The sequence below is a fragment of the Sceloporus occidentalis genome, unplaced genomic scaffold (assembly GCF_023333645.1).
Source record: "Sceloporus occidentalis isolate IW3139 unplaced genomic scaffold, rSceOcc1.0.p SCAF_2, whole genome shotgun sequence".
Classification (NCBI taxonomy): Eukaryota; Metazoa; Chordata; class Lepidosauria; order Squamata; family Phrynosomatidae; genus Sceloporus; species Sceloporus occidentalis.
In genome coordinates, this window is record NW_028316982.1 from 107,181,333 (window position 1) to 107,253,421 (window position 72,089).

The following is a 72,089-nucleotide window of genomic DNA, read 5'->3' on the forward strand; positions in this document are numbered from 1 at the left end:
TTTCCCATAATCTCTCCCTCCTGGGAGCCATTTGCATTACTGGATCCAGGCTTCTCTGAATGATCCTTATTTTAGAGTTCTAGTTCTTAACTGGGAAGCCAAACACTGCTGGGCTCATCTTTCCACCTTATAACAGTTCTGTTCTAAATCCAGGGATCGTTTGGTCCTCCAAAAGATATTGCACTAAAACTCCAAGCAGAGCTAGGGAACAAAAACAATGGTGAGGAATGCTGGGAGCTGCAGTCCAACAAGATGATGCATGGTGCATAATGTCCATCTCTGCTCTAAACAGGTAGAAATATTGCCCAGTTGTATAAACATGTAATCCATGAAAAGGTTCTTGGAAGTTTAATTCCATAAAAATAAGGCTTTGGGGGGACAAGGATTCAAATCCCTGCCTGTTGAGTGACCTTGAGTCCGTCTCACTTTCTCAGCCTAGATGCCTTTGCTGTCTTCATTGACAAACCTCCTTTGAATAAATTGTGTTTTATAATCCATTGGAATATAAGGGTGAAAATGGCTCTGGGAAAGGGAATGACAGAAATGGGGCATAAAATATACTTAGCCAAGTTAGAAATATATATATATATATATATATATATATATATATATATGGAATTATGTATTGTAAAAAAGGTATATTTATAGGGTCACCGTAAGTCTGAAATGATTTGAAAGCATCCAACAACAACACACACACATACATATGTAACCTATATATTTGAATATGCACAGAATGTGAATATGAATCCCGAGTGCATGGGTAACTTTGCTTATTCCAGCCAATCTGTGCTTTCAACCTTTATTTATCCACAACTGATTCAACAATCAGAGGTCGTATATGGAAAAGTATATAACATTTAGAGCTAAGACCTGGGAGCATCTGCGACAATGACTTCAAGTAAATATTTCCTGTGATTCGTGGTCAGTCTAACACGCATCAGTTTCAAGGAATTTTGCTTCAGAGCCATTTTAATTGGTGACATATGATGACTTTTTTGCATGAACCTCTTTCCACATTTTTTTGGGGGGGGGAGGGGTGTTGCATATTCTAAAGCAAGAAATTTATCCGTCTTCAGCCATTCTTTGACCAATCTGTTTGTAAGTTTAAGATCATTGTTATCGTGCATGACACACATCTGCTCTCATTGATCTCTTGCACAATGCTCTGGCATTGTCCTCCAGATTTTTCTGGTGTAGTACAAAAGTTCTAGTTGGGTCAGTGATGGAAAACCATCTAGGCCCTGAGGCAGCATGACCAGACCAAACCATTCTGTTCTTACCAACCTCATTTGTGACTGGGTGAGATTCAGACTGGCTGTTTGACAGAACATTTTTCACTAAGGCCAAAACATTCTGCTTTGGATCCATCTGTCCAGCCAGCACTGTTCCCCAACTCTTTTCACCAAGGGAGCCATGGCAATGAGGAAGAAGGCAAGGGCAGCAGATGCATACCCATGCTGGCTTCCCTGGGGCACTTGCTGTCTTGAGTGAGGGAGACATGGTAGCAGCAAAGCCTGATGAGAAGCCCCGATCTCTGTCTGCTCCCCAGTAGCCCTTCTTGGGTATTGCTGAGGATGGATTGCCATCTGGAGAGGTGAGTGAGGCAGGTGTGTGTGTGTGTGTGTGTGTGTGCACTGTATGGGGTGACACCAGCCACAGCAACACCATTGTATGTAGAGAAGAGAATTCCACTCACACCACATTGGAATGGAAGTGGAGTAATTATGGAATAACCTTGTAGTAATTATTGGAACCTTTGCACATTATGTTCACTCACCTAAGCCAGCCTTCCAGCCATCCATATAGGAGATGGAGGGTGAAAATGATAAGGAGGGTACAGTGGGGTGGCAGACTCTTCCCCAAGACGGTCCCACCAAAGGCAAGGCAGATGCAGAGGCAAAGGCAAAGCAAAGGTAAAAACTCAGCAAGCAGTACCAATGGGGGACAGTTCAGCAGTTTAGCCTGGATGTAATAAGGTTATGAACAATTAAGGATGAATCCCCTAACCCCCACCTGTGCTTTGCTCCAGAAGGAATATCAGAAACTCAATAGGAATATTACTACAGCATTGGTTATACAGGTGTATATTCTTCAAGCTCAGAGGGGGATTCTTGAGCATGATAGCATTGGTTTCGGTAAACAGTTGCCAGGGATTCGATGCTCCTGACATTATGCAAAAGGAATATAGGACCTTTTGGGACATGGATTGTTTGCTCTCTTTCGATATGGTGCCCATTATTCTTGGAAGGAATAATGATGTTCCAGGTATCATGCCAAAAGACGTCTCATGCTTACAGTAGACACTAGTAATCTGATCAGACTAGGCAAGGAATTTTGGGTGTGAAGAGGTGCCAAGGGGTGATGATGACTGTGCACAGTATACTATATATTCCACTGGAGATTCCAGTTCATTGATGGGAACTCATAGGAAAAAAATAATCTCTGGAGCTATTTCTTGTAATAATGTCCTAAAATAACTCCAATATCAAAATCTGAAATTACATGAAATGCTGAGACTCTGTCATAAACTTCATTTATACAGTCAGCCCTCCTTATCCAATTTTTTTTAATCCATTGATTCAATCATCCATGGCTTGAAAATATGATTTAAAATGTAAGTTCCAAAATGCAAACCATGGATCTCTCTGAATCTCAGAAACACCCTCCAGATATGTTGGACTACAATTCCTATCATCCTGAACCACCAAGCTGTTTGAGGATGAAGGGAATTTTAGTTCAACACAATTGGAGGAGGACCCTGTACTGGGGAAGATGTTAGATTTTTTGTGACACAATAGGGTTGATTTCTAATCTGTTCAAGATTCTTGTTTCTATGTTATTTCCAGAAGGTGCAGTTTGCATGGGCCTCTTTCCTATAAAATTGTGTGTGTGTCCATTTGGAGAAAACAAGCACACCTTAGGAAATATAAAGTCTTGACAGACCGGCCATAAAGGCCCCATGTGGCAGAGTGGTGGTATGGTGTGCATACAATGCATGCCCTGACTCCGCTCCCATGCCAATGTGACACCACATGCTCTGCCACATTATGGGCGGCATCACAGTACTCCTCTGGCACTGTGTCCATATGACGCAGTGCCAAAAGAATGCCAAAAACCGGCGGTGCTGGCAGCTATGACACCCTTTTCGTGGCACAAAAAGGAGCAGCTTTTTGCCCACAGAGTCTGATGTTTCACCTAAGGAAGGCTGGGGTGCCTGGTCACAGGTTGATGCCTGGACATCACCTGTACCTGCATCAGCCCCCCCTCCCCATCTTTGCTTATCTTCATGTCCAAACTCAGTTAAATGGGGTACAGCTCAGTTGTGGTGAACCTATGGCATGTGTGCCCTCTCTGGTATGCAGAGATGTCTCTATGGGCACTGTTACTTCAGTAGGAGTACAAAACTGTCTCACTAGAAACAGTTGAAGGGATGGGAGGGTAGGGGAAGAGGAAGAGCTGGGGTGTGCCTGTTCCTCCTGAAGCCTGAAGCTGTGAGAGTGTGCCTTGGGTTTTTCTCCCTGGAGGTCCCACCCCACAGAAATCCTTCCCCCGGAAGATAGAAGCCCTGCCCCTCAGAAGTCCCCCTCCTGGCACTGGGAACATCCGGTGCGGGAACTGCACTGAGATTGGCCACTCGGTCTCTAAAAGGTTCGCCATCACAGGTATAGGGCAATAAAATGGCCATTTTCAACCCAATTAGATGAGTTTGGTATCATTGCTTCTGTTATTTCATGGGAAGCCATAAAAATAAGTATAAAAATAGGTTTCATCTATCTAACTGTTTATTTTCCTGATAGCTATGATTTTAATCATCCCATCCATAAGGTTTAAAGAGTTATAGGGACTTTTCTTCTTTTTAATTAAACTTTACCACCCAGGTGAATGAAAATCATTGTTGGAGAGTAATTGTTTTTCCAACACTATATTCACTACCCTCTTTCTTTAAATAAGTAAATACATAGCTTTTTCACAACTGGAATTTCAGGATTATATGTAGAGAAGAGCCTTCTACTCACAAGCAATTTGAATGAAAGGGGAGTAACAGTGGAGAAACCCTGTAGTAATTTCTTGAATCTTGCCCTTTATATTCACCTTCCTAAGCCCATCTCCCAGCTGCCCATACGGGAGAAGGAGGTGGGAATGATAAGGAGGATACAAAGGGGTGGTAGACTCAGCCGCCTACACAGCAGGAAGGATTTCAGCAGTTTAACATGGATGTAATCAGGATATGACTAGGTCAGGACCAGCCCCATTCTCCATTCCCTGTCAGGAAGGAACACTAGAAACCCTGCAGGAATCACTATAGAATAAAAGGGTGTGTGCATTTCCATTTTCAACACCGTTTTTCTCTTGAAGGACACAGAGCACAAATTAAATGCTGAATCTATTTATTTTGATCTTGATTCCAAAGACATTTAATGGATACATCATGTCTGATGTTTCTAGAACTCCCAGATTCCAGTGATCCACCTTCTTTGAGGACCCTTCACATCCCCTTCACCCTCCGCCAAGAGCAGGGAGCTCCTCTGCTCTGAACCCTATTCTTGAGCATCAACGCATTCCATTCGGTAAACCTTAACAGTGAGCCTATTTCTCAGAAGTTTATTTGCACCTTTTGCAAGTCTACAAAAGTCCTTTGTTGCGCAGCCTTTCAAAGTTACTTCAATACTCCCATGACGATCTGCAAGAGAAAAAGAGTCATGTTAATATAACTAAGGGCAGATACTGAGGCTCCACTGCCTCAGGAGAGGCTTCCACTGTTGTTTATACTGGGCTCCCATCATCCCCCCCCCCCACCATTTACTGCACTAGGCATTAAAAAGCATATACCAAACTATTCAGAAAAGGGCCAGAAAACAGTGTGTGTCTCTGTGTGTGTGTGTGTGTTTTAGTGATGAGTAACCCTGATATGAAAAGAGGATTCCACATCAGCAACAATCTGTATTGCACAGAGGAGTGTGCAGCACCAGCAGCAGCAGCAATAAGGAGTAGCTCTGATCATTACTAACTGCCTTCCGTGTTTTTCGGTCTCCTTTGCAAACATCTATAAGTGAATCAATGGAGTTTATCACACGGGAGGAATTTCTCTTAATTTCAAATGAAAAGAAGCTGGGGTCAGAACGCATTCACCTGAATTCGCTAGTTCAGCGAATTTACGTGAATTCCAATTGCGTTCGAACTGACTTCTCATTGCCTGAAAATAGCTTGCCATTGCCCAAAATGGCGTGTAGTAGTCTATCACGCAATGACGTTAAGCCCCATGATTGCGTTCAGATTGCCATTGGATTATTTTTTTAATATTTTTATTAAACCTTTTTAAAAACATGACAAAACAAGCATGTGCAATCCTTATATAAAAATATAGTCTAATACATCATATAAAATCTTTATATTTATCATCTTATCCTATACATATATAATGCCTTCCTAAGCTACTGACTACCCTTAATCATATTATCTAATTTTTTCTTGTTTCTAACTGAACTCTACACAACTATATTGTTCTTATTGTATTACTTCAGCATATCATTATACTTCCAATTTCCCTTATCTGATAAACTCTTGAGAGAATGTGATTTGCAAAGGAGACCCAAGAGGTTTCCTGTCCAAGTGGAGATTCGAACCCTGGACTCTAGAGTCGTAATATAAAGCTCAAACCACTTTTTTTACTTTTTGCTTCTTACTCTGTTTTTAATGGTTTTGTTGGTATGCTTTTAATGTAGTTAAATAGCTTTTAAAAATGGATAGAAATGTCTAATTTTCTATGCTTAATATACTATTTTTCTTTGCTGTTCTAATTATGCATTGCACACATTGGTATACAATACACACTTTGCACAGTTAGAAACCAATTACAAAGCAACATAACGCTGACCCATCTTCTGAGAATAACCCCCCCCCCTCCATTTGCAACACAGTTTTACTTACAAGTTGACAATTTACCAGCGAAGTCTATGCACATTGTCTCAGTCTGACGGCAATCGACCTTGTATTCGCTCTCACAGTTTCCTGTGCCATTGGCAAAGCAAGCCAGACACTGCAGCCCATTAATGGGATAATAGGAATGATCTGGAACTGTCAAAATCAAACAACATGGTTGTGGTTATATCTGAGGTGAAAGTCAATACACCTTCTCCTTGTTCCATGTACAAAAGCTGAGTGCATTGTTATTTCAGTCTTCTTTCTCTACATTGTCATCCAAAAGAGAGGAAAGGGCAGAATACTCAGAAGGAATATCCTGGATGTTTCTATTATCTGTCCCCTTGCAATGGAGCATTTCTTGCCTGAGGCAATAACCTCACTTGGATGGATTTACAGTACAACTAGGCCAACATCCCTGAATAATATTAACCAACCTTGCGTTTCTATTAGATTATCCTTGAGTTACTCTTTGCCATTACATTTATAAGCCAGGCTCTCTCTGTGTGTTTAGTTTCCCAAGCAAGATGAAGCAACAACCTCAGTTTTGAATGCTCTCTTCTCATTCCCTAGCGCCTAGGTATAAGACTCCAAATTGTGGATTTAGGACTGACTATATCATTTCTAAATTGTTTTTCATAGAGCACAGGCAAAAACACTTTGGATCCAATAGCACAATGGATCCTCTCAATTTTACTGGCTTGAGGTTGCAGAGAAATATTGCCATCCGGTTTTGTATCTCTTCTAAAGGAACAGATGGTGCAGTGCAAAATACAGAGTAGATTCCAGAGAGATGCAGCAACTTACGCTCAGGAATTGTGTTGCAGTTATCAGTATTGCAGGAATCAGCCCTGTATTGAAAGTATTTCTCATCTTCTGTACTAAGGCTGTAATCTCCTGGAATAACGTTCCCGGTTTCGTGGCAAGTAGCATACAATAAATCTATGTCAGAAGAAACTATTAAAAGTGATGAAAAATATGAAATAATTAGTTGCTGTATGAAAAAAAAACACCACACAAGCTAATCATCCGATTATTTGAAATGTCTCATAATATTGGTTATTAAGTTTAAATAGACAAATTAAATACTGGATGCTTTACTTTGGTAGAAGATCATAAATAAAATTGATTGACTGAATATTGTATGGTAATGAATTTAGTAAAGGAAAGAGCAGGTTGCTTGAAATCATTCTCTCTCTCTCTCTCTTTCTCGTGAGTTGCGCATGAGAGAGAGAGAGAGAGAGAGAGAGGTGCAAAGGCAAGGATGAACCAACCTTTATCCCCAGGCAACTCTAATGACATTCATGTGTTGACTACCGATGGTTGACAAGGTTTTCTAAGCCCATTTATGCAAAAGTAGAAACACGAATAAGAAATATTGGCCCAATTTAAATGGGCTTTGCGCTGCCCCCGTCACGTGCTAGGGATTGGCCGTCCACACCGGCCTCACCCCTACCAAGTGACGGGAGCATCAGAATGGCATAGTGTCCACATGTATCAGTGCCTTTGTGATGCCACAAGTGCGCCATTGGCACCTTGTGCTGTCACAACAGCACTATAGAAAGAACCAGCTTTTTGCAAGTTCTTTTTGTTGCTCCCTAACGCAGCAAACCAGGGCGGCAGGAGACCACCCTTTTTTGGGTGGTCAGTATCGCGCCATTTCTCCTTGACACTTGTAAACCCACAATGAGGGGCTGTTCAGATTGGTTGGAAAGGCTGGCCTTGAGGTGCAGTCAAAGCATGGCGTCCACATGATTCATGCCCCAACTTTGCCCCCAGGACGTCGAGCCATGCGCCAGCGGCTGTGTCACTTTCCAGGGCATAAAAAGAAGCTGTTTTTTGCTGCTCCTTTTTGCACTGTGAAAAGCAGAGATCAGTGCTGTGGCGTATAATTGCTGTGGCCCCAATTCGGCATTGAAAGGCACCCCTTTTTTGGTGGTCTGTTGAGCCCTTGAATCCTCTAAATACTCAAGAAGGAACACATGCACCAGAGAGAATTTTTTATTACACATATCCATAGATTCTTACCATCTGCCTCAGAGGAAAAAAAATTTTTATCCCCAAACTGGACTTCCTAATGAAAACAAGGTATGATACACACTATTGATAGCAACCATCCTTAGGATGTTTGCTAATACCATTTTTGGAGACATAGCACATAAAGAGATTTGAGTTGTTTTCAAAATGTTCAACATGTATTCTAGAAGAAAGGTCCACATTTTCTCATTCCTTCTAAAGCAGGATGAAGGAATATTTACTTGGGAGCATCATAAAAGTCACAGAGGAAGCAATATCCTGTAAAGCTTTCCATACATACAAAAGATGTAGAAGGATGGGAACATTTCTTAACTCTCATTCATATAGGAAGAAGATTCAGTTTGGAAACCTAATTTGGTGTATCTTTTCCTGAACGGAAAGAAAAAAAATGCACACATGAGAAAGGAAAGGGAAAGAAAAACCTTCCTACTTACTCATATTTGTGCTCAGAAGACCACTCATGCAAATCTTTTGGTTGGCTTTACAAAACTGACTTGATTTTATTTGACAGGTGGTTGAATGAAAAAAAGGACCACTACATGTATTGCAATACAGAGGTTTCCCTGCAGAAAAGAGAGATTATTGTAAAAACTCAGTGCCACAAAAAAAGAATCCATGACAGGGTTGAGAGGGTTCATGAGAATTGACAGGGCTTTTTAACTTAATCCCAAACGTCTCGATTGCTTCTTTCCAAGGCTCAGGAACCTCCTTCATGTTTGATGTCATTCATGTTACAAGGCGAGCACATGTCCTGCAGTGTAAAAGTGCTCCTGCAGAAAGCAAAGACTACTGAAAAAACATTAGTGCTACAAAGAAGACTTCATAAGGTTAAGGACAATTGCCAGCGTTTCTCCTTAGAGAACTTAGAGCTTTGGGGCCCTCTTCATGTTTGATATAATGCATTTTTCCTGTTGGAACAACAGAATGGAAATACTCAGGAGCAAACTCAGCAAAGCAATCTCTATCCGAGGAGAGGAAATCTATAAGCAAAACAGAAGAAATCAGGAGCAAATGTGGCAACGCAAGTGATCTTGGCAAAGGAAGTCGCAAGATAGGTCCTGCTGAGAGGAGTGCAGAGGTGAAGCTCCAGACATGTAGGTTAGGTGCCAGAGGAGGTCTGTAAGAAACCTCAGTCTCATCTTGGAGAGATCAAACAAGAGGCTCCTCTAAAACAAGGCAAATAGTGTGGGAGGGTGACCACTCACAAGGGATGTGCTAGACTAAGGTGCCAATGGCAGCCCATAGTATGAGTTTGGGCAATGAAGGGGGATCCCAACAAAGTTCTTTGTTACTCAGGAGACTTAAAGCTAGATGAATGCATTTCAAAAATCACGCAGGACAAAAAGTAACACAATGCAGGGAGGGAGACATGGTGATCTCTCTTAAATGGTGGCACCTCAGCATTTTCAGTTCTCTGCAAAGTCTCCAAAACTGCTCATTAAAAAAGATCCAGAAGAGTTGGAATCTATTGCTTTCTCAACTGGCTTGCTATGAACCAAGTAAGTATTTCCTTTCTGCAGACCATGAGAAGAATATTGAGTTTCTGGTTGCTACTCACCTGGAGCAATGATGGCCAAGACGAGGGAAATGCTCAGTAGTGCCTTCATAGCTTTGCTGAATCTGAGATCAAGGCAGGAATCACAGTGAATTCGGATCATGAAAGGCAGCTGATAGCAATACCAGGCTTTTTCCAAGGAATTTATAGGGCAAAGAGAGGTGCCTGAAGGCAATAGCTGGGAATAACCAGTTCATTGGGACGTAGGAGGCTATAAAAATAAAGTGTGGGTGTTTTCCCAAAAGTCCTACGACAGTAAACCTCCATGTTCAAACTGGATGTTCAGTCTTCGTATTGAAATCTGGTACTCTGTGAAATCTGGACAAAAGGTAGCTTCACTCAATCATCCTTAGTTGCACCATTTGGGTTATGGGAATTTGACTCTGATGAGAGCAATTTGTACCTAATGCCATTTTCTCTTTCCTATAATCTCTACCTCTTGGGAGCCATTTGCATTACTGGATCCATACTTCTCTGGGTGAGGGTTATTTTAGCCCTCCAGGACTTAATCTGAAGAATCAAACCCCTCTTGGGCTCATCTTACTGCTGGAGAATGGCTGTGTTGTAAAGCATGAGTAGAAATCTTGTAGTCTTCCAAATGATATCGGACTAAAACTCTAGGTTGAGTTTGGAAACATTGGCGGGATACAGACGGGCAAAAAGGGGTGTATTCATGACGTCATGAAGGTAGAGCCTTCAGACGGGCCTTACCTGAATGCCGCCATGAACACGCCCCCCGCACGCCCCAAGCGGGAAGAAGCGGCATTAAAAAGGTGCTGCTTTTCTCCGCTTCTTTTCCGTTTGATGCGCAGCTGCGCAGCTCCGTCTGTAAGCTGCTGCACCGGTACGCCAGAATTGCTACGCCGCTAATTTAAGTTGCCCATTTAAAAGCTCCGTGTCTGCTGCGTCGCATAATGAGTCGGGGTCCTGGAACATGCGCAGTTTGCAGTCAGGCTTTAATTGCAGCGTCAGCTGCCATGCAGGTGTGGAAGCTGCAGCACAGCTGCAGCACATTTTAAGACTCGTAACCCTAACCCTAACCCTAACCCTAGAGCAACATGTACGCATGCGCTGCTTGGAAAGTTTGGACTTTAAAGTGAACCCCTACACACATTCCTGTGCCATTTTCACCTAACAATAAAAACCCCTAAAACTGTAAATATTTACATATATACAAGGGAGGTGATGGGGGATGGCAGGGGGACAGCGGTGGCAGCGGAGACAGCTGTAGCTGTGCATTGCAGATTCAGCAGGAGCGCGGGGACCAAAGGAGAGGAGGCATCTATGATGCTGGTGACACTGGCAAAGTGCAAGCGGACAAGGATGCCAACACCAGCTGATCACCAGCTGGCAGGAGACCACCATTGTTCTTGGGCAGAGCAGGGGAAAAAGTTTTAAAGGGGCTTGGGCACTTTAAATGTGCCCATAGGCTTTCTGCCGCAGCTGCGCACCCGCCAGCCGGCAAAAGAAAAAAAAAGCCCCGTTTTTGGCCGCCCGTGAGGAAGCTGCCTTTCTCTTTGCAGCGTCCTCCGAGGCGGCGGTTTGGAAACTCCGGGTCTGAAACGGCCCCAGGTGAGGCGTCTTCACTGCCCCCCATGTGGAAGCCCCATCTCCTGAGCCACGCCCCCGGGGCGGGCGGTCTGGAGGCTCCGTATTCAGCAGAATACACCTCCAAGACCTCTTCCCCTGCCCGTCTGTATCCCGCCAAAGGCAATGATGTGGGATGCTGGGAACTGCAGTCCAACAACATCCGGAAGGCTGCATGGTGCCCATCCCTGATCTAAACATATAGAAATATTGTCCAGTTGTATAAACATGTAACCCCTCAAAAGGTCTTTGGAAGTGTAGTCCCACAAATATAAGGACAATTTCCCCCTTAGGATTGTTATGTATTTCCAGCTAGGAACTCTAATAATTTTGCTCCATGACACCCAACTGAAGAACAACCAGAGTAAGCAAATGATGCTCAAACATTGCCCAGAACTCTGGCACAACTTTCCTGCATGATTTTTAACATCTGTGCCTGATGAAGAAGCCAGTGTATTTTGTGCATTTTGGTTGGCCAGTAAAGGTATCACTGTTTTGTGGATGTTGTTATTGTAGAGCCTGTACAGAGCAGCACAAAGTGCCAGCCTGGGGGCAGCGTCTAGGGCATCATAATGCCATGTGCTGCTCCAGTATGACAAGAATAGGATTTGTTGCCAGCTGAAAATCAACCCTGCATGTCATGTTTTTCCGCTGCCCCATATTGCTGTTTTTCAAAACCTAGCAACTCTATGAATAGTTATCTGTGAAGATTACCAAGGCCATCTTGGTCCCAAAACCAGACCTAAGGTCAGATAGAATTACATCTGGAATCTAATTTTGCATAAATTCTTTCATCACAAACCTTGAGGTCTAAAGTCAGGATATGCTTTGAATGCCTTGTCCAAGATTGGAATAAGCGCAGAAATTTCAGTTCGATCTGTGGGACTTTCAGATTTGCTAATACAGTACACTGGTAGAAATAGCTAAGTATGGCTTTTGCAGGAATGAGTGGAGATGTGCCACAACAACAGAGATACGGTGTATCCTGAACCCCAAAGTGGACTGTTTTCGTTCAGCGTTCAGCCAACATGGAAGTCTTGTAGCATTGTCTGGAGCTTCCAGAGGATGGAAGTCTCTTTAATAAAAATGTTTATTAGTACTATGTGCCTCTAAATTGCCTGTCAGCTTATAGCGTCCCCATTAATGTCATAAGTTTCTTGTAGTCAAGGAATATCAGAGCTTAGTTAAACCCGTAAACTATCAGCTGCAGGACATGACTTGTTGAGATTACCTTTGAACCATGTTAATGTGAGAATGCAATTTTGCAGCATAATTGCAAGCACTACTTATGCTTCGGTAACTTCAGGTTTTGGCCCAAATACACTTGGTTTATTGTGATGTTGATTGATGTTTGTGATGTTTGATCATTTGATCATCATAAATCTATACACTTGGTTTATCTTTACAGAGGGAAAAAAAATCTGTGCAGGAACTAATGTCTGATAAGGTCCACTGATGTAATCAGGATATGAATAGGTCAGGACCACCCCCCTTTCTCCGTTCCCTGTGTTTTGGTCAGGAAGGAACATTAGACACTCTGCAGGAATCATATTACAGTATTGAATAAAAGGGTGTGTGCATTTCCATTTTCAACTCTATTTTTCTCTTGAAGGACACAGAGCACAAATTAAATGCTGCATCTATTTATTTTGATCTTGATTCCAAAGACATTTAATGGATACATCATGTCTGATGTTTCTAGAACTCCCAGATTCCAGTGATCCACCTTCTTTGAGGACCCTTCACATCCCCTTCACCCTCCGCCAAGAGCAGGGAGCTCCTCTGCTCTGAACCCTAGGACCACAATGGCTTCTCACCAACCCACAAACGGAAAGTGGGAGTTGCTCTTCTCTTTTTCTACTCTTCAGGGCTAAGCTCAGAGAGGGATTCTTGAGCATCAATGCATTTGCTTTGGAAAACTTTAACAATGAGCATATTTTTCACAAGTCTATTTGAACCTCTTTCAAGTCTACAAAACTCCTCTGTTGCACAGCCTTTCACAGTTACGTTATTACTCCCAGAAACCCCTGCAAGAGAAAAAGAGTCATGTTAATATAACTAAGGTCAGATACTGAGGCTCCACTGCCTTAGGAGAGGCTTCCACTATTGTTTAAACTGGGCTCCCATCATCCTGCCCCCCCCCCTGCCATTTACTGCACTAGGCATTAAAAAGAATATACCAAGCCATTCAGGAAAGGGCCAGAAAACAGTGTGTTTGTGTGTGTGTGTGTTTTAGTGTTGAGTAACCCTGATGAGAAAAGACGATTCCACATCAGCAACCATCTGTATTTCACAGAGGAGTGTGCAGCAGCAGCAGCAGCAATAGGAGTAGCTCTGATCATTACTAATGGCCTTCCTTGTTTTTCGGTCTCCTTTGCAAACATCTATAAGTGAATCGCAGTGTACACACTTCGAAACCAATTCCAAATCACCAGAAAGCTGACCTGTGTGAGAGAGGTAACTCTCTCTATCATAGACACCCTTTCCTGGATGAAAAGAATATTTGAAAATGTTCTCTTTTTTATGTTTTATTTACAAACACAAATTATGAAACATTTGAAAATTTAGAATGATAGAACTTCCCAAAAACGGTTGGAAAAGTGATTGCGTGTGGCATGTAAAACTGGAAGCGAAATAGTTGATGTAAAGGACTCAAAATATTAAGACAACTTTACATGAGAACAACTCAGAAAAATAGATGGATGAAATATGATATTGTCCCTTAAAATGCAATAAAGGCAAGGTCACCTTTCCTGGACTGGATATGGAAAGCAGCTGCAGTCAAGGTACTATGATGTGTGGCTAACAGAGACTGTGTGGAGTTGTTGTTGTCGTTGTTGTTGTTTTTTCTTGGCAAGATTTCATCAGAGGAGGTCTGCCATTGCCTTCCCCTGAGACTGAGAGAATGTGATTTGCAAAGGACACCCAATGGCTTTCATATCCAAGTGGAGATTCGAATCTTGGACTCTAGGGTTGTAATCCAAAGCGCAAACCACTATACTGTTCTTGCTTTTTTACTTTTTGTTTCTTACTCTGTTTTTAATAGTTTTGTTGGTATGCTTTTAATGTAGTTAAATAGCTGTTAAAAATGGATAGAAATGTATAAGCTGCTCTGAGAGCCTTTAGGGCTGAAAGGTGGGATATAAGTACTCTAATAAATGGAAAATAATAATTATCTATGCACAATATACCATTTTTCTTTTCTGTTCTAATTATGCATTGCACACATCGGTATACAATATACACTTTGCACATTTAGAAACCAATTACAAAGCAACATAAAGCTGACCAACCTTCTGGGAATAACTCTCTCCTCCCCCCCCCCCCCCCCACATCTGGCAGACAGTTTTACTTACCGGTTATCAATGTACCAGCAAAGTCTATGCACTTTTTCTCATTCTGATGGCAATTGACAATATTACTGCTCGCACAGACTCCTGTGCCATTGACAAAGCAAGCCGGACACTGCAGCCCATTCAAGGGAAGCTCCTTATGATTTGGCACTGTCAAAATCAAACTACATAGTTAGGAAATGAATCCCACTCAGTTTTCATAACTAATGATATAGTTTGGTCTTCAGTTGTGTCTTGGTGAGTTCTTAGTAAAGGACAGGTCCACTGAACTCAGGAAAAGTGGCCATTTTTTCCTTTATTGTTTCCCTCTTGGATCATGCCCAGCTAGGAGACCACAGTGGTCAACATAAAGAAAAGCACAGAGCAAAATCACTGGAGAGAATGCTAGACTTGGGACAAAACCCAAGGGGTCTAGATTATTCCCTTGCTAAAGCATCCTTGCAAGGTGACCCATGGTTTGCATGCTGGATTACAACTCTGGGCAACAGGGCTTGAATACCTAGCTAGCTGCAATCCAAGAGTCAACTCAATATCTGGGTTTTCCTGAGAGTCCAGTGTTCCCCAAAGTGGTGGCTATCCAAAGTGATTTGTGGACAAAGTCCAGGTCAGTTGTGGGAGAAGGCTGTCTTTCCCACTGCACTCCACTTTCTTTCATAGGCCTAAATTTCTGTGTCTGTGAAGCAAAGAACCATACAACTTTCCATAACAAAACTTTCCATAACTTGCTTACAACAGGAGGATGGCTTGTGTCTAGTCCTGCAAATAGCATTAAGCAACATAATTGGTGCATATGTCTTCCTCCTCCTCATTATTTGGGAATCTTGGAGGAATGTGTCAGCTCACATGGACAGGATAGGATCATCCTGTTCAAGTGAGCTGATACATTCCTCCAAAAATCAGGATCAGGATTGGAAAGAATAAAGCCAGAAATTGACATCATGATCTCTCTCTGGCTTTTCTTTGTGAACAAAGATTCAGGAAGGACTCATCCCACGCTTTCTACAAGCACGTTGGTGACTAAAAAGGCCAATCGGAGATAAACAAGTCCGGTTGCATCATGATAGGAGCATGCCATATACTACACTGTCATCAAAAGTGAGGAAGGGGCAGAATACTCACAAGGAAAATATCGTGGATGTTTCTATTATCTGTCCCCTTGCAATGGAGCATTTCCTCCGTGAGGCAATAACCTCATTTGGATGGATTTACAGTACAACTAGGCCAACATTCCTGAATAATATTAACAAACCCTGAGTTTCTATTAAATTATCCTTGAGTTACTCTCTGCAATTACATTTATAAGCCAGGTTCTCTCTGTGTGTTTAGTTTCCCAAGCAAGACGAAGCAACAACCTTAGCATAGAATGGCCTCTTCTCATTTCCTAGTGGCTAGGTATAAGACTCAAAATTGTGAGTTGAATAGGACTGACTATGGGGCTGTACAGACAGCCCCAAAGGAGTGATGGGACGCTGCCCCTTTCCTGGCCTTTCTGCAGCCAAAAGCGGCACCTTTTTCAACCATGGAAAGGGTGCCAGAGCCACCAGAGTCACAGCTTTTTGGTGCACCGTGATGCCTCCTGCCGTGCGGTGGGGCGTATGGTGTCACGCCAGCATGGGGGCATTGTCAGGATGTGTGGCGTGCGGTCACAACACCCCCAATCTGCCCCAATGAAAACATTTATGTACAGCCTCTAAATCATTTCTAAATTATTTTTCATAGAGCATAGGCAAAAACACTTTGGATCCAATAACAGATGGTGCAGTGCAAAATACAAAGTAGTTTCCAGAGAGATGCAGGAACTTACCCTTAGGAATTGGGTTGCAGTTATCAGTATCGCAAGAATCAGCCATATATTGAAAGTATTTGTTGTTTGCTGAAGTAAGGCTGTAATCTCCTGTAACAACATCCTCAGGCTCTTGGCAAGAAGCATACTTTATATTTGTTGTTTTATAGATTACTAATAAAAGTGATGAAAAATATGAAATAATTAGTTGCTGTATGAAAAAAAGCCCACAAGTGAATCATCTGATCATTTGAAATGTCTCATAATAATGGTTATTAAGTTTAAATAGACAAATTAAATACTGGATACTTTACTTTGGTAGAAGATCATAAATAAAATTGATTGATTGAATATTGTATGGTAATGAATTTAGTAAAGAAAAGAGCAGGTTGCTTGAACTCATTCTCTATCTCCATCTTTCTCTCTTGTGAGTTGTGCATGAGAGAGAGAGAGAGAGAGAGGTTTAAAGGCAAGGATTAACCACCCGATATCCCCAGGCAACTCTAATGACTTTCATGTGTTGACCACAGAAGGCTGACAAGGCTGAATAAGAAATATACCTCCTTGACACTTGCAAACCCACAATGAGGGTCTGTTCAGATTGGTTGGAAAGGCCAGCCTTGAGGTGGAGTCGACATGTGGCGTCCACATGACAAATGCCCCAACTTCACTTCCAGGCCGTTGAGCCACTGCATGCCGCTCCACATCACAGCGCTCCTCTGGTGCTGCCTCTACCTGACACAGCACCAAAGGAGCATAGAAAAGCCATGTATCAGCGGCTATGGCACCCTTTCCAGGGTGCAAAAAGAACCTGCTTTTTGCTGCTCCTTTTTGCACTGTGAAAAGCAGAGATCAGGGCTGCAGCAAACCAGGACTAATGAAAACTAGATACGATACACACTATTGATAGCAACCATCTTTAGGATGCTTGCTAATACCTTTTTCAAAGACATAGCACATAAAGAGATTTGAGTTACTGTATTTTCAAAATGGTCAACATGTATTCTAGAAGAAAGGTCCACATTTTCTCATGCCTTCTAAAGCCAGATGAAGGAATATTTACTTGGGAGCATCATAAAAGTCACAGAGGAAGCAATATCCTGTAAAGCTTTCCATACAAACAAAAGATGTAGAAGGATGGGAACATTTCTTAACTCTCATTCATACAGGAAGAAGATTGAGTTTAGAAACCTAATTTGGTGTACGTTTTCCTGAACTGAAAGAGAAAAAATGCACACATGAAAAAGGAAAGGGAAAGAAAAACCTTCCTACTTACTCATATTTGTGCGCATAACACCACTCATGCACATGGTTTGGCTGGAATTACAAGGCCTACTTGTTTGTTTTTGACAGCTGGTTGGATGAAAAACCTGACCACCACATGTATTGCAGCGCAGAGGTTCCCCTGCAGAAAAGAGAGATTATTGTGAAAATTCAGTGCCATAAAAAAAGAATCCATGACAGGGTTGAGAGGGTTCATGAGAATTGACAGGGCTTTTTTACTTAATCCCAAACGTCTCGATTGCCTCTTTCCAAGGCTCAGGGACCTCCTTCATGTTTGACGCCATTCATGTTACAAGGCGAGCACATGCACTGCAGAATAAATGTGGTCCTGCAGAAAGCAAAGACTACTGATCAAATATTAGTGCTACAAAGGAGACTTCATGAGGTCAATGACAATTGCCAGGGTTTATTATTATTATTTATTCTGCTTAGAGTGCAAAGGCTGTAAGGGTCTAGAGCTTTGGGGCCCTCTTCATGTTTGATATAATGCATGTTTCCTGTTGGAACAACAGAATGGAAATACTCAAGAGCAAACTCAGCAAAGCAGTCTCTATCAGAGAAGAGGAAATCTGAAAGCAAAACAGAACAAACCAGGAGCAAATGTGGCAACGCAAGTGGTCTTGGCAAAGGAAGTCGCAAGATAGATCTTGCTGAGAGGAGTGCGGAGGTGAAGCTCCAGACATGTAGGTTAGGTGCCAGATTAGGTCTGTAAGAAACCTCAGTCTCATCTTGGAGAGATCAAACAAGAGGGTCCTCTAAAACAAGTCAAATAGTGTGGCAGGGTGACCACTCTCAAGGGATGTGCTAGGCTAAGGTGCCAATGGCAGCTCATAGTATGAGTTTGGGCAATGAAGGGGGACCCCAACAAAATTCTTTGTTAGGAGACTTAAAGCTAGCTGAAGGCATTTCAAAATTCACGCAGGGCAAAAAGTAACACAATGCAGGGAGGGTCACTTGGTGATCTCTCATTAAATGGTGGCACCTCAGCATTTTCAGTTCTCTGCAAAGTCTCCAAAACTGCTCATTAAAAAAGGTCCTGAAGAGTTGGAATCTATTGCTTTCTCAACTGGCTTGCTATGAACCAAGTAAGTATTTCCTTTCTGGAGACCATGAGAAGAATATAGAGTTTCTGGTTGCTACTCACCTGGAGCAATGATGGCCAAGACAAGGGAAATGCTCAGTAGTGCCTTCATAGCTTTGCTGAGTCTGAGATCAAGGCAGGAATCACAGTGAATTCGGATCACGAAAGGCAGCTGATAGCAAAACCAGGCTTTTCCCAAAGATTTTATAGGGCAAAGAGAGGTGCCTGAAGGCAATAGCTGGGAATAACCAGTTCATTGGTGCCTAGGAAGTTACAAAAATAAAGTGTGGGTGTTTTCCCAAAAGTCCTACAAAACTGGATGTTCAGTCTTCATCTTGAAATCTGGTACTCAGTGAAATTTGGACAGAACGTGGCTTCATTCAATCATCCTTAGTTGCACCATTTGGGTTATGGGAATTTGACTCTGAAGAGATCAGTTTGCACCTAATGCCAAGACTCAGGGGCTTTCTTCATGTTTTGCACCATTCATGTTCAACCTTTGAATGACAGAATGAAAACAGTCCAGCGCAAGGCACATCAAAACAATCCCTATAAGGGAGGAGAAAACTTGAAGTACTTTGAAATAGGAGTAAATGTGGGAATGCAAGTGGGCTTGGCAAATAAATTAACCAGATAAATGATGCTCAGAGGAGAACAAGTCAAGCTCTGGACATGGAAACTGAGTGCTAAAGCAGGTCTGTATCAAGTAAGCCTCAGTCTGGAGATAGGCAGCAAGAGAGTCCTGTGACTGAACACAAGAGTTTGAAAGGGTGCTCACTCTCAAGGGCTGTGCTGGACCTCAAAGTACTGTGTCCAGTTCTGGGCACCACAATTTAAAAAGGATGTTGAGAATCTGGAGCCCTGTGTCCAAAGGAGGGCAACTAAAATGGTCAAGGGTCTGGAAACCATGTCCTATAAGCAACGACTTAAGGAGCTGGGGAAGAGAAGGTTAAGAGGTGATATGATGGCCCTCTTTAAATACTTGAAGGGATGTCATACTGAGGAGGGAGCAAGCTTGTTTTCTGCTGCTCCGGAGAATAGGACCCGGAGCAATGGATGCAAGCTCCAGGAAAAGAGATTCCACCTCAACATTAGGATGTTGTTTGATAGAGGAACAAACTCCCTCGGAGTGTAGTGGAGTCCCCTTCCTTAGAGGTTTTTAAACAGAGGCTGGATGGCTATCTGTCATTGGGGATGCTTTGATTGAGATTTCCTGCATGGCAGAATGGGGTTGGATTGGATAGCCCTTGTGCTCTCTTCCAACTCTATGATTCTATGAAAGTAAGGGTCCAAATGCAGTCCATAAAAGGAGTTTGGGGAATGAGGTGAAACTCAACCAAGTTCTTCGTTACTCAAATGGATTAGACCTAGCTAAATGTGTATTAAAAGCTCATGCATTAAAAACATCCTGCAGGGAAAAAAGTACCACATTGTAGGGAGGGCCACATGAGGATCTCTTATTGAATGGCGGCATTTGACTTTTTGTTGGTTTGCTTTCTGCAAAGACTCTGCTACTGCACCTTAAAAGTAGTCCTGAAGAGTAATCTTGCCCCCTTTTGTAAAACCTATTGCTTTTTCCATCTGGCTTGCTCTGAAGCAACTACCCATTCTATTTCTCAAGACATGAGAAGAATGTAGATTTCTGGTTCCTACTCACCTGGACCAGTGATGGAAAGAAGAGGCAGATGCCCAGGAATGCCTTCATAGTTCTGGTGAGAATGAGACCTAGGCAGGAATCACAGTGAATTTGGATCATGAAATGCAACTGATAGCAATAATGGGCTTTTTCAAAAGCATTTATAGGGACGTAGCCAAGGGTGGGGGGGATCTTGGGGTCTGGACTCCCCCTTCCATTAGAAAAATGAATGGTGTGTGCTGCTGCGCTGATGCACCCAAGCCCCATTATAATGGTGGCACTTAGTCTGGACCCCCCCCCCCCTTCCTAAAATCCTGGCTACGTCCCTGGCATTTATAGGGCAAAGAAAAGAGCCTGAAGGTCATAGCTGGAAATAACCAGTCAATGAGTTAAAGTGTAGGTGTTTCTCCAAAATTCTCACAATATTAAGATCTTCCTGTTGTGTTCTGGGACGCATTGAAATTCTGGCCAGTCAGTCAGTGCCATCCTGACTTGCACCATTCGGGTTATGGGCATTAACCGCTTCAAAGAGATGAATGGTACCTAAAGCCATTTTCCTTTTCCCATAATATCTCCCTCTGGGAGCCGTTTGCCTTATTGCATCCAGGCTTCTTTGAGTGATCCTTATTTTAGAGTTCCAGGACTTAACTGGAAAAGCCAAACATTAGTGGGCTCATCTTTCCACCTTATAACAGTTCTGCTCTAAATCCAGAGTGGGGATCGTATGGTCCTCCAAAAGATATTGCACTAAACCTCCTAGCAGAGCTAGGTGACAAAAACAATGGTGAAGAATGCTGGGAGCTGCAGTCCAGCAATATCAGGAGGGCTGCATGATGCCCACCTCTGCTCTAAAGAGCTAGAAATATTGTCCAGTTGTATCAACATGTCAGCCATGAAAAGGGCCTTGGAAGTGTAGTTCCACAAAAATAAGGACAATTTCCCCTTGAGGATTGTTACGTTTTCAGCTAAAAACCTTATTAATTTTGCCCCATGATCTCAGATGAAGAACAATAGAAAACCTGATTAAAGCAATGACACACAAACATTGGCCAGAATTCTAGTTAGCAGCATCTCCCAGCCAGACTTCCCCAATTGTGACTTACTGGGAAGCAGAAATCGTGCCTAGACAACCCCATTATATGGTCACCTCAGTATCACCATCAGTCCGAAATTATTTGAAAGCATACAAGAGCAATAAGCTGTCTATCTATCTATCTATCTATCTATCTATCTATCTATCTATCTATCTATCTATCCCATACATTTGAATATGTACAGAATGTGAATATGAATCAGTTATGCATGGATAGCTCTACTTAACACATCCATACCTGCAATTGTAAATTCCACCCAATGTATGCTTTCAACCTTTATTTAGCCATAGCCGATTCAACAGTCAGAAATCGTATATGGAAAAGTATATACAGTTTTAGAACGAAGCTGTGGACATGGAGATTGGATGCCAGAGCACATCTGTATCAGGCAAATCTCATCATGGAGATGGGAAAGAGGAGAGATCTAGGATTGAAGACAAAGGTGGGGTGTCCACTCTCAGGGGCTATGCTAGACTTGGGACTAAGGGTCCAAAGACTCATAGCATGAGTTTGGGGAATGCTCATTGGAAGACTATTAAAAGCCCATGCATTTTGAAAACCATGCAGGACAAGAAGTAACACAGTGAAGGGGATCTTTCATTGAACGGTAGACTTCTGCACTACCTGCTTTCCGCAAAGGCTCTGAAAATGCAATTTAAGATGTATCCCGAAGAGTCAACTTGCCCTCTTTGGGGACTCTATTGCTTTCTCAGCTGGCTGCCCTTAACCGCATGCCCATTCCCTTTCTAGAGATCGTAAGAAGAATATAGGAGGTTTCGGTTGCTATTCACCTGGAGCCATGATGGAGAAGAACAGGCAGACGCTCAGAAATGTCTTCATAGTTCTGTTGAGATTGAGACCTAGGTAGAAATCACAGCCAATTTAGATCATGAAAGAAAATGGTAGCTACAATGGTCTTTTCTAGAAAGCTTTATATGCCAAAGGGAAGAGCCTGAGGACAAAAGTTGGAAATAACCAGTTTAGTCAGCTGCGGGAAGGCATAAAAAAATAGAGTGTGGGTGTATTCCCAAATGTCCTACAATATTAAATCTCCATATTGTAATCTGGAAGCCAGTGAACTTTTGGCAGGAGGTAGCTTCAATCAAGGCCATCCTCAGTTGCACCATTTGGGTTACGGGAATTTTCACCCTCAAAGAGATCAGTCTGTACTTATGGCATGTTGGTGGCGGGGTTGGAATGGTGAAATTTTATGATCCACAGTATTATGTATTTTATCCTTTTTATTGTAACCCTCCATGATCCATGGGATTATTATTATTATTATTATTATTATTATTATTGTCATCATCTTTCTTTTATCATCACTCTTTTGAAACTGTTCCCAGAAATGGCGCCCTCTGGAACACATTGGGAACCTGATGGGAACGCCCGGTGGTGACAGCGGTGTTCCGCTGTGCGGTAATCTAGAGTTCTGGGACCCATCGGGTTCCCATCACGCTCCGTGCGCGCCCGTGCTTGTGCTCGTTAGAACGCATCGGGTAACGTTTTCCCCCATGCGATAAACTTCACAGTGTGGGAATCATGTGGCACTCCAAAGGATATTTCACTAATACTCCAAACAAAGTTCAGGAACAAGACCATTGGTGAGGAATGCTGGGAGCTGCACTCCAACAACAGCCAGAGAGTTGCAAGGTGCCCACATCTGCTCTAAACTACAGTGATGGGAGTTGTAATAGTGCTGTGATAGCCATGTTGACTGTAGTTCCTGGGAGTTGCAATTGATCAGCATCTAGAGAAACACATGCTGCATTTTTAGCCTTCACTATATTTTTAACCTAACTCCCAGGGTCACCCATACTACAACTCTCAGGGTCATCTTGCCAATATGGCTCATTGGCTGTGATTGGTGGTGATTCTGGTAAGTGGAGGCCAACCCAAAAAAACACCCTGCTACAACTCCCATCATTTAGTTGATTGGGGTTGGCAAAATCACTACAACTCTCATCCATGTATTTGAATGCTAGGGTTGGGTATAGCTGCCCTTGACCTGGGATGTCATCCCAAAGATTGGACTACAATTGCCATAACCCCCCCAACCAGAGTCCTTATCCAGGACTCTCAAACCAAGGTGCTACACTGGGTCCCTATCTATCTATCTATCTATCTATCTATCTATCTATCTATCCATCCATCTATCATGTATCCATCTATATGTCCATCTTCCTGTTTTCCTACCTATTTATCCACCTATCAAAATATATCTACCCTTCTTTTGTTGTTGTATGTCTTCAGCTGATTTCCACATTATGACAACCCTAAGATGAAGCTATCACAGGCTTTTCCAGCCAAGATTTGTTCAGGGGGAGGGGTGCCTTTGCCTTCTTCTGAGGTTGAGAGAGTGTGACTTGCCCAAGACTCATAGACACTATAAATCTGACCTGATTTAGACAAGGTTCTTTGGTGGTGAAGAGGTGCCAAAGGATAAGTGATGAGTGGATGGGGATTCTAGGAAGGTCCATCTAAAAACTACTACAGCTCCAACAATGTAGAATGCACTACTCCAGATCTTGCCCTGCAGCTGCCATTATTCCTAACCTATGGACAATGCTGGCTGTGGCTCCTGGGAGACCCACTCCTAGTGTTTTCTTAGACAGGGTCAGCTGTTCCTGATTAGTATTCTAAAAAGCAAACCGTGGATCTTGTTGAATTTCAGAAACGTCCTCCAGATGAGTTGGACTACAATTCCTATCACCCTGAACCACCAAGATGAGGATGAAGGGAATTTTAGTTCAACATAATTGGAGGAGGACCCTGTACTGGGGAAGATGTTAGTTTTTTGTGACACAAGTAGTGTTGATTTTTATAGATTGTTCCATATTCTTGTTTCTGTGTTATTTCTGTGTTATTTCCAGAAGGTACAGCTTGCATGGGCCTCTTTCCTATAGAATTGTGTGTGTATCCATTTGGAGAAAACAAGCCAAGGAAAGATACAGTCTTGACAGACCGGGCATAAAGGCCACATGAGGCAGAGTGGTGATGGGGTGTCCATGCCCTGACTCTGCCCCCATGCCAGCATGACACCACATGCCTCACCACACGGTGGGTGGCATCACAGTACTCCTCTGGCACTGTGTCCAAATGACACAGCACCAAAGAAATGCCGAAAAGCTGCAGTGCTGGCGGCTACGACACCCTTTTCATGACACAGAGTTTGATGTTTCACCCACGGAAGGCTGGGATGCCTGGTAACAGGTGGATGCCTGGGCATCACCTATACCTGCATCAGGTCCCTCCCCCCATCATGCTCATCTTCATGTCCAAACTCAGTTAAATGGGGTATAGCTCAGTCATGGTGAATCTATGGCATGTGTGTCCTCTCTGTTATGCAGAGATCTCTCTGTGGGTGCTGTTACTTCAATAGGAGTACAAAACTGTCTCCCTAGAGACAGTTGAAGGGACGGGAAGAGCTGGGGTGCGCCTGTTCCTCCTGAAGCCTGAAGCTGTGAGAGTGTGCCTTGGGTTTTTCCCCCTAGAGGTCCCACCCCACAGAAGCCCTGCCCCTGGAAGGTACAAGTCTTGCCCCTCAAAAGGCTAACTCTTGGCACTGGGAGCATCCGGTTTGGGAACACGACTGAGATTGGGCACTTGGTCTCTAAAAGGTTCACCATCACTGGTGTAGGGCAATAAAATGGCCATTTTTAACCCAATTAGACGAGTTTGGTTTCTTTGCTTCTGTTATTTCATGGGAAGCCATAAAAATAATAATAAAGATAGGTTTCATCTATCTAACTGTTTATCTTCTTGATAGGTACGATTTTAATCATCCCATCCATAAGGTTTAAAGAGTTATAGGGATTTTTCTTCTTTTTAATTTAACTTTTTCCTCCAGGTGAATGAAAAACATTGTTGGAGAGTAATTGTTTTTCCAACACTATATTCACTCCCTTCTTTCTTAAAATATATATAAAGAAATCACTTTTTCACAATTGGAAAGCCAGGATTATATGCGGAGAAGCACCTTCTACTCACAAACAATTTGAATGGAAGGGAGTAACAATGGAGAAACCTTGTAGTAATTTCTTGAATCTTCTCCATTCCCTTTGTTTTGGTCAGGAAGGAACACTAGAAACCCTGCAGGGATCATATTACAGTATAGAATAAAAGGGTGTGTGCATTTCCATTTTCAACACTATTTTTCTCTTGAAGGACACAGAGCACAAATTAAATGCTGCATCTATTTATTTTGATCTTGATTCCAAAGACATTTAATGGATACATCATGTCTGATGTTTCCAGAACTCCCAGATTCCAGTGATCCACCTTCTTTGAGGACCCTTCACATCCCCTTCACCCTCCGCCAAGAGCAGGGAGCTCCTCTGCTCTGAACCCTAGGACCACAATGGCTTCTCACCAACCCACAAACGGAAAGCGGGAGTTGCTCTTCTCTTTTTCTACTCTTTGGAGCTAAGCTCAGAGGGGGATTCTTGAGCAGCAACGCATTCCTTTCGGTGAAAGTTAACATTGAGCATACTTTTCACAAGTCTATTTAAACCTGTTGCAAGTCTACAAAACTCCTCTGTTGCGCAGCCTTTCAAAGTTATATCAGTAGTGCCAGGAATAGCTGCAAGAGAAAAAGAGTCATGTTAATATAACTAAGGGCAGATACTGAGACTCCACTGCCTCAGGAGAGGCTTCCACTTTTGTTTAAACTGGGCTCCCATCATCCCCCCCCCCCCCCGCCATTTACTGCACTAGGCATTAAAAAGCATATACCAAACCATTCAGAAAAGGGCCAGAAAACAGTGTGTTTGTTTCTGTGTGTGTTTTAGTGTTGAGTAACCCTGATGCACAGAAGAGTGTACAGCAGCAGCAGCAGCAGCAATAGGAGTAGCTCTGATCATTACTAATGGCCTTCAGTGTTTTTCTGTCTCCTTTGCAAACATCTATAAGTGAATCACAGTGTACACACTTCAAAACCAATTGCAAATCAACAGGAAGCTGACCTGTGAGAGAGAGGTAACTCTCTCTCATACACACCCTTTCCTGGATGAAATGAATATTTGAAAATGTTCTCTTTTTTATATTTTATTTACAAACAGAAATTATGAAACATAACACTAATTAGAAAATTTAGAATGATAGAATTTTCCAAACAACGGTTGTCCTAGTCTCTGGAGCAGCAGAAAACAAGCTTGCTTCATCCTTAATGTAACGTCCCTTCAAATATTTAAACAGGGCTATCATATCACCTCTTAACCTTCTCTTCTCCAAGGCTAAACATCTCCAGCTCCCTAAGTCACTCCTCATAGGGCATAGTTTCTAGACCCTTCTAAAGATGTAAAGATAGATTTTTTTAAAATACCTGAAATCTGAAAGGAGATTAGTTACAGTTTTTAAAACAAATGACATCTGCACTGAAACAGATAAAATTATCGAATTTGGAGGTGAAGACTCAGAAACTGGAAGGAAAAAAACCGAGTGAATGGATAGAGAACATGAGAAGGATCTAAATACAGTGGGCCCTCTCTGTTCCGGATCCCCCTGTGTAAGGGGAAATCCACGTATGCTGGAACCCCATTAGAAATAATGGGGCTCGTGCCCCTGGCACGCTGCGGCATGCTCCCGTTAGTTCTTCCGGAGCACACCAAGGCTTTTTCCGGTGTGGCGTTTGGTATGCTTTTAATGTAGTTAAATGGCATTTTAAAATGGATAGAAATGTCTAATTTTCTATGCATAATATATCATTTTTCTTTGCTGTTCTAATTATACATTACACACATCGGTATACAATATACATTTTGCACATTTAGAAACCAATTACAAAGCAACGTAAAGCTGACCCATCTTCTCAGTCAGGCAGTTTTACTTACCGGCTCCCAATATACCAGAAAAGTCTATGCACATTGTCTCATTCTGATGGCAATTGACGATATTTTCGCTCGCACAGCCTTTTTTGCCATTGGCAAAGCAAGCCGGACACTGCAGACCATTCAAGGGAAGCTCCGTATTAACTGGCACTGTCAAAATCAAACGACATGGTTAGGAAATGGATCCCATTCAGTTTTCATAACTAATGACACAGTTTGGTCTTCAGTTGTCTCTTGGTGAGTTCTTAGGAAAGGAAAGGTCCATCTGCTTTCAGTTTCCTAAAACCAAAGGATCCTTGAAGCATGCAGATAGGAATAATGACTATGGTTCTTGTTTCAGTGTTGCGCTACCTTTTTTTTAGGGAAGTGCATGCTTTTGTGACTGGTTCACTAAGTATTTCAGCTGTCTGTAGCATTTTCAAGAAAGCGTAAATAAACCTTCTCCTCATTCCATGCAGAAAAGCTGAGTGCATTGCTTTTGAGGTCTTCTTTCAGTCCTGTAAATCAGATACAGTCTTCCAGGATATTAGAGCCATTCAGCTAGTTACTTTTTGCTAGACAGGAACATAGACATATGAAGAAATCACAGCACTCTTTGTTCAATGTACAGAACTTTGGTTTCTTGATTCTTGATTCAAGAAGTGTGAGGTTTGCCACATGAAATTTTCATCATGAGCCAGAAATTTACATCATGATAGGATCATGGCATATATACTACACTGTCATCCAAAAGAGAGGAAGGGGCAGAATACAAGAAGGAATATCCTGGAATTTTTTATTATCTGCCCCCCTGCAATGGAGCATTTCCTCCATGAGACAATAACCTCACTTGGATAGATTTACAGTACAACTAGGCCAACATTCCTTAATAATATTAACAAACCCTGAGTTTCTATTAGATTATACTTCAGTTACTCTTTGACATTACATTTATAAGAAAGGCTCCCTCTGTGTATTTAGTTTCCCAAGCAAGACGAAGCAACAACCTTGGCATAGAATGGCCTCTTCTCATTTCCTAGCGGCTAGGTATAAGACTCCAAATTGTGAGTTTAGTAGGACTGACTATGGGACTGTACAGACAGCCCCAAAGGAGTGATGGGACGCTGCCCCTTTCCTGGCCTTTCTGCAGCCAAAAGCGGCTCCATTTTGAACCATGGAAAGGGCGCCAGAGCCACCAGAGCCACAGCTTTTTGGTGCACCATGATGCCTCCTGCTGTGTGGTGGGGAGTATGGTGTCACGCCAGCATGGGGGCATTGTCAGGATGGTCAAGGGTCAGGGGTCAGAGGTCAGAGGTCAGGATCGGGGTCAAGGGTCAAGGGTCAAGGGCCAGAGGTCAAAGGTCAGGGTCAGAGGTCAGAGGTCAGAGGTCAGGATCAGGGTCAGAGGGGAAAGGTAAGGGTCAGGGGTCAAGGGTCAAGGGTCAGGGGTCAAGGGTCAGGGGTCAGGGGTCAAGGGTCAAGGGCAGGATCAGAGGTCAGAGGTCAGGGGTCAGAGGTCAGGATCGGGGTCAGGGGTCAGGGCCATGGGTCAAGGGTCAGGGTCAGGATCGGGGTCAGGGGTCAGGGGTCAGGGCCATGGGTCAAGGGTCAGGGGTCAGGGTCAGGGGATCGGGGTCTGGGGTCAAGAGCCAAGGGCCAAGGGCCAAGAGTCAAGGGTTAGGGTTAGGATTAGGGTTAGGGTTAGGCTTAGGGTTAGGGTTAGATTGATCTACTTGCAGGATCCCGTTCGTGTCCTTAATGCTCCCCGTCCCTTGGAAGAATTCTCGCAACAAAGCTAAGGATGCTGTCATTTTCCTCCCAGGCACCGCACTCGTCTGAGTACCTACCACCAGTTTCGATATGACCTTTACCAGTCTATTATTCAGGACTTTGGCCAAAATCCTGTAGTCCACATTAGTGAGGGTGATGGGACGCCAGTTTTCTGGAAGCGTGGCATCTCCCGCCTTGGGCAGGAAAATAAGGAGACCAGTATAAAAACCGTCTCCCAAGTTCTCTGTCTCCAGAGCGGTGTTAAAAACTCCATACAGTTCTCCATACAGCTGTCCCATCAGCGAAAGCATCTCCCTAGTATTGCTTACGGTCTGACCGTCTTTCTTATTCTGGAGGCTAGTCATTTCCTCACTTCTAATCTTTCCTATCCTGTCTTTTTCCCATTCTCCTTTCTCCAAAACCGGTCCTTTTGTCCTATTCCTCTGCCTTTCTACCCTGATCTTCCTCTGTTGTTTGTGATAGTCTCTAATCTTCATCTTGGCTTGATCCAGCTTTTGCTGATCATAAGGAAACCCCTTACTAATCCTATAATGGATCTTCAAAAAGAGATAAAGTGCTTCTTGGTAATCTTTTAGCTCTTGTTTATAATAGCCCTTCAGTAACTGCACACACCGTTCTTTCATGGCTCTCTTGAGCTCTTCCCACCACGAAACTGGGACAAAGTCTCCTTTTCCTTTTAACAATTGCAGAAGAGCGATTTTCTTTTCCAGCTCTAGGACACATCTTTCGTCCTCCATCATTCGGGGTGAGATCCTCCAAAGAGGCCTCCCCTTTTCTACTTTGGTTCCCATCCGGAATCCTATCCTAAGCATCCCATGATCAGACCATGGAGTCAGAATTACTTTGGTACTTTCCGGAATCCAACATTTTTCTGCCCAAATCCGGTCTAAACGACTTGCAAAACGCAGGTGGCAGGGTCAGGGCCAGGGCCAGGGCCAGGGCCCAGGGGTCAAGGGTCAGGGTCAGGTGCCAAGGGTCAAGGGTCAAGGTCAGGGGTCAAAGGTCAAGGGTCAAAGGTCAAAGGTCAGGATCAGGGGTCAAAGGTCAAAGGTCAAGGTCAGGGGTCAAAGGTCAAAGGTCAGGGTCAGGGGTCAAAGGTCAGGGTCAGGGGTCAAAGGTCAAAGGTCAGGGGGGGTCAAAGGTCAAAGGTCAGCGCCAAAGGTCAAAGGTCAGGGGCAGGGATCAAAGGTCAAAGGTCGGGGTCAAATGTCAAAGGTCAGGGTCAGGGGTCAAAGGTCAAAGGTTGGGGTCAAAGGTCAGGGTCAAGGGGTCAAAGGTCAAAGGTCAGCGTCAAAGGTCAGGGTCAGGGGGTCAAAGGTCAAAGGTCAGGGGTCAAGGGTCAAAGGTCAAAGGTCAGTGTCAGGGGGTCAAAGGTCAAGGGTCAGGGTCAAAGGTCAAGGGTCAGGGTCAGGATCGGGGTCAGGGGTCAGGGGTCAGGGCCATGGGTCAAGGGTCAGGGGTCAGGGTCAGGGGATCGGGGTCTGGGGTCAAGAGCCAAGGGCCAAGGGCCAAGAGTCAAGGGTTAGGGTTAGGATTAGGGTTAGGGTTAGGCTTAGGGTTAGGGTTAGATTGATCTACTTGCAGGATCCCGTTCGTGTCCTTAATGCTCCCCGTCCCTTGGAAGAATTCTCGCAACAAAGCTAAGGATGCTGTCATTTTCCTCCCAGGCACCGCACTCGTCTGAGTACCTACCACCAGTTTCGATATGACCTTTACCAGTCTATTATTCAGGACTTTGGCCAAAATCCTGTAGTCCACATTAGTGAGGGTGATGGGACGCCAGTTTTCTGGAAGCGTGGCATCTCCCGCCTTGGGCAGGAAAATAAGGAGACCAGTATAAAAACCGTCTCCCAAGTTCTCTGTCTCCAGAGCGGTGTTAAAAACTCCATACAGTTCTCCATACAGCTGTCCCATCAGCGAAAGCATCTCCCTAGTATTGCTTACGGTCTGACCGTCTTTCTTATTCTGGAGGCTAGTCATTTCCTCACTTCTAATCTTTCCTATCCTGTCTTTTTCCCATTCTCCTTTCTCCAAAACCGGTCCTTTTGTCAAAGGTCAGGATCAGGGGTCAAAGGTCAAAGGTCAAGGTCAGGGGTCAAAGGTCAGGGTCAGGGTCAGGGGTCAAAGGTCAGGGTCAGGGGTCAAAGGTCAAAGGTTGGGGCCAAAGGTCAGGGTCAGGGGGTCAAAGGTCAAAGGTCAACGCCAAAGGTCAAAGGTCAGGGGCAGGGGTCGAAGGTCAAAGGTCGGGGGTCAAAGGTCAAAGGTCAGGGCCAGGGGTCAAAGGTCAAAGGTCAAAGGTTGGGGGTCAAAGGTCAGGGGGTCAAAGGTCAAAGGTCAGCGCCAGAGGTCAGAGGCAGGGGTCAAAGGTCAAAGGTTGAGGTCAAAGGTCAAAGGTCAGGGTCAGGGGTCAAAGGTCAAAGGTTGGGGTCAAAGGTCAGGGTCAAGGGGTCAAAGGTCAAAGGTTGGGGTCAAAGGTCAGGGTCAAGGGGTCAAAGGTCAAAGGTCAGCGTCAAAGGTCAAAGGTCAGGGGCAGGGTCAAAGGTAGGGGTCAAAGGTCAAAGGTCAGGGGTCAAGGGTCAAGGGTCAAAGGTCAGTGTCAGGGGTCAAAGGTCAAGGGTCAGGGTCAAAGGTCAAGGGTCAGGGTCAGGATCGGGGTCAGGGGTCAGGGGTCAGGGCCATGGGTCAAGGGTCAGGGGTCAGGGTCAGGGGATCGGGTTCTGGGGTCAAGAGCCAAGGGCCAAGGGCCAAGAGTCAAGGGTTAGGGTTAGGATTAGGGTTAGGGTTAGGCTTAGGGTTAGGGTTAGATTGATCTACTTGCAGGATCCCGTTCGTGTCCTTAATGCTCCCCGTCCCTTGGAAGAATTCTCGCAACAAAGCTAAGGATGCTGTCATTTTCCTCCCAGGCACCGCACTCGTCTGAGTACCTACCACCAGTTTCGATATGACCTTTACCAGTCTATTATTCAGGACTTTGGCCAAAATCCTGTAGTCCACATTAGTGAGGGTGATGGGACGCCAGTTTTCTGGAAGCGTGGCATCTCCCGCCTTGGGCAGGAAAATAAGGAGACCAGTATAAAAACCGTCTCCCAAGTTCTCTGTCTCCAGAGCGGTGTTAAAAACTCCATACAGTTCTCCATACAGCTGTCCCATCAGCGAAAGCATCTCCCTAGTATTGCTTACAGTCTGACCGTCTTTCTTATTCTGGAGGCTAGTCATTTCCTCACTTCTAATCTTTCCTATCCTGTCTTTTTCCCATTCTCCTTTCTCCAAAACCGGTCCTTTTGTCCTATTCCTCTGCCTTTCTACCCTGATCTTTCTCTGTTGTTTGTGATAGTCTCTAATCTTCATCTTGGCTTGATCCAGCTTTTGCTGATCATAAGGAAACCCCTTACTAATCCTATAATGGATCTTCAAAAAGAGATAAAGTGCTTCTTGGTAATCTTTTAGCTCTTGTTTATAATAGCCCTTCAGTAACTGCACACACCGTTCTTTCATGGCTCTCTTGAGCTCTTCCCACCACGAAACTGGGACAAAGTCTCCTTTTCCTTTTAACAATTGCAGAAGAGCGATTTTCTTTTCCAGCTCTAGGACACATCTTTCGTCCTCCATCATTCGGGGTGAGATCCTCCAAAGAGGCCTCCCCTTTTCTACTTTGGTTCCCATCCGGAATCCTATCCTAAGCATCCCATGATCAGACCATGGAGTCAGAATTACTTTGGTACTTTCCGGAATCCAACATTTTTCTGCCCAAATCCGGTCTAAACGACTTGCAAAACGCAGGTGGCAGGGTCAGGGCCAGGGCCAGGGCCAGGGCCCAGGGGTCAAGGGTCAGGGTCAGGTGCCAAGGGTCAAGGGTCAAGGTCAGGGGTCAAAGGTCAAGGGTCAAAGGTCAGGATCAGGGGTCAAAGGTCAAGGTCAGGGGTCAAAGGTCAGGGTCAGGGGTCAAAGGTCAAAGGTCAAAGGTCAGGGGTCAAAGGTCAAAGGTCAAAGGTCAAGGTCAGGAGTCAAAGGTCAGGGTCAGGGGTCAAAGGTCAAAGGTCAAAGGTCAGGGCCAGGGGGTCAAAGGTCAAAGGTCAGCGCCAAAGGTCAAAGGTCAGGGGCAGGGGTCAAAGGTCAAAGGTCAGGGTCAGGGGTCAAAGGTCAAAGGTTGGGGTCAAAGGTCAGGGTCAAGGGTTCAAAGGTCAAAGGTCAGCGTCAAAGGTCAAAGGTCAGGGGCAGGGTCAAAGGTCAAAGGCCAGGGGGTCAAGGGTCAAAGGTCAGGGGGCAAAGGTCAAAGGTCAGTGTCAGGGGGGTCAAAGGTCAGTGTCAGGGGTCAAAGGTCAAGGGTCAGGGTCAGGATCGGGGTCAGGGGTCAGGGGTCAGGGCCATGGGTCAAGGGTCAGGGGTCAGGGTCAGGGGATCGGGGTCTGGGGTCAAGAGCCAAGGGCCAAGGGCCAAGAGTCAAGGGTTAGGGTTAGGATTAGGGTTAGGGTTAGGCTTAGGGTTAGGGTTAGATTGATCTACTTGCAGGATCCCGTTCGTGTCCTTAATGCTCCCCGTCCCTTGGAAGAATTCTCGCAACAAAGCTAAGGATGCTGTCATTTTCCTCCCAGGCACCGCACTCGTCTGAGTACCTACCACCAGTTTCGATATGACCTTTACCAGTCTATTATTCAGGACTTTGGCCAAAATCCTGTAGTCCACATTAGTGAGGGTGATGGGACGCCAGTTTTCTGGAAGCGTGGCATCTCCCGCCTTGGGCAGGAAAATAAGGAGACCAGTATAAAAACCGTCTCCCAAGTTCTCTGTCTCCAGAGCGGTGTTAAAAACTCCATACAGTTCTCCATACAGCTGTCCCATCAGCGAAAGCATCTCCCTAGTATTGCTTACGGTCTGACCGTCTTTCTTATTCTGGAGGCTAGTCATTTCCTCACTTCTAATCTTTCCTATCCTGTCTTTTTCCCATTCTCCTTTCTCCAAAACCGGTCCTTTTGTCCTATTCCTCTGCCTTTCTACCCTGATCTTTCTCTGTTGTTTGTGATAGTCTCTAATCTTCATCTTGGCTTGATCCAGCTTTTGCTGATCATAAGGAAACCCCTTACTAATCCTATAATGGATCTTCAAAAAGAGATAAAGTGCTTCTTGGTAATCTTTTAGCTCTTGTTTATAATAGCCCTTCAGTAACTGCACACACCGTTCTTTCATGGCTCTCTTGAGCTCTTCCCACCACGAAACTGGGACAAAGTCTCCTTTTCCTTTTAACAATTGCAGAAGAGCGATTTTCTTTTCCAGCTCTAGGACACATCTTTCGTCCTCCATCATTCGGGGTGAGATCCTCCAAAGAGGCCTCCCCTTTGGTTCCCATCCGGAATCCTATCCTAAGCATCCCATGATCAGACCATGGAGTCAGAATTACTTTGGTACTTTCCGGAATCCAACATTTTTCTGCCCAAATCCGGTCTAAACGACTTGCAAAACGCAGGTGGCAGGGTCAGGGCCAGGGTCAGGGCCAGGGCCCAGGGGTCAAGGGTCAGGGTCAGGTGCCAAGGGTCAAGGGTCAAGGTCAGGGGTCAAAGGTCAAGGGTCAAAGGTCAAAGGTCAAAGGTCAGGATCAGGGGTCAAAGGTCAAAGGTCAAGGTCAGGGGTCAAAGGTCAAAGGTCAGGGTCAGGGGGTCAAAGGTCAGGGTCAGGGGTCAAAGGTCAAAGGTCAAAGGTTGGGGGGTCAAAGGTCAGGGTCAGGGGGGTCAAAGGTCAAAGGTCAACGCCAAAGGTCAGGGGCAGGGGTCGAAGGTCAAAGGTCGGGGTCAAATGTCAAAGGTCAGGGTCAGGGGTCAAAGGTCAAAGGTTGGGGTCAAAGGTCAGTGTCAAGGGGTCAAAGGTCAGCGTCAAAGGTCAAAGGTCAGGGGCAGGGTCAAAGGTCAAAGGTCGGGGTCAAAGGTCAAAGGTCAGGGGTCAAGGGCCAAAGGTCAAAGGTCAGTGTCAGGGGTCAAAGGTCAAGGGTCAGGGTCAAAGGTCAAGGGTCAGGGTCAGGATCGGGGTCAGGGGTCAGGGGTCAGGGCCATGGGTCAAGGGTCAGGGGTCAGGGTCAGGGGATCGGGGTCTGGGGTCAAGAGCCAAGGGCCAAGGGCCAAGAGTCAAGGGTTAGGGTTAGGATTAGGGTTAGGGTTAGGCTTAGGGTTAGGGTTAGATTGATCTACTTGCAGGATCCCGTTCGTGTCCTTAATGCTCCCCGTCCCTTGGAAGAATTCTCGCAACAAAGCTAAGGATGCTGTCATTTTCCTCCCAGGCACCGCACTCGTCTGAGTACCTACCACCAGTTTCGATATGACCTTTACCAGTCTATTATTCAGGACTTTGGCCAAAATCCTGTAGTCCACATTAGTGAGGGTGATGGGACGCCAGTTTTCTGGAAGCGTGGCATCTCCCGCCTTGGGCAGGAAAATAAGGAGACCAGTATAAAAACCGTCTCCCAAGTTCTCTGTCTCCAGAGCGGTGTTAAAAACTCCATACAGTTCTCCATACAGCTGTCCCATCAGCGAAAGCATCTCCCTAGTATTGCTTACGGTCTGACCGTCTTTCTTATTCTGGAGGCTAGTCATTTCCTCACTTCTAATCTTTCCTATCCTGTCTTTTTCCCATTCTCCTTTCTCCAAAACCGGTCCTTTTGTCCTATTCCTCTGCCTTTCTACCCTGATCTTTCTCTGTTGTTTGTGATAGTCTCTAATCTTCATCTTGGCTTGATCCAGCTTTTGCTGATCATAAGGAAACCCCTTACTAATCCTATAATGGATCTTCAAAAAGAGATAAAGTGCTTCTTGGTAATCTTTTAGCTCTTGTTTATAATAGCCCTTCAGTAACTGCACACACCGTTCTTTCATGGCTCTCTTGAGCTCTTCCCACCACGAAACTGGGACAAAGTCTCCTTTTCCTTTTAACAATTGCAGAAGAGCGATTTTCTTTTCCAGCTCTAGGACACATCTTTCGTCCTCCATCATTCGGGGTGAGATCCTCCAAAGAGGCCTCCCCTTTTCTACTTTGGTTCCCATCCGGAATCCTATCCTAAGCATCCCATGATCAGACCATGGAGTCAGAATTACTTTGGTACTTTCCGGAATCCAACATTTTTCTGCCCAAATCCGGTCTAAACGACTTGCAAAACGCAGGTGGCAGGGTCAGGGCCAGGGTCAGGGCCAGGGCCCAGGGGTCAAGGGTCAGGGTCAGGTGCCAAGGGTCAAGGGTCAAGGTCAGGGGTCAAAGGTCAAGGGTCAAAGGTCAAAGGTCAAAGGTCAGGATCAGGGGTCAAAGGTCAAAGGTCAAGGTCAGGGGTCAAAGGTCAAAGGTCAGGGTCAGGGGGTCAAAGGTCAGGGTCAGGGGTCAAAGGTCAAAGGTCAAAGGTTGGGGGGGTCAAAGGTCAGGGTCAGGGGGGTCAAAGGTCAAAGGTCAACGCCAAAGGTCAGGGGCAGGGGTCGAAGGTCAAAGGTCGGGGTCAAATGTCAAAGGTCAGGGTCAGGGGTCAAAGGTCAAAGGTTGGGGTCAAAGGTCAGTGTCAAGGGGTCAAAGGTCAGCGTCAAAGGTCAAAGGTCAGGGGCAGGGTCAAAGGTCAAAGGTCGGGGTCAAAGGTCAAAGGTCAGGGGTCAAGGGCCAAAGGTCAAAGGTCAGTGTCAGGGGTCAAAGGTCAAGGGTCAGGGTCAAAGGTCAAGGGTCAGGGTCAGGATCGGGGTCAGGGGTCAGGGGTCAGGGCCATGGGTCAAGGGTCAGGGGTCAGGGTCAGGGGATCGGGGTCTGGGGTCAAGAGCCAAGGGCCAAGGGCCAAGAGTCAAGGGTTAGGGTTAGGATTAGGGTTAGGGTTAGGCTTAGGGTTAGGGTTAGATTGATCTACTTGCAGGATCCCGTTCGTGTCCTTAATGCTCCCCGTCCCTTGGAAGAATTCTCGCAACAAAGCTAAGGATGCTGTCATTTTCCTCCCAGGCACCGCACTCGTCTGAGTACCTACCACCAGTTTCGATATGACCTTTACCAGTCTATTATTCAGGACTTTGGCCAAAATCCTGTAGTCCACATTAGTGAGGGTGATGGGACGCCAGTTTTCTGGAAGCGTGGCATCTCCCGCCTTGGGCAGGAAAATAAGGAGACCAGTATAAAAACCGTCTCCCAAGTTCTCTGTCTCCAGAGCGGTGTTAAAAACTCCATACAGTTCTCCATACAGCTGTCCCATCAGCGAAAGCATCTCCCTAGTATTGCTTACGGTCTGACCGTCTTTCTTATTCTGGAGGCTAGTCATTTCCTCACTTCTAATCTTTCCTATCCTGTCTTTTTCCCATTCTCCTTTCTCCAAAACCGGTCCTTTTGTCCTATTCCTCTGCCTTTCTACCCTGATCTTTCTCTGTTGTTTGTGATAGTCTCTAATCTTCATCTTGGCTTGATCCAGCTTTTGCTGATCATAAGGAAACCCCTTACTAATCCTATAATGGATCTTCAAAAAGAGATAAAGTGCTTCTTGGTAATCTTTTAGCTCTTGTTTATAATAGCCCTTCAGTAACTGCACATCACCACTCTGCCTCATGTGGCCTTTATGCCCGGTCTGTGAAGACTGTATCTTTCCTTGGCTTGTTTTCTCTAAATGGATACACACACAATTCTATAGGAAAGAGGCCCATGCAAGCTGTACCTTCTGGAAATAACACAGAAATAACACAGAAACAAGAATATGGAACAATCTATAAAAATCAACACTACTTGTGTCACAAAAAACTAACATCTTCCCCAGTACAGGGTCCTCCTCCAATTATGTTGAACTAAAATTCCCTTCATCCTCATCTTGGTGGTTCAGGGTGATAGGAATTGTAGTCCAACTCATCTGGAGGACGTTTCTGAAATTCAACAAGATCCACGGTTTGCTTTTTAGAATACTAATCAGGAACAGCTGACCCTGTCTAAGAAAACACTAGGAGTGGGTCTCCCAGGAGCCACAGCCAGCATTGTCCATAGGTTAGGAATAATGGCAGCTGCAGGGCAAGATCTGGAGTAGTGCATTCTACATTGTTGGAGCAGTAGTAGTTTTTAGATGGACCTTCCTAGAATCCCCATCCAGTCATCACTTATCCTTTGGCACCTCTTCACCACCAAAGAACCTTGTCTAAATCAGGTCAGATTTATAGTGTCTATGAGTCTTGGGCAAGTCACACTCTCTCAACCTCAGAAGAAGGCAAAGGCACCCCTCCCCCTGAACAAATCTTGGCTGGAAAAGCCTGTGATAGTTTCATCTTAGGGTTGTCATAATGTGGAAATCAGCTGAAGACATACAACAACAAAAGAAGGGTAGATATATTTTGATAGGTGGATAAATAGGTAGGAAAACAGGAAGATGGACATATAGATGGATACATGATAGATGGATAGATAGATAGATAGATAGATAGATAGATAGATAGATAGGGACCCAGTGTAGCACCTTGGTTTGAGAGTCCTGGATAAGGACTCTGGTTGGGGGGGTTATGGCAATTGTAGTCCAATATCCCAGGTCAAGGGCAGCTATACCCAACCCTAGCATTCAAATACATGGATGAGAGTTGTAGTGATTTTGCCAACCCCAATCAACTAAATGATGGGAGTTGTAGCAGGGTGTTTTTTTGGGTTGGCCTCCACTTACCAGAATCACCACCAATCACAGCCAATGAGCCATATTGGCAAGATGACCCTGAGAGTTGTAGTATGGGTGACCCTGGGAGTTAGGTTAAAAATATAGTGAAGGCTAAAAATGCAGCATGTGTTTCTCTAGATGCTGATCAATTGCAACTCCCAGGAACTACAGTCAACATGGCTATCACAGCACTATTACAACTCCCATCACTGTAGTTTAGAGCAGATGTGGGCACCTTGCAACTCTCTGGCTGTTGTTGGAGTGCAGCTCCCAGCATTCCTCACCAATGGTCTTGTTCCTGAACTTTGTTTGGAGTATTAGTGAAATATCCTTTGGAGTGCCACATGATTCCCACACTGTGAAGTTTATCGCATGGGGGAAAACGTTACCCGATGCGTTCTAACGAGCACAAGCACGGGCGCGCACGGAGCATGATGGGAACCCGATGGGTCCCAGAACTCTAGATTACCGCACAGCGGAACACCGCTGTCACCACCGGGCGTTCCCATCAGGTTCCCAATGTGTTCCAGAGGGCGCCATTTCTGGGAACAGTTTCAAAAGAGTGATGATAAAAGAAAGATGATGACAATAATAATAATAATAATAATAATAATAATCCCATGGATCATGGAGGGTTACAATAAAAAGGATAAAATACATAATACTGTGGATCATAAAATTTCACCATTCCAACCCCGCCACCAACATGCCATAAGTACAGACTGATCTCTTTGAGGGTGAAAATTCCCGTAACCCAAATGGTGCAACTGAGGATGGCCTTGATTGAAGCTACCTCCTGCCAAAAGTTCACTGGCTTCCAGATTACAATATGGAGATTTAATATTGTAGGACATTTGGGAATACACCCACACTCTATTTTTTTATGCCTTCCCGCAGCTGACTAAACTGGTTATCTCCAACTTTTGTCCTCAGGCTCTTCCCTTTGGCATATAAAGCTTTCTAGAAAAGACCATTGTAGCTACCATTTGCTTTCATGATCTAAATTGGCTGTGATTTCTACCTAGGTCTCAATCTCAACAGAACTATGAAGACATTTCTGAGCGTCTGCCTGTTCTTCTCCATCATGGCTCCAGGTGAATAGCAACCGAAACCTCCTATATTCTTCTTACGATCTCTAGAAAGGGAATGGGCATGCGGTTAAGGACAGCCAGCTGAGAAAGCAATAGAGTCCCCAAAGAGGGCAAGTTGACTCTTTGGGATACATCTTAAATTGCATTTTCAGAGCCTTTGCGGAAAGCAGGTAGTGCAGAAGTCTACCGTTCAATGAAAGATCCCCTTCACTGTGTTACTTCTTGTCCTGCATGGTTTTCAAAATGCATGGGCTTTTAATAGTCTTCCAATGAGCATTCCCCAAACTCATGCTATGAGTCTTTGGACCCTTAGTCCCAAGTCTAGCATAGCCCCTGAGAGTGGACACCCCACCTTTGTCTTCAATCCTAGATCTCTCCTCTTTCCCATCTCCATGATGAGATTTGCCTGATACAGATCTACTCTGGCATCCAATCTCCATGTCCACAGCTTCGTTCTAAAACTGTATATACTTTTCCATATACGATTTCTGACTGTTGAATCGGCTATGGCTAAATAAAGGTTGAAAGCATACATTGGGTGGAATTTACAATTGCAGGTATGGATGTGTTAAGTAGAGCTATCCATGCATAACTGATTCATATTCACATTCTGTACATATTCAAATGTATGGGATAGATAGATAGATAGATAGATAGATAGATAGATAGATAGATAGACAGACAGACAGACAGACAGACAGCTTATTGCTCTTGTATGCTTTCAAATAATTTCTGGCTGATGATGATACTGAGGTGACCATATAATGGGGTTGTCTAGGCACGATTTCTGCTTCCCAGTAAGTCACAATTGGGGAAGTCTGGCTGGGAGATGCTGCTAACTAGAATTCTGGCCAATGTTTGTGTGTCATTGCTTTAATCAGGTTTTCTATTGTTCTTCATCTGGGATCATGGGGCAAAATTAATAAGGTTTTTAGCTGAAAACGTAACAATCCTCAAGGGGAAATTGTCCTTATTTTTGTGGAACTACACTTCCAAGGCCCTTTTCATGGCTGACATGTTGATACAACTGGACAATATTTCTATCTCTTTAGAGCAGAGGTGGGCATCATGCAGCCCTCCTGATATTGCTGGACTGCAGCTCCCAGCATTCTTCACCATTGTTTTTGTCCCCTAGCTCTGCTAGGAGGTTTAGTGCAATATCTTTTGGAGGACCATACGATCCCCACTCTGGATTTAGAGCAGAACTGTTATAAGGTGGAAAGATGAGCCCACTAATGTTTGGCTTTTCCAGTTAAGTCCTGGAACTCTAAAATAAGGATCACTCAAAGAAGCCTGGATGCAATAAGGCAAACGGCTCCCAGAGGGAGATATTATGGGAAAAGGAAAATGGCTTTAGGTACCATTCATCTCTTTGAAGCGGTTAATGCCCATAACCCGAATGGTGCAAGTCAGGATGGCACTGACTGACTGGCCAGAATTTCAATGCGTCCCAGAACACAACAGGAAGATCTTAATATTGTGAGAATTTTGGAGAAACACCTACACTTTAACTCATTGACTGGTTATTTCCAGCTATGACCTTCAGGCTCTTTTCTTTGCCCTATAAATGCCAGGGACGTAGCCAGGATTTTAGGAAGGGGGGGAGGGGTCCAGACTAAGTGCCACCATTATAATGGGGCTTGGGTGCATCAGCGCAGCAGCACACACCATTCATTTTTCTAATGGAAGGGGGAGTCCAGACCCCAAGATCCCCCCCACCCTTGGCTACGTCCCTATAAATGCTTTTGAAAAAGCCCATTATTGCTATCAGTTGCATTTCATGATCCAAATTCACTGTGATTCCTGCCTAGGTCTCATTCTCACCAGAACTATGAAGGCATTCCTGGGCATCTGCCTCTTCTTTCCATCACTGGTCCAGGTGAGTAGGAACCAGAAATCTACATTCTTCTCATGTCTTGAGAAATAGAATGGGTAGTTGCTTCAGAGCAAGCCAGATGGAAAAAGCAATAGGTTTTACAAAAGGGGGCAAGATTACTCTTCAGGACTACTTTTAAGGTGCAGTAGCAGAGTCTTTGCAGAAAGCAAACCAACAAAAAGTCAAATGCCGCCATTCAATAAGAGATCCTCATGTGGCCCTCCCTACAATGTGGTACTTTTTTCCCTGCAGGATGTTTTTAATGCATGAGCTTTTAATACACATTTAGCTAGGTCTAATCCATTTGAGTAACGAAGAACTTGGTTGAGTTTCACCTCATTCCCCAAACTCCTTTTATGGACTGCATTTGGACCCTTACTTTCATAGAATCATAGAGTTGGAAGAGAGCACAAGGGCTATCCAATCCAACCCCATTCTGCCATGCAGGAAATCTCAATCAAAGCATCCCCAATGACAGATAGCCATCCAGCCTCTGTTTAAAAACCTCTAAGGAAGGGGACTCCACTACACTCCGAGGGAGTTTGTTCCTCTATCAAACAACATCCTAATGTTGAGGTGGAATCTCTTTTCCTGGAGCTTGCATCCATTGCTCCGGGTCCTATTCTCCAGAGCAGCAGAAAACAAGCTTGCTCCCTCCTCAGTATGACATCCCTTCAAGTATTTAAAGAGGGCAATCATATCACCTCTTAACCTTCTCTTCCCCAGCTCCTTAAGTCGTTGCTTATAGGACATGGTTTCCAGACCCTTCACCATTTTAGTTGTCCTCCTTTGGACACATGGCTCCAGATTCTCAACATCCTTTTTAAATTGTGGTGCCCAGAACTGGACACAGTACTTTGAGGTCCAGCACAGCCCTTGAGAGTGAGCACCCTTTCAAACTCTTGTGTTCAGTCACAGGACTCTCTTGCTGCCTATCTCCAGACTGAGGCTTACTTGATACAGACCTGCTTTAGCACTCAGTTTCCATGTCCAGAGCTTGACTTGTTCTCCTCTGAGCATCATTTATCTGGTTAATTTATTTGCCAAGACCACTTGCATTCCCACATTGACTCCTATTTCAAAGTACTTCAGGTGTCCTCCTCCTTTATTGGGATTGTTTTGATGAGCTTGCGCCGGACTCTTTTCATTCTGTCATTCGAACATGGAACATGAATGGTGTGAAACATGAAGAGGGCCCCTGAGTCTTGGGAAGAAGCAGTTGAACTCCTTGCGCTCAGTAAAAAAACAACTGTCAATTGTCATGAAGCTTATGGACTCTTTTATGTGGCACTGAAGCTTTCAATTATCTTTCGTTACTGCAGGGGAACCTCTACGATGCAATGTATGTAAAGCTTTTGTATTTAGTCTAAGCCGCTGTCAAGACGTAACAAGTGAGCGCTGTGAAGCGAATCACCCTTTTTGCTATTCTGCGCTCGAATATGTGTAAGTGAGAAGGTTTTTTCTCTCCCTTAACTTCTAATGTCTGGTTTGGTTTGTTTGTTGTCGTTTTTATTTTCACTTGAGGAAAGTGTACACCAAATTAGGTTTCCAATCTATATCTTTCTATACGTATTGCAATTAAGAAAATGTCCCCATCCTTCAAAGTCTTTTTAAAATATGGGACTCATGAGATACTATTTAAATATTTTAAATATTGTTCTGTAACTGTTATGTTGCTCCCAGGTAAATCACAGAGGTTTCATGTCAGGTTTCTTCAGAGGGAGTTTGCCACTGCCATACTTTGCGGCTGAGAGAGTGTGAATTGCCCCAAAATAGCCAATTCATCAAATTTTCTTAATTGCCTTTGCTATGAGAAATCTCAATCAGATGATTAATAGGATTTGTGCACACACCTAGTAACTCTCTCTCTCTCTCTCTCTCTCTCTCTTTCCTTCTTTTTTTTTTTTTTTTACATTTCATTAGTTGATAGAAAAGTAAATGCAAAGTATGCTCTATGCACAAAACCACAGCGTGTTACAGGAGATTACAGTATTATGGCAGCAAAGAACAAATACTTCCAGTTGCTTTCCTATGCTTGCAATAGTGATTACTGCAACACATTTCCTGAAGGTAAGTATCTGTATCTTTCTGGAAGCTACTCTAACTTTAAACAATTTACATTATATTACTTGGTCCAAAGTATTTCTGGCTATGCTTTCTGAAAAATAATTTAGGGTTAACATAAGCAGTCTTTCTGAATCCAGAATTTCTAGTCTCATGCATAGATTCCTGGAAATGAGAAGAGGCCATCCAAAGCTAAGGTGGTTGCTTTTCCATACTTGGGAAGCCTAACAGACACCCAGAGGTATACTGTCTAATAAATTAAAAGGCAATGAAGAACTCAATGATAGTGTAATTGAAAGTTGAAGTCTTTTAATATTACAAAAGGTTGTTGGCCAAATAGTGCTGTAAATCTGAATGAAGCAACTGCCTCAGATAGAAAATGCTGATTGAGGGGGGGGGGGAGCATAATAGAAAAATCCAGATTGTTCTTCCTGACCATTCTGCTTCATCCTCTCTTTTGGATGAGAGTGCAGTCTGTGGCATTTTCATGCCTAGAAAAGGTGCTTTCCAGACTGGCGCTTTGTGCCGGCCTGGATACGTGCTAGGGTTGCCCGAGGACGTCGCAGTGGTGTGATAATGGCAGTGCCCTGTATATATGGGCGCTGCCATTATGACGTCACGGCCGTGCTGCAGCCAAATTGCACAGCACAGGCATGACATCTCCACGACGCTGCAAGGCACTTGGGACACCCTTTCAGCGGTGCCTGAAGGAGCTCCGAAACGGAGCTCCTTCTTGGGGAGTGCCTCATTGTCGCAGCCACCAAACGGCTGCAGGAATGAAGCCGGGGGAAAGGGGAGCAGCTCCCCAGGGTTTTGCCACTTTGCCACTTCTCCCTGGTCCCGAAAAGCAACGGATTGGGGCCTCTGAGCTGCTGCTGTGGCTGCCCTGGCCGCAATACGTGGCAGAAAGGGACGGCTGCAGGCCGAACCAAATGGGCAGCCTGTATCCTGCCAAAGATAAACTAGTTTGCTGGCTCACATTTGGTGGAAAACTCTTGTCTTATATCCAGTGTTGGAAGAAGATCCAACTGACAGTGCCTTCATCTTCTCTACATGGGGGCATATTGTGCTTCATCTCAGACATAAACATGCTTTTGGTTTGACCATGAATTGAAGGTTTCAGCATGTTGTGAATAAGAAAAATATGTTCTACATCTTTACCATTTGCCCATTTACATTTTCTGAAGAAAACCTAAGGGCACCTGAAAGACTTAGTTAACCAGTCACAGAAGCAGATATGTCCCTAACAAAATAAGCTGGAAAATATTGTATTTTTAGAGTGTGTGTGTGACTTTCTTATATGTATTTTGCATGTAGATATTAATTTATTTTATCCTGTACATGATATACATACTGTACATTGAAGGCTTGCTTTTTGGTACTATAGGACAAAACAGAAAAAAGAATCATGCTCATTATTCCTACCAGGATGCCTCAAGGGACTTGTAGCTTTAGAGCACAAGGACCTGTCCCTTACAAAGGCCCTGTACAGACCGGCCTGAAAGGCTGGCTTGGGGACAGAGTCAGAGCATTGTGTCCGCATGATGCACGCCTTGAATCCGCCCCCAGGGTGCTGTGATGCCACACGTTGCTCCACACAGCACGCTGCATCCCAGCACGTCCGCATGGTGCAGCACTGCAGAAGCTCCATATAGCATTGCGCCCCTTCCAGGGCGCAAAAAGGAGCAACTTTTTGCAGCTCCTTTTTGCAACTGGAAGGTCTGGATCAGGCCCATGGCGTGCGGTTGCTGTTTGTACAACCCTAAGAACTCAGCAAGAAGACATTGAGAACTGGAATTTATCACAAGACATGAAAAATAAGTGGGATTTATGTCCTGACCATGTGGTTTCATTTTCACAGTGCCAGATCATGAAGAGCTTACCTTTAACGGTCTGCAGTGTCCGGCTTGCTATAATGAAGACAAAGCAAACTGTGAGAGCACAGAGACTGTCAGCTGTCGTCTGAGTGAGAATCGATGCATAGACTTTCGTGGTAAACTTAAGTTCGGTGAGTAGATTTGTTTATGCGATGTAGAGGTTTAATAACCAAAAACGGGTCAGCTTTCTGGGGATTTATCCTTGGTTTCTAAGTGTGCAGAGTATGTATTGCAAAGTGATGTTTGAAACTAGAATAGTTTTGCAGATGAAAATACGTTACGATTAGAACATTGTATTAAATTTTCAGAAATGTTATTTCCTGTGTAGAAAATGCTGTTTTTCCTGGCAGAAAATGTTTTTCCATGCAAATCATCCATCTGTGAATCTGAGGTGGAATTAATCCCATATTACAGCATTTTCTGAGCAGAAAATACTCTTTAAGGATAAAACATCCAGATGCAAATTTTGCACAGAATAAGTCCAGAATTGCGAAGATTCCCATCAGTTCAAGATTATGCTAATCAGGGCTTCTTAACACACATGCGCACACACATAATCTGAACCAGACTCCTCCAATGACTGCTCCACGGGTGGGGGCCTTCCACCCCAGTAGCCCATTCACTGGCGGGATCGCCTGCTATTGGTTGTATGGAGTGGCCCTTTCGCTGGCAGCTGGAACCACATATCCCAGCCTGCCTTGCTGTTGCGGTGGCTGCTGATTGGCTGGCCCAGATGCCTGGGTTACAGCCCATTGGTGCAGGGAGCTTGGGGGCGGTGCCTCCATCATCCCAGGCTCTCTATTGGCAGATAGGCCTTTTTAAGGCCTTGGCACATGTGTCTCAGAGCCATTTTGCTCAGCTCTCCCACCTTCCCTCCCTGGGCTTGGGTGTCTTGCCACAACTTTTGTGGATGGGAGCATAGGTCCTGGATCTGGCTCTGTAGCACTGGATCAGGAGTCCTTTGGATCCAGGAGCACTGAGCTAAGCAATGTGGGCCCTGTAGTGGCCACATCGCATGCACTCAGTGCTGCCAGGTCCAAAGGACTCCCAATCCAGTGTTACAGGGCCCTGGAAAGCACTAACAGAAAGCATTAACAGATACCACCGTTGGATTGTGCAATTGCGTAAGAGCGTTTACTTTGCCCCATGTCATCCCGAAGCTTGGAGGGCCAAGCAACCTAGCATGAATCAACTGGGGTGTTGTTTGATGCTCCAGATCCGGACCTTATGCTTTGGGCCAACCCTACCTTTGCGCTGTGCTAATAAAGTTGTGGCCTTTACCTCCAACTGCTGTGTTTGTGTTTCATTGGGCGCCTTCCCCTCCCCAGCAAAAGGCAAGTCACGTTTCAGCTCATTGGTAATTGGTTCCTCAGTGTGTAGACTGTGGTTGAATTGCAGGTGTTTGCAAGACAGAAAGAAATGCACTGAAGACCACATCAATTATCAAATCTGCTGCTTTTGCTGCTGCTTCTGCACTCCCTTCTGTGCAATACAGATTGCTGCTGATGTGGAAATCTAATCGCTCAACATTCAAAAACATGTTTTCTGGACATTTTCTGAATGTTTTTAATATTTTTCCAATCCCTACTGTAGGGCACTAGAAAAAAAATGAAAAATGATGGGACCCCAATGCAAGTAAAAGTGAAGCTACATCATCTCTCCTTACTTAACATGACTCTTTATCTCTTACAGTGTTTGGTGGGGAAAAGAACATAACACTGAAAGGCTGCTCAACCGAGGATTTCTGTAAACTTCCAAAAGGTTTTAATATTCTGATAAATCTGGAGATGGCTGTTACAGTTAACAAAAATCAATGCTCTGATGCTCAAGAATCCTCATCTGAGCTAGGACCTGAAGAATAAACAAGAAGAGCCGCTCCTGCTTTCCTGTGGGTCCAGCATTTGTGGATTGGTGGGAAGCCATTGTGTTCCTGGTGTCTGGAGCTGAGAAGGGCTTGGCCTTTGGTGGAGGGTGAATGTGATGTGAAGAAGACCATAAAGGGGAGCGGATCACTGGGAACTGGGAGTGCTAGGAAAATCCAATATGGGGTGTAAGTTAAATTTCTTTAGAAACAAGATCCAAATCAATAAATGCAGCATTGAATATCTGATATCCTTGTATTCTATGCTATAGTATATGTGCTGCTGAGTTTCTCCTGTTCCTTCTGGACCAAAATGGGGCATTTGAAGGTGGTGCTTAACTGTTCCTATACCTTTAACATCCAAGCTAAATGGCTGGAATGTGTGCAGCAGATGGTGAGTTTTTGCCTTTGCCATCCTTTTGGCAGAAGCAGAGTAAACAAGAGTCTGCCACACCATTGCATTTTTCTTATCATTGTCACCCTCCTTTTCCTTTATGGATGGCTGGGAGATTTGCTTATAAGGCTGAACATAAAGGGCAAATGTTCTAGAAACCAGAACTAGGTTCTCCCATTGTTACTCCCAAATCATTCTGGTTTGTGAGTGGGAGCCTCTATCCTTTACATATACTCCTGGTTTTAGATCATGGAAGAAGTGATTTTTTTGAGGGGGGGGAGAGAAGTAAATATAGAGTTGCAAAAACCACAACAGTTCAGGAAGATAAACAGGTAGATAGTTATAATTTGTTTTAATTTTGCAGTGACTTAAAGAAAGTAAATGCATTTGCATACATTACTATTCAATTTTATTAACCTGTATCCTGCAGAAAATATGTCAATTTTTTTTTTATAAAACTCCCTATAACTTTTTCAAACCTTGGGCAAAATTCTGAAAACCACTATTATTATTATTATTATTATTATTATTATATTTATTTATTTATTTATTTATTCACAGATTTTTTAAAGCACGGATTTTTTAAAGCATGGATTCAAGCATCCATGGCTTGAAAATATTTCAGAGGAAAGTACAAATTCCAAATAGTAAACTTTGATTTTCCATTTTATATAAGGGACACCATTTTCCTATGCCATTGTATTTAATGGGACTTGAGTATCCATGGATTTTGTTATCCATGGAGGTTCTTGGAACCAAACACCAGCAGATAACAAGGGCCCACTGTATTATTTTCTTATATCCCACCTTTTCCCAATATAGGGAATCAAGGCAGCTCTATGTTTGTGTATATATAGCCATAGAGCTACAGATATAGCCAAGGAGTTTGTGGCCTCAAACAGATGGGCCAAAAGAAGCAGTTTCAGGCTGCTTTGGGGGTGTGGTATTTAAATGATGCACAACCCCAAAGTGGCCAGAAACCATGATGTGGCCACACTAAGGGAAGGAGGGGAGCCAGACTAAAAAGAAGTGTGCTCCTTCTGGGAACGTGCACACATTCGACCCTGCATATAGACACCACAACATGAACCCGAGCCCAAAGGAATGCTCCATCCTAACCCCAAAGGGACATTTAATTGCACCAGTGGACATTCATGGAGACAAAGCAGCAACTTAAAATGTTTCCTGATGCAAAGACATGGAGGTGGTTGCCTGATGCAAAAGGGCTCAGTCTTCCTGTCAATTGGGGCAGAGCAGACTGACTTTTTATCCCCCTTCCACACGGCCGCCGTCATCGATACGTCACGGCCGCGCCACCTCCAAACGAGGCGGCGCAGTTGTGACGTATTGGGGTCACGGCAGGGCGCCTAGGGCACCCTTTCCACGACCCCGGAAGGAGCTCCGTTTCGGAGCTCCTTCCTGGTTTGGTCCGCTGGGCGCAGGCTTCAGATGGCTGCGCCCAGCGGATCAAAGGAGAAAGGGGCCAAACGGCCCCTTTCTCCTTCTCCCCGCCGCCGCGGGGTGTCCTTGGGGCTTGAAGCCCCAAGGACACCCCTTTCCAGGCTGTGGGGAAGGGGCCTTTTGCCGCTTCCCTGCAGCCCGGAAAGCGGCGGATTGGGGCCTCAGCAGCTGCCGCTCTGGCCACTGAGGCCCCGATCCGGCGGGAAAAGGTGTGCCTACAGGCCGCCCCAAAGGGGCGGTCTGTAACGCGCCTGTATTCGCCATCACCAATACTGGTGTAATATGCTCTGATCTCGGTGTTCTGGTGATCAGTCTGGCTGCAGCATTCTGGATCAGTTGAAGCTTCCAAACTTGGTACAAAGGTAGCCCCATGTAGAGCGCATGTGTAGTGTGAGAGCTGGACCACAAAGAAAGCAGACAGAAAGAAAATTAATCCTTTTGAGATGTGGTGCTGGAGAAGAGTGCTTAGGATACCATGGACAGCCAAAAAGACAAACAAATGGGTCCTGAGCAGCTCAGGCCTGAAATTTCATTGGAAGCTAAAATGACATTGAGGCTGTCGTAATTTGTCCACCTAATAAGAACGCACAGATCACTAGAAAAGACAATAATGCTAAGACGGGTAGAGTGCAGAAGGAGGAGCAGAAGATGGCATTCCAGATGGATGGACTCAATCAGGAAGGTCATGGGCAAGAATTTGCAGGACCTGAGCATAGCGGTGGAGGGTAGGGTCGCCATGGGTCAGGATCAACTCAAGGGCAGCTAACACCTGCAAATTCTAACGCCAGGACTTTAATACTGTACATGCATATGTATGATTATACAGGACTAAAAGGAACACATCTGTTACTTTGCTGCTGAATGTCCCTCTTCCCAAGCATTAAAGGGAGAGGATCCCTGCGTATTGTTCCATCCAGCAATCCTACTTTGGACTCATTTAACAGGTGCAAGGACCCAGTAGAAGCAGGGGATGGGGCTCTTACCACTGCCCTCAGCACCTCTCATGTCCTAGGCCTGCTTAGATGAGGCCTGAGTCTGCAACGCTTTAGCAGGGCGACTGATGATAGGGAAGTCTCTCATTCATAGGGTAGCCAAAAGCTGATTTGACAGCAGTTAACCAGAAGCGAAGCTGGAATATCAGCAGGTGTTCCTTCTCTACAACTGTGTAAATTCACTCATAAACATAATCTTTAAAGATATAGAAGCACTCTCCAGTATTTCTCTGGCAACCTTGGTGGAGGGTGAATGCGATAAATGACATGATTGTTTTTACTGGGACTGCAAACATTGATTCTATAGCCTTTAGCTGAGATTAACAATAGTATTCAGGCCTATGTTTGTCTACTGGTTCTCATCAATGCTATCTTCTTTCCTAAATCCTTTTTAAACAACCTATTTAAAATCTGATTGTATGGTCCTCTCGTGGTAGAAGACATGAACCCCCCCCCCCAACTTATCTTTCTGTGTACAGTTCAAAATGCTTTGTTGTTGATTTCAGCCTCGTATTTTCTGCTTCCTCTATTTACAAGCAATGGTTTCCACCCAAGCCTTACTATTCTAAAGGAAACATTACATCATGGCCTTTTTGCCCACCTCTATCCTCATCCCCTTTAAGGTAAGCCCTCCTAAACTCCTCTTCTCAGGCTGTAAAACTCCTACCCTTTTGTACCCTGTTATTCCCAGTGGCTGATTTGGTCTGCGTTCCATAGATTTGCTTGGCCTAAAGAAGGATCTTAGTATGTGCCAATGTTGGCTAGGAAGATATAGCATCTCCTCTCTCTATCCTCATGGGTACGTTTCTTGAGGCCAGAGGGAGACTTAAATAACAGTGCCAAGGAAAGTTCGGGAAGATGATGGCCCTCAAAGACTTGACGATCTTGCAATATTGGCACAAATATGGATGGCTTTCCAGTCAACTGTTTCACCTGTTCCCATTAATGGACTTGGAGCCCTAGTGAAATACCAGTTTCACAATCCACCATTAGTACTGTGTCCCTGGCACTTGCTCCTACTCCAGGAACCATTCCCAAATAAGCAGTGTGCGCAGTAATCCTTAGCTGGAATGATGGAAAGATGTGTCTATCAAACAAAATGAACCTCATACTTGGTGACAGTAATAAAAAAAAGAGGCTTTGCTCAGAGTGGCCCATGTTGGCTCTATCCCTCACTTCTCTTAAAGACCCACTGAGTTCGGATTTACATCAGTGCTTGAGAAGTGGAATGCTATAGTTAGTGTAGGCGGATTGAGAAATGAATCTCTGACTGAGAAACAATGGGCTTTCCATTGATAAACCTTGCAAACAAACAACAAAATATGCTTTGAGTTCATTTGACCTTTGTTGCGTTTTTGTTTTCCTCCTCAAAAAACATGGAAAGAAGGACAGATAGGTCTGGTCTCTGGTTCCCTCAAGTGTCCAATTCAAATATTGCATCAGGGGAAAAAATGTAAAGAGATATTACCTACCTGGTTATATTTGAGTCAGTGAGCTTGGGAGAACATAAGGGAGATGAAGCCATTTCCCTCAACATGAAGACTGACTATTGGCAAGATATAAGCATATGGCTTGTCACAGGAGCCTGAAGTAGCTCATCTGTGAACCCTGAGGATGGTGTCACAAAGCCTAAGGCAGCCAACATTAGGGATGGGAACTCTCCATATTATACACATTTGATTGTTTATTACTAGTAGATAAGAATAATAGCTGCACTGGTGGAAGAAAGAGGAAATGGAGTAAGGCTGGTTTGACTGGGTCTATGTTTACTTCTTCAAATGTTGAACACTGTATAGGAGTCATGCTTGTGTTTATTCTGTTTCCAAAGCAATCTCTGATATATGACCATCTACACCATGGCTTTCTATGCTTTCTGATGTGGGTCACTAACAGGATTTTTTTTCCTCCTCAGTATATCAGGGACCAATACCGTAGTTGTGCCCAATGGCTACAATTGCTTTTCCCTAGAAATTCTCCAAGGACCAGCAGCAGATAGGTCAGAGACCATCAATGGTCCAAGGACCACCATTTTGAGTAACACTGATGTACATTGCCTCCTAAGCGAAAGCTGCTACTCTTCAGATTCAGCTGCATTTCAGTGCTTTCTCCATGTGTTCCCCTTTTGGTACCAAGTACTTCGAGCTATTCCCCTTGCCCTTCAATATCTTTGCTTAACAAAACCAGAAATGGGACACAGATTTCATATGCTGCATCAATTTATAATAAATAATAATAATAAATAAATGTTTTGTTTGTATACCGCCCTTCCATGAGATCAGGGCGGTTTACAGCATTTAAAAAAGGATACAATACAATACAATCACGAGCAGCATGAAAAGCAAATACTACAATACAGCAATAGTCTATCCTAAACAATCAATAAAAAGCAATATAAAAGTACATTACATTTATTGTTATTGTGATTCAGTTAAAATATAAGCTATATATCTAGCTTCAAGACTGACATTGTTAACCTTGTTTCTTTGCCTCCTAGATCTCATTTAACCTTCACCAAATGCAAAAAAGGAGCACTGAGCATGAGCTGCTCTGTCTTTCCACCTTTTCTAGATTTCAGCTATCCAGTAGCCGCCTAAATACCACAAAGGTCTAAATTTGCTGTTAGTCCTAACTAGAGTAGACCCATTGAATTAATTGTATTTACCAACATGTTGAATAAGTCTATTCCAGTTGGGACTAACCAAGAGGATGGCAGACAAACAGTGAGATTCTTAAGGAGGAAGGCTTTGATTCCCCATAACTACCCTTCAATATTGGGCTAATCTGAGGAAGGCTGAGCATCACTACATTCGACATGGATGGGCATGAACTCACTCATGGTCAAACTGGGTTCTATTCCTTCCTCTGTCATGTCACATTGTTCTGGTGTTGCACAGCCTTGGAAACGGATGTAACGCATACCAGCATCACCTGGAAAAGAGAAATAGCCATGTTTGTATAAGTCACTGGGAAGGAAGGCTTTAGTATTTGTACTAAATAGGAATGTAGAAATATACAAAACACATAACTGCCTCAGGACATGACTGTGAAAAGCTGTAAAGTTTTGAAGTTCAAGAACAAAAGTCTAAGATCATAGAATCATAGGGTTGGAAGAGATCACAAGGGCCATTCAGTCCAACTCCCTGCTTTGATGCTATGGCTATTAAAGGGCCCTGCAGGGAGAGAAATGCTTCATGACCAAACTGCAGGGACTACCTTCCATTCCCACTAGTGTTTTCCAGAGAGAGAGGAAGAGAAACACTGATCTTGTTCCTTTAGAGCTGTAGGAATATTTGGGATCTGTATCAACCAAGGAGGGAGCTGGGGGCATTTCTCACAACTGTTTCCGGCTACAGCGGTGCACCTGATGCGATCAGAACTGACCTCACACCATTTCCAGTTTCATTGTTGGATGATTTAGGCAAAGATTTGGAGCTGGGGTTAGTTTTGGGGGTACATGGGATAATAGGTTGGGGGCAAACATGGTGTTTTGTGTGCAAATGTGACCAGTTTGGGAGGGCTGGAGAAATTCTTTGGTGGGTCTAGGGCTTAGAATAATAGAATCATAGAGTTGGAAGAGACCGCAAGAGCCATCTAGTCCAGCCCCCTGCCATGCAGGAAATCTCAATCAAAGCATCCCCAATGACAGATGGCCATCCAGCCTCTGTTTAAAGACCTCTAAGGAAGGAGACTCCACTACACTCTGAGGAAGGAGCGTGTTCCACTGTCAAACAGCCCTTACTCTCAGGAAGGTCCTCCTAATGTTCCTTCCAGTTCAGATTTAGGTTCCTCTTCAACTGTCTTCCAAATAATCCCCTTTCTGCCGTAGTTCCATACCAGGGTTTCTTGCAGTGAACAGTATGTTTTGCTTCTGGTTAGTTGACAATTCTACTCACGTACATTAATTGTGCCAAAAAGATCAATGCATTGGGTCTCATCTCCATAGCATCTGACGGTTTCGGCATTCTCACATTCTCCCACATTATCTGAGAAACAGCTTGGGCATTGCCGCCCATTGAAGTCAAGAGCTGGGCCTGTAAAAGAACCACTCTGGTCAGCCAATCATATACAGTATAAAGTTTACATATAATGGCATTTTTCTCTTGAGTTCTCTACTCAGTTGTCCTCCTATGAGAAGTCATAGCAAACCTGTTAGCATTTTTCTCCTCCACTGGAGTGTGCTGATGGAGTTTGGTATTGTACAGTTTGTCTGTAGTGTTGTTGTTATTTTCATCCCTGTGAGTCATGTGAAGCTCTTTCTAGCAAGCCTTTCCTACAACTTCTTTAAAGGGAAGATAGTCAAGATGACAGTTTTAAGCACCTTCAAGATAAGCTACAGAAATGAACCTTGGCTAGGTATTGTTTCTTTAAAGACATAAGTGGACAGGACATCTTAAACCTCAGTATTTTTGCACTCTCAGAGATGTGTGTCCAAACATAGGAGACACTGAATATTCCTAGAAGCCCCTGGAAGTTGTGCTGGCCTATTAGGCATTGTTTGCAATTGGGATTGGATAGAAGTTGGTCACCCACCTTCTTGTGGAGCCAAATATATTGTTCAAAGCCAGGAGATACAACAGCAGCCTGTTGACTTTAGGGTCTCCATGGTCATGTCATCGCTTCCTGCTATGTCTCAGGTACAAACAAGGACTCACCTATGCCAGGCTCTTCCATTGGTGCTCCTTCTTCCGAAGGAGGTTGTTCCACAGTATCATTTGTTGAGGATCCTGAATTAGTTGGTGGAGCCACTGAGTCAGACTGTCTGGATATCCCACTTATCCCTGCCAAGGATGCCAGTCAATCGAGAATTTAACTAGTTAGTTGAATCCTGTGCCCCCTCCATGCTTCTCTATCTGAACATGGATCTGGAATGGGACAGGGAGGTGGGTATTCTGTAAGCTTCCAAGAGACCTTGGAGACGTTACATACTCTCAGCTTCAGGGGAAGGCAGTGGCAAGCCTCCTCTAAACAAATCGTGCCAAGAAAGCCCATGATAAGTTTGCCTTAGGGCCGCCATAGGTCAGTAACAACCTGAAGGCACACAACATCACTATTCAAGCAGAAATACACAAGATCTCACCAGTAGGGGGAGGTCTATGACTCTTTCTCATTATTATAGGGTTAGGGAGAGTTTATTTTATTACAAAGGAGGGAAGGTTTAGTGTGGGAACTGACCGCTTCTTCTGACTGAGATTTTCTGCTTCATGTTGAATGACAGCAGCAATGAGCAACAAGTACAACACACAGCAAAAAATAAGAAGCAAGCAGAGCAGGAAAAGGGAAATGTGGTGCTCAGGGGTGCATGAAAAAGAAAGGATAAGAGAATTTTGGATGAGGAAGTGTTATATGTGATGGACATGATGAGTGAAGAAAAAAGACACAGAAGGAAGAAAGACATGCAAAACTAAAAACAGCAGAAGGAATCACACAAAAAGAGGATTCAAACCAATAGATGGTCCCTTTTTCTTTAAAAGGTTTCGGAGAATGTTGTGGAACATTATTAATGGAGAGTGGCATGGTCTGCATAGGGTCTGCATGGCCTTCTCTGAAGATGCCCATAGCCACAGATGCTGGTGAAACATCAGGAAGAAACTCTTCTAGAACATGGCCACATGGCCCGAAAAAGCCACAAAAACTATGCATGCCGGCCATGAAAGCCTTCCACTTCACAACGGTCTGCATATGGTTGATGAGGATGAGGAGTGTGATAAAGTGGGCCTAACTTTTATTTCATACATAAAGGTTTTTGTAAATTGCATCCTGCCTGTGTTGACCTATTTCAACCTCACTCCTTTTCTTTCAGCGCATGGCGAGATGAAAAATGGGATTTTCCAAAATCTACTGTTTCCTTCTCAAATAAAAGCAGAGATGGAGGGAAGACGTAGGACCACTTGCGTTCTAGTAACGTTTTAACACCACGTGACGTATGTCATGCAACATGTGGTTAAACATCAAGTTAGATTAAACTTTCAATTTTTTCAGTTTAATTAATTAAAAAAACTGGTTGCAGAAATTAAGTTTAAAAATGAAGCTTGCATGCTTTCCGAAATGATCTATCACATTTATACCAGAAATTAAAGTTAGATGATGAATATGGATGAAACCTTTTCCAGGAAGATAATGGATTGCTGCCAAATAATCCTTCCATGCCTAGTTTGGTTGGGAGGAGGCATACCTGGAAAGTGAATTAGATTTGTTCCTGGAACTTTTGTGACATGTCACCAAAAATCCCTTCCACAATCTCATGCTAGGCCTGCCTCATGAGTCTTGTATTCATTTCTAAACAATGCGGCAAACCTGCACTCCAGACTCACGTCGCAGGATTTTGGTCAATATCTATGTTCTATGCCCTGTGCTAGTTATGAGTGAGGTTGCTGCATGCAGAAGCCATTGCACTTATAGATCATTTCATCAAAATCATGGATTGCTTGAACCATAAAGCAGTAATCCAGTGTGAAATATGTGAGTTATTGACTTTACTGCACAAGGGGTAAAAAAGGTGAAATAGATCTGACTTTCTCCATGCCGTTCTGCATGTTATCATAGCAGTTCCAGAGAGTTTGTCATTGCCTTCATTTTAGGCTGAGAGACTATGACTTGCCGCACTTCACCCAATGGGTTTCCATGATATTTGAACCCTCATCTCCCAAGAGTCAAGCACTCAGGCCATTACACTAAGTTGGGTCTTTTGCGGCTGTGCTGAACATAAGTAGAATCCTGAATGCAGCTTTGAGGATAATATATAAGGCATAAGCTTGGAAAACTGCAGTGGAGCTATGGGATATTTCTTTAAGCTGGACTGCTGAAAAATGTTGTGTTAGAAGACTTGCAATTTGATCTTTTATTCTATGTGGCTGCCATTTATTGTTGTGTGCCTTCAAGTCGTTTCCAACTTATGGTGACATTAAGACAAACCTCCAAGAATAGTTATGCGTTTCACACTTTGTTGGCAACAATCTCCTCCTCCAGATGTGTAAAAATGTGCCTTCATTTTGTTCAAGGGCACCGAGTTATTTCTGCATTTAGTCCAGCAAAGAAGGGCTTTCCGTCTCTGCCGCTGTTGCTGTTAATCGTCCAGCCTCTTTCCCAGAAATGAAGTTATCAGTGCTCCTCTGGGCTTTCCTTCATGCTGAGAAACAGAGGTGTTGAGTTTACAAGCTGGAGCGAACCCAGTTTCCCTTGTAACAACAAAGTGAGTGACTACACATCCTCAGTACCCTTCCATTCTTCCTTCTTTCCTTCAGTTCAGCCTCTTCTCTCAACTACTTGGGAGAGCAAAATAGGGGCATTGTCGTCACTTTCATTTTATTTTCAATTTGTAGGGGCAGGAATGAATGAGATGAACTGAAATTGCATTGTTTTAATGGGTTTTTGGGGCTATGTGGCCATGTTCTAGAAGAGTTTATTCCTGATGTTTTGCCAGCAGCATCTGTGGTTGGCATCTTCATCTCTCTGAAGATACCACTATGGATACCGGCCATGAAAGCCTTCGACTTCACATTGGAATTGCATTGCTCTCCACAATGAGAACGTTGCTTGCAATAAGAATTCTGCTCCTCCTCCTGAAATGTTCCTTCTGTCCCCAAATTTCTAGCACCGCGGCAACTAAAAACTTCAGGAAAGCATTTAGAAGCATGGTTCCGTCATTCAAAAGAAAAGAGACGAAATGACTTAACAGGAATGCATACACAGCAAATGTAAGAGCTTCAGGAGTAAATGATTTTCAATGTCTGTCATGCTGGGCCCTAATAGAAAATTGGGGATTGAACAAAAGTTCATTTGGGGAGGCAGATTTCTTATTTCGGGGGGGGGGGGGCAATGCTCTCCTTTGGTTGCCCTTGTAGCCATCCTGTGTGTTGTGGCCACTGATGCACTACATAATATTCACTTAGTGCAGTTTGTCAGTGGTATAAAAAATACCAGTTTGCGTGTTTCCAAAAAGCAGTGTTGGCATGTTTTATGTGCCAGTTCTAGGGATGGAAACCACAGGGGAAAAAAGTAATGTTCAGAAAACATGTTTTCGAGTGTCAAGAAACCCTGACAAAAGGAATCCTGAATCATTGCAGTCTGGAACTTATACTGCACAAAATATCACTTATTGTTGTTTTGTGCAGAAATAGCCTTTTCGGTGCAGGAAATGTTTTCTTTGTGAAACAACAGCGTATGAATTTAGTACCCAAAAAGTCCCAAACTGCAAATAGGTTTCAAAAGCTTTGCTCACAGTGGGAAGGAAATTGTTTCTATTGTTCATTTGCTGCCTTTGAGAAGAAGATGAATAGAGAATTGCATCCCTTGTCAGTTCGTATCAGTGATGCAGCCGCTTTATAGAAACCATATACAGACACTCCAAAATCCAAAATGCTCCTTGTCTGCAGGGGTCAGATTTGGGAAAGAAGGAAAAGGGAAAGCAGATAGACATTGCATGGATTTGAATGGAAAGAATCGCAAGATATCCTGGTCAACGAATCAACTTTTAACTTCCATCTGTAGGCTTCATCTTATATAGGTGAGAAGTCGGGTTGGGTTGGGCTAACACTTTGGTTTATGGAAATTGTTCTCTTTCTCTGTCTTCTCTCTTTATTCCAATTTCCCAGAGAAAGAGGGGGGGGGGAACATTTCTAGGATGACAGAGTTCCTGTACTTGTAGCCAAAGGCACTGTCATTATTATTACAGTTCTGCAATAACCTGAGGGGCAAATACTGGGACACAGCAAAACATGGGAGGAAAGATTCATTTGCACAAGGGACTTACTCTACATTTGACTCCAAAAAAATCCCTAGTCCTCTGCCCTCACTTATGATGGATGGTATTGCCTCGTTTCCAGTTACAATTCCAATTAAAATTCATTTCCAATTAAAATTCAATTGGCAGTCTAGTTGGGCTTTGAACATGGAACAAGGTAGGCATTTTTTGCCTAACGCATGTAGCAAAATACCTTGAACATCTCTTGTTGGGAAGATAAAATGGATTTGCATTTGGTACCTGCTCCTACAGGAACTAAATACCCTGAAGGCAGCAGATTCTGTCTTGGAAGCTAAGCAGAGTCAGCCCTGGCTAGTGCTTAGATGGGAAACTGCCAATGCACACTAGGTGCTGCAGGCTATATTTCTGGCAACTGGCAAGACTACCTCTGAGGATTCCTTGCCTACGGAAACCCTATGAAATTCATGGGGTCATCCGATGGCACAGGTTGCCTATCTATATATATATGCTCTAGCTACAGAACTGTTCTCTGTGGTTTCTTTTTTGCATTGCAAATAGATGTTAAATTTCCTGGACTTTAAGAATCTCCTGGCAGCCATGTGGCCAGAATGAGGAGGTGAAAGCCTGCAAGTAATGCCCCTCCATAGCATATGAACTGAGAACAGAAACAGCAAAATGCAGGCCTATGGCTAACATCTTCAGTATTCCTTTGTCTCCTGTATGGTTTTTAACACCTTGCCTGATGACGAAGCCAGCGGAGCTTCGAAAGCTTGCAACATGTATATTATGCATTTGGCTGGCCAATAAAAGTATCGCTGTTTGGTGGATTGTTGATGTTATTCGGTTTGCTATATGGCCAACACAGCTACCTCTGAATGCTATCCATGGCACTGAAGCAGCAACTGCTGTCCTTGACTTGTCCTTGTGGTGCTGGCCATGGTTCTCAAAATGTTTTTGGCCTGGCAAGCTGCCTTCACTATCCTATGCCTTTGGCAGCAAGGTTTTTCCTGGAGCAGAGAATGAGTAAAATTCCCGATGGAGCAAGACAGCTGTAGAATAGTAGGCACATCTTATATTATTTAATGTAATGGAGGCTCTAAGGGCTGGGATGGTTGTCTTGTTTCATCCTGGATATTGAGAACAGTGGGGAAACTTTTATCACGTTTCCACAGTATTGAAAGTATGGAGCTTCCACAGTATTGAGTTTGGAGTACAATGATCCCTCATCAGCTTCCTGTTCACAACAGAGAGAGGAAAAAGCAGCCATAAGGATGGGCCATTCCCATGGCCTACCTGAACAACTGTATCTGATCCCCTATGTTGTTGTTGTTGTTTTGAGCAGGTGGAGGAAGAGAATCTATGCAACATGTGTGAATACATCCAATTCCTGATCAGTGAGATGTTTCAGGGATTTTAGCTTTTCCCTGGGGTTTGGTTTCCTTAGAAAGTGGGCCCTGGAGACTGAACAGCACTTCTGAAATACAAGATCTAATTTCGCCTATATCCACCAAGGTTCAAATGATTCACATGGCAATGCATTCCTGTTCCTCAGCAGATGCAACACTGCAAAATGGAAATTTTATCAGCTGTAGGATATCCTACAGAGATTAAAGTTAGATCTGTTTTTCTTTTCCAGAACCAGTTCCTGCATAGATAAATTCATAAAGCCACCATAAGTAAACAGGCAATTTGAAGGCACAGACGCACACACAAGCACATATCCTCCTATCAAATGCAGTCGCTTCAGTGCACCCATTGATATCATGGAGTTTGCTGGCCTCACAGGAAACATGTGGGTTTTGCTAGTCTCAAAGAAGGTGGTATGGGGCAGAGAAGAGGCTGGAAGAGGCAACATCCAGTCCTCTGCATGACATCAGTCCCGTTATTTTCCCACGGTCCCCGGCACCCCCGGGAAATCAGGAGGGGTGTCCCGCACCCCCTCCCGCTATTTTCCCACGGTCCCCGGCACCCGCGGGAAAGAGGAGGGGTGTCCCGCTCACCCTCCCGCTATTTTCCTACGGTCCATGGCACACGCGGGAAAGAGGAGGGGTTTCCCACTCACCCTCCCGCTATTTTCCGACGGTCCACGGCACCCGCGGGAAAGCAGGAGGGGTGTCCCGCTCCCCCTCCCACTATTTCCCATGGGCCGCGGCACCCGTGGGAAAGCAGGAGGGGTGTCCCTCTGCCCCTCCCGCTATTTTCCCACGCTCCCCGGGACCCGCGGGAAAGCAGGGGGTGTCCCGCTCCCCCTCCCGCTATTTTCCCACGGTCCCCGGGACCCACGGCAAAGCAGGAGGGGTGTCCCGCTCATCCTCCCGCTATTTTCCCACGGTCCCCGGCACCCGTGGGAAAGCAGGAGGGGTGTCCTGCTCCCCCTCCCGCTATTTTCCCACGCTCCCTAGGACCCATGGGAAAGCAGGGGGTGTCCCGCTCCCCCTCCCGCTATATTCCCAAGGTCCCCGGGACCCGCGGGAAAGCAGGAGGGGTGTCCCGCACATCCTCCCGTTATTTCCCACGGTCCCCGGCCCCCGCGGGAAAACAGGAGGGGTGTCATGCTCACCCTCCCGCTATTTTCCCACGGTCTCCGGCACCCGCGGGAAAGCAGGAGGGGTGTCCTGCTCACCCTCCCGCTATTTTCCCATGCTCCCCGGGACCCGCGGAAAAGAAGGGGGTGTCCCGCTCCCCCTCCTGCTATTTTCCCACGCTCCCCGGGACCCGTGGGAAAGCAGGGGATGTCCCGCTCCCCCTCCCGCTATTTTCCCACGGTCTCCGGCCACAGCGGGAAAACAGGAGGGGTGTCCTGCTCACCCTCCCGCTATTTTCCCACGGTCCCCGGCACCCGCGGGAAAGCAGGAGGGGTGTCCCGCTCCCCCTCCCGCTATTTTCCCACGGTCCCCAGGACCCGTGGGAAAGCAGGAGGGGTGTCCCGCTCCCCCTCCCGCTATTTTCCCACGGTCCACGGCACCCGCGGGAAAGCAGGAGGGGTGTCCCACTCCCCCTCCCGCTATTTCGCACGGTCTCCATCACCAGTGGGAAAGCAGGAGGGGTGTCCCGCTGCCCATCCGCCCTATTTTCCCACGCTCCGCGGGACCCGCGGGAAAGCAGGGAGGGCTCCGCTCCCCTTCCCGCTATTTTCCCACGGTCCCCAGCACCCATGGGAAAGAAGGAGGGGTGTCCCGCTCCCCCTCCCGCTATTTTCCCAAGGTCCCCGGGACCCGCGGGAAAGCAGGGGGTGTCCCGCTCCCCCTCCCGCTATTTTCCCACGGTCCCCGGGACCCGGGGGAAAGCAGGAGGGGTGTCCCGCTCCCCCTCCCGCTATTTTCCCATGGTCCCCGGGACCCGCGGGAAAGCAGGGGGTGTCCCGCTCTCCCTCCCGCTATTTTCCCACGGTCCCCGGTACCCGCGGGAAAGCAGGAGGGGTGTCCCGCTCCCCCTCCCCCTATTAACCACGGTCTCCATCACCAGTGGGAAAGCAGGAGGGGTGTCCCGCTGCCCCTCCGCCCTATTTTCCCACCCTCCGCGGGACCCGTGGGAAAGCAGGGGGGGTCCCGCTCTCCCTCCCGCTATTTTCCCATGGTCCCCAGCACCCATGGGAAAGCAGAAGGGGTGTCCCGCTCCCCCTCCCGCTATTTTCCCAAGGTCCCCGGGACCCGCGGGAAAGCAGGGGGTGTCCCGCTCCCCCTCCCGCTATTTTCCCACGGTCCCCGGGACCCGCGGGAAAGCAGGAGGGGTGTCCCGCTCCCCCTCCCGCTATTTTCCCACGGTCCCCGGGACCCGCGGGAAAGCTGGGGGTGTCCCGCTCTCCCTCCCGCTATTTTCCCACGGTCCCCGGGACCCGCGGGAAAGCAGGAGGGGTGTCACGCTCCCCCTCCCGCTATTTTCCCACGGTCCCCGGGACCCGCGGGAAAGCTGGGGGTGTCCCGCTCTCCCTCCCGCTATTTTCCCACGGTCCCCGATACCCACGGGGAAGCAGGGGGTGTCCCGCTCCCCCTCCCGCTATTTTCCCACGGTCCCTGAGACCCTCGGTAAAGCAGGGGGTGTCCCGCTCCCACTCCTGCTATATTCCCACGGTCCCAGGTACGTGTGGGAAAGCAGGAGGTGTCCCGCTCCCCCCTCCCGCTATTTTCCCAAAGTCCCCGGACCCCGCGGGAAAGCAGAGGGGTGTCCCGCTCCCCCTCCCGCTATTTTCCAACGGTCCCCGGGAACCGCGGGAAAGCAGGGGTGTGTCCCGCTCCCCCTCCCGCTATTTTCTCACGATCTCAGGCAACCGCGGGAAAGCAGGGGGGAGTAAAGGTCCCCCTCCCGCTATTTTCCCACGGTCCCTGAGACCCGCGGTTAAGCAGGGGGGTGTCCCGCTCCCCCTCCCGCTATTTTCCCACGGTCGCCTGGACCCGCGGGAAAGCACGGGGTGTCCCGCTCCCCCTCCTGCTATTTTCCCACGGTCACCGGGACCCGCGGGAAAGCAGGGGATGTCCCACTCCACCTCCCGCTATTTTCCCAATGTCCCCGGGAACCGCGGGAAAGCAGGGGTGTGTCCCGCTCCACCTCCCGCTATTTTCTCACGATCTCAGTCACCCGCAGGAAAGCAGGGGGGTTTCCCGCTCCCCCTCCCGCTATTTTCCCACGGTCCCCGGGACCCGCGGGAAAGCAGGGGTGTCCCGCTCCCCCTCCCGCTATTTTCCCATGGTCCCTGGAACCTCCGGGAAAGGACGGGGTGACCCGCACCCCGTCCCGCTATTTTCCCGCAGTCCTCGGTACCCGCGGTAAAGCAGGGGGTGTCCCCCTCCCCCTCGCGCTATTTCCCATGGTCCACAGCACCCGTGGGAAAGCAGGGGGTGTCCCGCTCCCCGTCCCGCTATTTTCCCACGGTCCCAGCACCCGCGGGAAAGCAGGGGGGTGTCCCCCTCCCCCTCCTGCTATTTCCCCATGGTTACCGGCACGTGCTGTAAAGCAGGGGGGTGTCCCCCTACCGCTCCCGCTATTTTCCCACGGTCCCCGGGACACCCGAGAAAGCAAGGGGGTGTCCCGCTCCCCCTCCCGCTATTTTCCCACGGTCCCCGGCACCCACGGGAAAGCAGGAGGTTTCCCGCTCCCCCTCCCGCTATTTTTCCATGGTCCCAGGCACCTGCGGGTAAGCAGGGGGTGTCCCCCTCCCCTCCTGCTATTTTCCCACGGTCCCCAGCACCTTTGGGAAAGCAGGGGGTGTCCCCCTCACCCTCTGCTATTTTCCCACGGTCCCCGGCACCCGCTCTAAAGCAGGGAGGGTGTACGGCTCCCTGCACCCACGGGAAAGCAGAGATGGTGTCCCACCCCCCTCCCCCTATTTTCCCACAGTCCCCGGCACCCCTGGGAAAGAAGGGGGTGTCCCGCTCCCCCTCTCACTATTTTCCCACTGTCCTCAGCACCCGGGAAAGCAGGGAGGGTGTACCGCTCCCCCTCCCGCTATTTTCCCACGGTCCCCGGCACCCCTGGTAAAGCAGGGAGGGTGTCCCGCCCCTCTCCCGCTATTTTCCCACGTTCCCCGGTACCCGCGGGAAAGCAGGGAGAGTGTCCCGGTCCCCCTCCGGCCATTTTCCCACGGTCCCCGGGACCCGCGGGAAAGCAGGGGGGTGTCCCTCTCCCCCTTCCGCTATTTTCCCACGGTCCCCGGACCCCGCAGGAAAGCAGGGGGGTGTCCCGCTCCCCCTCCTGCTATTTTCCCACAGTCCCCGGCAGCGCTGGTAAAGAAGGGAGGGTGTTCTACCCCCCCGCCCCCTATTTTCCCACGATCCCCGGCACCTGTGGGAAAGCAGGGGTGTGTCCCCTCCCCATCCAGCTATTTTCCCATGGTCCCCTGCAACCGTTGGAAAGCAGGGGTGTCCGCCTACCACTCCCGCGATTTTCCCACGGTCCCCGGCACCCGCGGGAAAGCAGGGTGGTGTCGCGTTCCCCCTCCCACTATTTTCCCACAGTCCCTGGCAGCGCTGGTAAAGAAGGGAGGGTGTTCTGCGCCCCTGCCCCCTATTTTCCCACAGTCCCCGGGACCCGCGGGAAAGCAGGGGGTGTCCCGCTCCCCCTCCCGCTATTTCCCCACGGTTCCAGGCACCCGCGGGAAAGCAGTGGGTGTCCCGCTCCCCCTCCTACTATTTTCCAACGGTCCCTGGGAACCGCGGGAAAGCAGGGGTGTGTCCCGCTCCCCCTCCCGCTATTTTCTCATGATCTCAGGCACCCACTGGAAAGCAGGGGGGTGTCCCGCTCCCCCTCCCGCTATTTTCCCACGGTCCCTGGGACCCGCGGCAAAGCAGGGGCTGTCCCGCTCCCCCTCCAGCTATTTTCCCACGGTCCCCTGGACCCGTGGGAAAGCAGGGGGTGTCCTGCTCCCCCTCCCGCTATTTTCCCACGGTCACCGGGACCCGCGGGAAAGCAGGGGGTGTCCCCCTCCCCCTCCCGCTATTTTCCCACGGTCCCTGGCACCCGTGGGAATGGAGTGGGTGTCCCCCTCGCACTCCCTCTATATTCGTACGGTCCCCAGCAATCGCGGGAAAGCAGGGGGTGTCCCGCTCCCCCTCCCGCTATTTTCCCATGGTCCCCGGCATCACCATGAAAGCAGGTAGCGTGTCCCCATCCCCCTCCTGCTATTTTCCTACGGTCCTTGGCACCGGCTATAAAACAGGGGGGTGTCCCCCTCACCCTCCCGCTATTTTCCCATGGTCCCCGGCACCCATGGGAAAGCAGGGAGGGTGTCCCGCTCCCCCTCCCACTATTTTCCCACAGTCCCCGGCACCCGAAGAAAAGCAGGGGGTGTCCCCCTCCCCCTCCTGCTATTTTCCCACAGTCCCCGGCACCCGCTCTAAAGCAGGGCGATGTCCTGCCCCCCTTCCGCTATTTTCCCACGTTCCCCGGCACCCCGGTAAAGCAGGGAGGGTGTCACGATCCCCCTCCCGCTCTTTTCCCACGGTCCCCGGCAGCCGCGGGAAACCAGGGAGGGTGTCCGGCTCCCCCACCCGCTATTTTCCCATGCTCCCCAGCACCCGTGGGAAAGCAAGGGGGGTGTCTCGCTCCCCCTCCTGCTATTTTCCCACGGTCCCTGGAACCTGTGGTAAAGCAAGGGGTGTCCCCCTTGCACTCCCTCTATTTTCCTACTGTCCCCGGCAACTGCGGGAAAGCAGGGGGGGTCCCGCTCCCCCTCCCGCTATTTTCCCATGGTCCCCGGCATCCCTGGGAATGCAGGTAGCGTGTCCCGCTCCCCCTCCCGCTATTTTCCCACAGTCCCCGGCAACCTCGGGAAAGCAGAGGGGTGTCCCCCTCCCCCTACTGCTATTTTCCCACGGTCCTCGGGTCCCGCGAGTAAGCAAGGGGGTCTCCCGCTTCCCCTCCGTCAATTTTCCCATGGTCCCCGACATCCCCGGGAAAGCAGGGAGGGTGTCCCGCTCCGCCTCCCGATATTTTCCCATGGTCCCTGGCACCGCTAGGAAAGCAGGGAGGGTGTCAAGCTCCCACTCTCGCTATTTTCCCACGGTCCCCAGCACCCATGGGAAAGCAGTGGGGTGTCCCACTCCCCCTCCTGCTATTTTCCCACGGTCCCCGGCACCTGCTGTAAAGCAGGGGGGTGTCCCGCTCCCACTCCCGCTATTTTCCCACGGTCCCAGGCACCTGCGGAAAAGCAGGTGGGTGTCCCCTTCTCCTCCCACTATTTTCCCATGGCCCCCGGCACCCGCAGGAATCCAGGGGATGTCCCCCTCCCCCTCCCGCTATTTTCCCACGGTCCCCAGCACCCGTGGGAAAGCAGGGGGCGTCCCCCTCCCCCTCCTGCTATTTTCCCACTGTCCCCGCAATCCCCGGGAAAGCAGGGAGGGTGTCCTGCTCCCCCCCCCCGCTATTTTCCCACAGTCCCCGGCAGCGCTGGTAAAGAAGGGAGGGTGTTCTACCCCCCCGCCCCCTATTTTCCCACGCTCCCCGGCACCTGTGGGAAAGCAGGGGTGTGTCCCCTCCCCATCCAGCTATTTTCCCATGGTCCCCTGCAACCGTTGGAAAGCAGGGGGTGTCCGCCTACCACTCCCGCGATTTTCCCACGGTCCCCGGCACCCGCGGGAAAGCAGGGTGGTGTCGCGTTCCCCCTCCCACTATTTTCCCACATTCCCTGGCAGCGCTGGTAAAGAAGGGAGGGTGTTCTGCGCCCCCGCCCCCTATTTTCCCACAGTCCCCGGGACCCGCGGGAAAGCAGGGGGTGTCCCGCTCCCCCTCCCGCTATTTCCCCACGGTTCCAGGCACCCGCGGGAAAGCAGTGGGTGTCCCGCTCCCCCTCCTGCTATTTTCCAACGGTCCCTGGGAACCGCGGGAAAGCAGGGGTGTGTCCCGCTCCCCCTCCCGCTATTTTCTCATGATCTCAGGCACCCACTGGAAAGCAGGGGGGTGTCCTGCTCCCCCTCCCGCTATTTTCCCACGGTCCCTGGGACCCGCGGCAAAGCAGGGGCTGTCCCGCTCCCCCTCCAGCTATTTTCCCACGGTCCCCTGGACCCGTGGGAAAGCAGGGGGTGTCCTGCTCCCCCTCCCGCTATTTTCCCACGGTCACCGGGACCCGCGGGAAAGCAGGGGGTGTCCCCCTCCCCCTCCCGCTATTTTCCCACGGTCCCTGGCACCCGTGGGAATGGAGTGGGTGTCCCCCTCGCACTCCCTCTATATTCGTACGGTCCCCAGCAATCGCGGGAAAGCAGGGGGTGTCCCGCTCCCCCTCCCGCTATTTTCCCATGGTCCCCGGCATCACCATGAAAGCAGGTAGCGTGTCCCCATCCCCCTCCTGCTATTTTCCGACGGTCCCTGGCACCGGCTATAAAACAGGGGGGTGTCCCCCTCACCCTCCCGCTATTTTCCCATGGTCCCCGGCACCCGTGGGAAAGCAGGGAGGGTGTCCCGCTCCCCCTCCCACTATTTTCCCACAGTCCCCGGCACCCGAAGGAAAGCAGGGGGTGTCCCCCTCCCCCTCCTGCTATTTTCCCACAGTCCCCGGCACCCGCTCTAAAGCAGGGCGATGTCCTGCCCCCCTTCCGCTATTTTCCCACGTTCCCCGGCACCCCGGTAAAGCAGGGAGGGTGTCACGATCCCCCTCCCGCTCTTTTCCCATGGTCCCCGGCAGCCGCGGGAAACCAGGGAGGGTGTCCGGCTCCCCCACCCGCTATTTTCCCATGCTCCCCAGCACCCATGGGAAAGCAAGGGGGGTGTCTCGCTCCCCCTCCTGCTATTTTCCCACGGTCCCTGGAACCTGTGGGAAAGCAAGGGGTGTCCCCCTTGCACTCCCTCTATTTTCCTACTGTCCCCGGCAACTGCGGGAAAGCAGGGGGGGTCCCGCTCCCCCTCCCGCTATTTTCCCATGGTCCCCGGCATCCCTGGGAATGTAGGTAGCGTGTCCCGCTCCCCCTCCTGCTATTTTCCCACAGTCCCCGGCAACCTCGGGAAAGCAGAGGGGTGTCCCCCTCCCCCTACTGCTATTTTCCCACGGTCCTCGGGTCCCGCGAGAAAGCAAGGGGGTCTCTCGCTTCCCCTCCGTCAATTTTCCCATGGTCCCCGACATCCCCGGGAAAGCAGGGAGGGTGTCCCGCTCCGCCTCCCGATATTTTCCCACGGTCCCTGGCACCGCTAGGAAAGCAGGGAGGGTGTCAAGCTCCCACTCTCGCTATTTTCCCACGGTCCCCAGCACCCATGGGAAAGCAGTGGGGTGTCCCACTCCCCCTCCTGCTATTTTCCCACGGTCCCCGGCACCTGCTGTAAAGCAGGGGGGGTGTCCCGCTCCCACTCCCGCTATTTTCCCACGGTCCCAGGCACCTGCGGAAAAGCAGGTGGGTGTCCCCTTCTCCTCCCACTATTTTTCCATGGCCCCCGGCACCCGCAGGAATCCAGGGGATGTCCCCCTCCCCCTCCCGCTATTTTCCCACGGTCCCCAGCACCCGTGGGAAAGCAGGGGGCGTCCCCCTCCCCCTCCTGCTATTTTCCCACTGTCCCCGCAATCCCCGGGAAAGCAGGGAGGGTGTCCTGCTCCCCCCCCCGCTATTTTCCCACGGTTGCCGGCACCCATGGGAAAGTAGGCAGGGTATCCTGCTCCCCCACCCGCTATTTTCCCACGCTCCCCGGCACCCGCGGGAAAGCAGGGACAGTGTCCCGATCCCCCTCTCGCTATATTCCCACGGTACCCTATACCCCGGGAAAGTAGGGAGGGTGTCCTGCTCCCCTTCCCGCTATTTTCCCATGGTACCCGGTACCCCGGGAAAGCAGGGAGGGTGTCCCTCTCCCCGTCCTGCTATTTTCCCATGGTCCTCGGCACCCACGAGGAAGCAGGGGGTGTCCCGCTCCCCCTCCCTCTACTCTCCCACGGTCACAGGCACCAATGGGAAAGCAAGGGTGTGTCCCGCTCCCCCTCCCGCTATTTTCCCATGGTCCCCGGCATCCCCGGAAAAGCAGGGAGGGTGTCCCGCTCCCCCACCCGCTTTTTTCCCACGGTCCCCGGCACCCGTTGTAAAGCAGGGGGGTGTCCCCCTCCCCCTCCCGCGATTTTCCCAAGGTCCCCGGCATCCCCGGGAGAGCAGGGAGGGTGTGCCACTCCCCCTACTGCTATTTTCCCACGGTCCGCAGCACCCCTGCGAAAGCAGGGAGGGTGTCCAGCTCCCCCTCCCGCTATTTTCCCACGGTCCCCGGCACACACTGTAAAGCAGGGGTGTGTCCGCCTCCCCCTCCCGCTATTTTCCCACAGTCCCCAGCACTCACTGTAAAGCAGGGGGGTGTCCCCCTCCCCCTCCCGCTATTATCCCACTGTTCCCGTCACCCCTGCGAAAGCAGGGAGGGTGTCCCGATCCCCCTCCCACTATATTTCAAGGGTCGCCGGCACCGCGGGAAAGCAGTGGGGTGTCCCCCTCCCCCTCCTGCTATTTCCCCATGGTGACCGGCACGTGCTGTAAAGCAGGGGGGTGTCCCCCTACCACTCCCACTATTTTCCCACGGTCCCCGGCACCCTCGGGAAAGCAGGGGGGTGTCCGGCTCCCCCTCCCGCTATTTTCCCACGGTCCCCGGCACCCGTGGGAAAGCAGACAGGGTGTCCCGCTCCTCCTCCTGCTATTTTCCCACTGTCCCTGGCACCTCCGGGAAAGAAGGGGGTGTCCAGCTCCCCCTTCCACTATTTTCCCACGGTCCCCGGCACCCCCGGGAAAGCAGGGAGGGTGTCCCACTCCCTCTCCTGCTATTTTCCCATGGTCCCCGGCCCCCCGGGAAAGTAGGGAGGGTGTCCCGATCCCCCTCCCACTATATTTCAACGGTCCCCGGCACTGCGGGAAAGCAGGGGGGTGTCCCCCTCCCCCTCCTGCTATTTCCCCATGGTGACCGGCACCTGCTGTAAAGCAGGGGGGTGTCCCCCTACCGCTCCCGCTATTTTCCCACGGTCCCCGGCACCCTCGGGAAAGCAGGGGGGTGTCCGGCTCCCCCTCCCGCTATTTTCCCACGTTCCCCGGCACCCCCGGGAAAGCAGGGAGGGTGTCCCGCTCCCTCTCCTGGTATTTTCCCACGGTCCCCGGCCCCCCGGGAAAGCAGGGAGGGTGTCCCGCTCCCCCTCCCGCTATTTTCCCAGGGTCCCCGGCACCCGCTGAAAAGCAGGGGGGTGTCCCCCTCCCTCTCCCGCTATTTTCCCACAGTTCCCGGCACCCCTGCGAAAGCAGGGAGAGAGTCCCGATCCCCTTCCCACTATATTTCAACAGTCCCCAGCACCGCTGGGAAGAAGGGGGTGTCCCGCCCCCCCTCCCACTATTTTCCCACGGTCCCCGGCTCCCCTGGGAAAGCAGGGAGGGTGTCCCCCTCCCGCTATTTTCCCACAGTCCCCGTCACCCGTGGGAAAGGAGGGAGGGTGTCCCGCTCCCCCTCCCGCTATTTTCCCACGGTCCCCGGCACCCCTGCGAAAGCAGGGAGGGTGTCCCGATCACCCTCCCACTATATTTCAACGGTCCCCGGCACCGCGGAAAGCAGGGGGGTGTCCCCCTCCCCCTCCTGCTATTTCCCCATGGTGACCGGCACCTGCTGTAAAGCAGGGGGTTTGTCCCCCTACCGCTCCCGCTATTTTCCCACGGTCCCCGGCACCCTCGGGAAAGCAGGGGGATGTCCGGCTCCCCCTCCCGCTATTTCCCCATGGTCCCCGGCACCAGTGGGAAAGCAGACAGGGTGTTCCGCTCTCTCTCCCGCTATTTTCCCACGGTCCCTGGCACCTCCGGGAAAGAAGGGGGATGTCCAGCTCCCCCTTCCAGTATTTTCCCACGGTCCCCGGCACCCCCAGGCAAGCAGGGAGGGTGTCCCACTCCCTCTCCTGCTATTTTCCCACGGTCCCCCGGCCCCCCGGGAAAGCAGGGAGGGTGTCCCGCTCCCCCTTCCGCTATTTTCCCACGGTCCCCGGCACCCTCGGGAAAGCAGGGGGTGTCCCCCTCCCTCTCCCGCTATTTTCCCACAGTTCCTGGCACCCCTGCGAAAGCAGGGAGGGTGTCCCGCTCCCCCTCCCGCTATTTTCCCACTGTCCCTGGCACCTCCGGGAAAGAAGGGGGTGTCCCGCCCCCCCTCCCGCTATTTTCCCATGGTCCCTGGCTCCCCCGGGAAAGAAGGGAGGGTGTCCCTCTCCCGATATTTTCCCACAGTCCCCGGCACCCGCGGGAAAGGAGGGAAGGTGTCCCGCTCCCCCTCCCGCTATTTTCCCATGGTCCCCAGCACCCGTGGGAAAGCAGACTGGTTGTTCCACTCCCCCTCCCGCTATTTTCCCACGGTCCCTGGCACCTCCGGGAAAGAAGGGGGTGTCCAGCTCCCCCTTCCAGTATTTTCCCACGGTCCCCGGCACCCCCGGGCAAGCAGGGAGGGTGTCCCACTCCCTCTCCTGCTATTTTCCCACGGTACCCGGCCCCCCGGGAAAGCAGGGAGGGTGTCCCGCTCCCCCTTCCGCTATTTTCCCACGGTCCCCTGCACCCTTGGGAAAGCCAGGGGGTGTCCCCCTCCCTCTCCCGCTATTTTCCCACAGTTCCCGGCACCCCTGCGAAAGCAGGGAGGGTGTCCCGCTCCCCCTCCCGCTATTTTCCCACTGTCCCTGGCACCTCCGGGAACGAAGGGGGTGTCCCGCCCCCCCTCCCGCTATTTTCCCACGGTCCCCGGCTCCCCAGGGTAAGAAGGGAGGGTGTCCCTCTCCCGCTATTTTCCCACAGTCCCCGGCACCCGCGGGAAAGGAGGGAAGGTGT